This window comes from Agelaius phoeniceus, chromosome 3, assembly GCF_051311805.1.
Source record: "Agelaius phoeniceus isolate bAgePho1 chromosome 3, bAgePho1.hap1, whole genome shotgun sequence".
In the NCBI taxonomy this organism is placed as follows: Eukaryota; Metazoa; Chordata; class Aves; order Passeriformes; family Icteridae; genus Agelaius; species Agelaius phoeniceus.
The window spans coordinates 13,912,481-13,984,569 of record NC_135267.1 but is presented as its reverse complement, the minus strand read 5'-3'; the positions used below and the strand labels follow the sequence as shown (position 1 = coordinate 13,984,569).

At 36.4% G+C, this 72,089-nt stretch overlaps 1 long non-coding RNA gene across 1 annotated transcript; it reads right to left on the bottom strand.

Moving 5' to 3' along the window:
* Positions 1 to 28,320: 28,320 nt before the first annotated feature.
* Positions 28,321 to 71,155, bottom strand: LOC143693756 (uncharacterized). The gene is made up of 3 exons (XR_013181693.1): positions 71,110 to 71,155; positions 28,666 to 28,729; positions 28,321 to 28,386 (listed from the first exon to the last, which is right to left on the bottom strand). It is a non-coding gene; the product is annotated as an uncharacterized LOC143693756 (long non-coding RNA).
* Between the last annotated feature and the right edge of the window lie 934 nt (positions 71,156 to 72,089).

The following is a 72,089-nucleotide window of genomic DNA, read 5'->3' as shown; positions in this document are numbered from 1 at the left end:
GCTTGTCTATTTGGACTATGCAAAGATGTGAGTTCTCTTCTGTATTGTGTGAAGAGGAATTTTGCAGCTTTTAAATCTAATATTTAGGAAAACATTTGGTAGGAGTGGCAAACCATCTCCTTTTGGAGGAAAAATAAAAGGTTTTTTTTTTTTTTGGTTTGAGCTTCCAGTGCTCTGGTTTTCTTTCACAAACTACTAATAAAACTTCCTTGAGAAAGGATAGAGTTTGAGAAGGATAGAGTTTCCCTGCAGTGTGACCTCAGTAGTGTACTTTAGTAAGTCACTGTCTAAGAAACTATGCAATGTAAGCTTCTTCCTAATGTGTACATCAAATGATGATATTCCACTCTGATTTTAATTTCAAAATTAGTTAACACTTAAAAGGGGTAAAAAACGTGCAATCCTTTTTTCATTCTGGGTCACATTTTTTGAATTACTTGAACCGAAGTTCTCTGCCAAATTTTTTTTCGTTGAATCAAATAAACTGTCAAGAAGAAAATAAATGTGACTCCTCAGTGTCATGCCACCTCAGTTACTGGACCACACAAAGCTTTTCAAGGCTTGAGCTGTCTGCTTACCAGTGCTCTATAAAGTTTAATATAATGTCTCCTTTCATAATCAGGACTTAGTCAAATATATGTGCCAGTCTGGTAAGAAGTGAATAAAGCTGATGCAAAACCTATTTCAAGTGGGTATATCCAATACTAAATGTCACATTTTACTGGTTGACAAACATTATCACTTCATTTCACAGTACAGTAAACAACTCATAAGTCAGTGGCTAATTTGATTGACAGTAGCCTTGGGCATTCTTTAGAAATCATTTAGTATACTGCAATGAGTCAGACTTTCAGGGTAATTGACCTCAGAAATATTAAAAAAAGTCCTATAGTCTGCTTAAAATGAAGGGAAAGAGGGAAATCAAAAATGTGAGAACAATAAATTACAGAAATTTCTCATTTGAGTGAGTAACAGCTTTAATAGCTTTCTTTAAGAACTGAGTGCACTCAATTGAACATCTGCTTTCCAGCTGTGTATATTGATATATTACCAGGGTTTTATCCTCTTCTACTTTAAATATATCCATAAGTTTTTCAGAGCTCTACTACCTGACTTTCTGACAATGCCTTGATTGTGAAAGATATAAAAATGTCAAAAATTCTTTAGGCCATTTTATGCCCAGGATATTATTTTTCAATTGAATCCAAAGACAGATGTCTATGAACAATTAAACCATTCTCCAATCACACCTTGTTCCAGCTGGGATCATAGAATTAAAAGGAAATAAGCCATCATGATTCACTTATTGCCAGAGTACCTAGTGTTTCCTGTACTGCTGATAGATTCTTATTAAACAATTCTGTCGATGGAAAATGAATATTGTCCGCTGCTTGAACTTCTAAAGTTAGTTCTTTGATATTAAATTTGATTTTCTTCTCTTATAATAATTCATACACTTAGTGACTGGCTTCAGAAATTCCCATTAGATGGAGATTATGTTATCTAAAGCTTACTAAATCCCACGTCAGGTCTCAGGGACTTTAGCTGTAAAGCAGAACACTGAAAAGACCTGTAGTGAAAAGAGGAACTTGCTAATCAAAAAAGTTGTAGCCTGGTGACTCTTCTGTTAAAGGAGATGTGGAAAATGTTTACTCCTTTCCCCCCACCTTAACATGAAATTACCTTTTTCAACTCCCTTTGCCACTGTTTCTTGCTTGGCAGCCACAAAGCTCAGGCTTAGTAGGTCTGTAGCAAGGAGCCAAATAATACGTGCCTATGAACCAAAATATCATCAGCATGTTTATGCTTTAGTGCTTCAGAACAGCTATACTCCCATTCATGTGGGGAACATTTAATTTCTAGACTATGCCCAGAAAGGTTGCTAATAAAATATTTCTGCACTTTGTAGGTAGATGGTTTGTGATAGGTTATATATTTTGAAAGAAATATGCACTCTCACCATTTCCCCTGGACACAACAGAGCAGACACAAGCAGCCTTTGTTTCCAAAGCTGTTATAAAATTGAAGGAAAAAGCTACTGATTGATATGTTTAATTTTATTAAATGGTACCAAAGAAACCTGATTGCATCTTTCAGAAACACTAGCAATTAAAAGGATGCATTAAAGAGTGTAAGTTAAATCTCCCAGGCTTGATAAGTTTTTGCAAAAGATTGATACATTAAACTTCTGACTATAGAAATAACAATTAAGTGAGAAGTTATTTCCTTTAAAATGTTGAGATTTTCAATACATCAGAGGAGACAATTGAAAGATAAATCCAAAAGACTGAGAAAAAGCTGATGCAAATGTGTTTCGTTTACCATTGCAAATCTGTACTAGGTGCACTGGTTTTTATTACACACTTGCATATATTTATGCACACTTAACTTGAAAGAAAAAAAACCAAACAAGGTCAGCTTAAGCTCACAGGCCCCAGCCAAGCAAATCCTTTAAGCATGTGCTTAAGTTCAGCAGAGGAATAATAATGTCAACATGAAGAAAACTCTACATATGTTTAGGTGATTTAAATGTTCACAGGTTCAGGGTAGTTTTATTTAGGATCTCTTGTAGCAGTGAGCACTAAACGACTTTCATTTTCCTTCCATAGACCCACTGTTTATAGCAGAAAAGAAATTTGTGAGGCCTGGCAACTCTTTGCATAGGTATAAGTTTACACAACAGCAGTTATGCCTTGTGTTCATCCCATTGCACCCTGTCTCTGTCTCCCTGTCACACTGCCACCCTCCCCTCGACTTCATAGTGTATTTTATCCAAAAATGCTGGGACACACAGGCTCAGATATGATTAAAAATCAAGAATAATGTAAACATGTTATTTGACCACATGTTTGACACAAAATTTGCTCAACATCTGTCTTTCAGAAAGAAGTACTGAAGTAGCACTTCAAGGGAAAATGCATTCAGAAGAGTTAACAAATTTTTTCTAATTTTTTTTTACCTGAAGTACTCATATTCCAGTATCTGGAAGGAAAAATCCTAATTTTCTTTGTTGTTACATAGGTTGCATTTTTTTTTCAGTGTTGAATTAAAGATAAAATTTAAAATGAAAAAAAAAATGGAAAAAACCTTTTTCATTCTCCCCGTTCACGTCATCTCCACCTGGATCCAACTAGGAGTTCAGTATTCACAGTGCTGCTTATTAAAAGCCAGTTAAACTCAAATGAAGGGTCATTATAATGATATAGAATACTTCCATCTAGAGATTCTTACATTTATCATGCAGTGTGTGGGGGGCTGTGGGGAACTGAAATACAGAAAATTAAAGCAAAGCATCAATATTCACACAACATATAAATGGCAAAAAAAAAGAATTTCAGAATTCCTGAGATTTAAAACACATACTAAACCTCAGACACTGCTTCAGTTCAAGCAGTTCAGCTGAATTTAAGGCTTCAGAGATTATACCTGGATATTCAATTGATTTGAAAGTTATTCTCTCTAGATATGAAATATCTGAAAAGTCTGCTAAATGTGGAATAAATCTTGCTGACTAATGAAGGAAAGAATATTTTCTTAAGAAACTGCTTTTTCCTTCCTCCGGATCTGTTATCTGTGTGAAAAGATACACAATATTTGTTGCTTTCTCTTCACTCCTCTGAATTACCTTTCAGGCATTTTTCCCCCTCCTCATTTATCTTGAAAAATAAATTCAGAGATGTGGTTGAAAATCAAGTCCTTTACAAGACTTTCAAATGCTAGTAATTTTTGCCCAGTAATGGATCTTCTTGTTCCGAGGGTATGAAAATTGCATTATTTGTATTTTACAAAGTATACTATGAGATACAAGGGTGGAACATGCACACTTCACACCTAAGTTGCCCTAGACTTCCTCTGCAGAGCTTTTTTGATTGAGTAAGAGAAATTTCCCCATAGGTTTACTGGAAGCTTAGATACACTCACTCTCTCAAGTCTCCCCACATATTATAATGTTCACAGAATTCACAGAATAATATGTGATAATATAATGATATCATGGTGGACTTAAAAATCTTTGCTAAAATGCCAGTACAAAGCAGAAGCATTGTCCTATTTTAAATATTCTACTTTTTAAAATTGTATTTATTGAACTATTAGTGTTTAAAGTAATTTGTGATCCCTCAGCATTAAAAGGCTCAAAATTTTCAAAATTAGCATCACTGAATGGTATTGTTTGTAAAATTGGACAAGATCTGTCAAGAAATCACAGTTGATATTGATTTGGATTAGTGATAAAAATCATGTTATATGAAATAAGATAGGTTTACATTTATCTGACAGAAAAGAGAGAGTCTGATAAATATTTTCTAGTTTAACATTTGAAATCAGGATGGTGACATCCTAATTGGCATTCAAAGGAATACTGAGGTAGAAAAGTGTTGCTGCAGGAGTGAATGTTAACAGTGTGAAAGATTTACACTTACATCTGGGAAAGTCACGGCACATTGGATGAGCTCCAGCAGGTAAGAAACCATTGTGTGGGAAAGGCAAATAATTGTATGTCACAGGATCAAAGGAGTTCTTGAAATGTTAGAGGAAATTACTACATGAGTTTAGAAGAAAGGTTTTTTCCCTCGTGGAAAGCTTGCACCGGCTGTCGCACGCGGCCAGTGAAAGAGAAGGCTGCCTGTCCTAAAAACGTCGGGAGGCTGTTGCTGGAGCGATTAGGGAAGCAGGCTGCAGCCCAGAGATCACACTGAGCTTTGGCATGGGAGGGAGACTCACAACATGAGGTTTCAAACTGAGGAAAGCTCCCACAGGAGCTGAGAGCCAAAGAAAGATTCATTTATTTTGTATGGTTGTAGGATAGAGCATCTTTTGGCAAGTGGTTTGAGGTTTGCACCTACGCATCAAAGCAGATTTTTGTAAGGGGTATAGGAGGATGTACTTTACTGTTTTGCTGAACTTTTGCAAATAAAATTTGATTTGATTAAGATACCTCTCTTTTATCATCCATTGTTTCTACAGTCATATCCTGAAAAGAGTTAAAAAAAAATAAAGGTTTCAAATGAAACTAATTATTTTGTACCCTGAGATAGTTCAGATGTTGATTAAACTGCCTTCAACATGCAATCAGGTGTTAAATTTAAGGTCTATGGCAAAAGCCAAATTAAAAACTTTTCCTGTCTCCAAAAGTAGGAGCTTGCCAGGATATTTATCAAGGTAGCAAAAGTCAGGCAAGTAGGAACTTAAATAAAAATCAAATACCAACTTCAGGACTTGGAGTTTTGAAATTCCTTGAGATTAGTCTCTCTTGATTTCCTTTGAAATTAATGATGGCAACAGAATTGATTTAGATGAGAATGTAGTGAGCTTAGCCAAGAGCAAATCTTCAAATCCTGCTCTATGAACACCTAATCCTGAGAGATTAAATTACAAAAAGCATTTGTAGTATTCTTTTTTTCAGCTTTCTTCCCATGGAGCTATACCCTAACAAAACAAACAACCATTTTTCAAGGACAAGCTTTTGAAAGAAAAAAGAGTCTCATTTTCTGTGGTGAAAATTTACCACATACTTTAAAATTGTGGTTTAGATAATGATTTTATGTGTTACTACACAAGTAGTATAAAGTCTGTGTAAGGTAATATGCATATGCTCACTGCAACAGAAGGTGCTAATCATGTACTTTTATGAAATTTTGTTGTTTTTGGAGGAATTGCAGCTTAGTCTAACCAAAATGTCCTGTCTGTGAACTCATTTATTTGGTCCAAAATATGAAGATTAATAACTACCCAGCTAATAAACTTCTAAATAACTTATTTAGGGATCACAAATATTGATTACTTAGTGAGCTTACATAATTAAAACACTTTTGAAACCTTATGTTGACCCATACCTCCACTTATAACAGTGTGTAGGATATTCAGATGAGAAACCTGGAAGAGATCTCTGGGTTGTTTGAGAGTGGACTAACCCGCAAGGACACGTGCCGGGTTCTGACCCTCGCACTTAGGGCCAAAGGGTGGAAACCAATTTATTTCATCTGTTGATATGGATTACATTTCCTTCCAGGGCTTTACAGATCTTAATGAATTTCCAGAAGATATTTTTGCACAAAGTGAATCTGTGACTCTTCTCCTAACATCATAGATGGCTTGAGAGTAAGAAGACTGAGCAATGCAGTCGCTCCTGCTTTTTGTCCAAATGCTGCACACTGCTACATTGATTCGTATGGTATTTGCTGTCTTTAGTTGAACTTTTGGGTTTTTTTAAATAGGCATTCCTGATTGTAAGGATGAAACACTGTAAGTACAGGAATAAAATAAAGTTTTCTCATCACACCTTTTCCCTTTATTTTAAATAAGGTTTCTAAATTCCAGAGGAGAGTTATCTTTTGACAATGGCATCATGTTTAGAGTTACTACTTCATCTGTCATGTGATATTAATCTTTACACCTTTTTTAAACTTTTTTCAAATTTAAAATTCTGACTTAAATTTTTCTGTCTTTTTTGTAATGCGCAGGTTTGTGGCTAAAAAAAAGAGACTTTGGCTGAAGAAAGGTTCGTGGAATGAGGTTGATACTGAAACCTTACAGAATCACACAAGCAAAAAATGAGAGAATTTTGTGAACTAGATAATAACAAAATAAATCAGTCTTCTTCCTCTCCTTCTGGAATTCAGTGTTTATTAGATAATAACTATTTATCAAGATTTTTAGTTAAACAAAGTGGGTACATTCTAGTTATATTACACTGGAAATAGATGTTGCTGCTACTCACAAATTTCTGGCAAATTGTGAGGCGTGTTCATAGACTCCAGAGGTTTCTGCAGTTCAAACAGCATACTTCTTCTACTGGAATCTTTTTTCTGTATCACTTTATTGTTTATCTCTTTAGCCTGATAAAAATTAACTGAAACAGAGTTTTTTAAAGTTCTGTTTCCTTAGCAATCAATAGAGAAAATGGGACTGAAGGGAAGAACCTAAGGTAAAAGAGGAACTTTAATATTAATAAATTCACTCTCCACTGTTCATATAACTAAGAAAATAGGAGAAAAGGGATTTAAAATGGGAAACAGAAAGAAATTAAATGCTAAGCAACACTGAAAGAAGAGGTGTGTATTTTGTGATCTATGAAAGGAAAAAGTATAAAAGAAGCAGTAGAAATGACAAGGAAAGTATAGTCTGGTCTTAAGTCTGGGCTTCCTGTCAGAAAGTTGTAGTGCTTGTAGTATTATTGGGGAAAAAACAGCTGCTCTATACAATTACTCCTGAGAAGTTAATAAAGAATTGGAGGGGAAAAACCTTTATATCTGCCTCATTTCCATTCCCTCAAGTTTTAAAATAGGAAGTTTCAACTCTCGTGTCCTGTGATTTTTCAAAGTAAGTGCAATCCAATATGCCAGAAATCACAGTAGAAAACACATTCTCTCCAAGTTTTCAGCTATTTACAGAGTCAACAGATTTTGATACTGCATATAAATATTCTTTATCATTTTCATAGCTTAAATGTCAAAATGCCTCATCTGCTTAGCTTGTAAAGTCTCCTTTTCCTTGGCAAACATTTCCAAAACTGCAATACAGATAAATAAATTAGAGTGGATACAGAAGGGTTAAATTTGAGCAAATGAGTGTATTTGGTTTTGAGATTCACAGTGCAAAATTAAAAATATTTTTCATTTCTATCTCAATTAGAGCATAATCCTAGAAAAACTAAGACTAGATTTCTCACGCTTGCTTATTTTTTTCCCCCCAATTTACAGGATGCTCTTTTATATACACCAACTACAGAAGCCCTTCTTTATGGTGATGTTTTCACATCTCTGTTCACATATCTCAGGTTTTAAAACAAGCTACCTATAAACAGGAGCAATTTTTTGATGATAGAATGGTTACATAATTCTATCAACAGTTTAGCCTCTAAATCTGATTGTTGAATGCCCTACATAATATATTTTAAAGCCAATGAGACATTCCACTTTAAATCTTTTTATGCCTTAAAAATAGAGAAAAATCACTGACACTTTTCCCCTTTACCCTAGTTCTCAGCTAAAGTCACAGAGTAAATTAAATATGGCTTCTTGATCTTTTTCTTTACAAAGTGCCAAAAAAGTGTTTAAAACTTTTTGAACTCTTGCAAATGCCTCTAAAACCTTTACCCTATTCACTTCAAATATGGTCAAAAAATGGTTCAACAGTATTAGCTGTGACCTGCTAACTTTGAGGTCAACATTACTTGCAAACAAAATTCCAAAATAAAATGCAGTTAAAGATTTATGTTCCTTTACAAAGTATTTTGATATGCCCCTTTTGTGTAATGTTTGTGTAATGGTATATCTATGTTTCATGTATACTTTTACAAACAGTTGTGACAACACATGAAATGTAGCTGCTATTTTTAGATCTATCTCTTGTTCTGTGTAAACACCTTTCTGCCTCTTCTGAGATAGCAATTTTCATGTTTGCACAATGCACAAATGCACAATAGCACCTCCTGCTTTGAGATACAAAATGCTATAGTTCCTGTAAGCCTCATCCCTCTTATTAAAGCCTAAAATATCTTCCAGCCATTATTTTGCTGAGTCTTCTCTGCCTCTGGAGCCTTGATGACATAATTCAGATCTGCTTTCAAGATCCTCACCTCAGGCCAATTACATTCTAATTATGTGACTTTATGATTTCTTGGGAAAGGAGAAGTAAATTACATATTACATATTACAGTTCATATTACATTTTTTAATAGTTTGAGGGGGAGGTGATGTGCAGAAGATATAAGCATTACATGCCAAAATTGTGTGGACATTTTCTTTAAATAAATGTGACAGCTCAAAATCAATGTGTATAGTGCATAATGGATACTCAGTGAATCACTATTAAGGTTTTTAAAAGTGCTTTATTAATTTAAATATGTTATTACATTTTGTCTTGATGTAGGTTTGGGAAACTTACTGAAAATATTTTTTTTTGTGATTTTTTTTTGTTTCATTTTCGCTTTAATTTATTAACCTAAAGCATCATCTTTTATAAAAGATGATGCTTTAAAGTAACTTTGTGATCAACAGGGAAATACTGAGAAGACATTTCATAAAAGTAGATGTGTAGGAGGCAGAGAGAAATCCAAATCCTGCAAGAGAAAACAAACAGATTTAAACAGCAAAAAAAGTGACAACTGCTCACAATAAAGGTTATAAGTGTAATAAATCTTCAGAGAAGTTTTCTTGAAAACATGGTAGAATGTTCATCCTCTCAAGTTTTTATATTGCTTCTCAGGGTCCTTCTAATTGTCTTCAGTTTACAGTTGGAACAAACTGTAATGAAGCTCTGCTGACTTGGCAAACAGTAATAGAAATAAGCTTCATGCCCTTAAACATTTTCTCTGAGTATTTAAAATCCCTATCCTTGCTGTGAACCCACCACATACACAAATGTAATAAGACAGAGAAACAACAATAGAAAGAGAAAAACAATCAAGCATTTTTATACATCATGCTATGCCTATAATTTCTACTCTTTATATGTCTTAGAACATAAAATAAGACCCTTTGTCTTTTTAGTGTGTTTGGATAGAAACTCTTTTGCTGTTATCTTTAAAGCTGTCCAAAATGACAAAGTATATATTTATTTTTCAATCACATATTAAATTTCCCAGTTGCTAAGCTTTATCAGCTTAAAAAAAATCAGAAATTGGGAAAAGACATCTCTACATTGGCTTTGAAAATGGCCCATGTAATTTGTATTCTTGGATAACGAAAGAAAATTTTCATCTTATCATTATTTTGAAGGCAAAATCAATATATTCATTTCAGAATGCATAACTTAAAAAGTTACTATAATTTATGCTCTTCAGAGAACTGTGAAAACTAATACCTAGTCTATTTAGTAATAAAAGATATAAAAAATACTCATAAAAAATGCCTTTAATGAAAATTCTCAAAAGCTGGACTGTGATAAGCACTGCTCTGCCTATCCTTACTACACAATTTATTTGAGATCTTAAAGAAGGGATTTCTACATTAAGTGTGAAAATTAGGAAATAAAGCCTTTTTCAGTGAGTTTTTTGCGCAAGCACACAGCACCATGTAGAAACAGTAAAGATTAACATAAAGAGTGTAAACTGAATTTCAATTTGAATTCTCCATATGCTAAATGAGAGCCAAATAACCAGGTGTGTGCATATATATGTGCATACACATACAAGCATGTCACATTTCAAACCTAACATGTGATGACAGGAACGGTTTTATGTAAATTTGTGAGGTTTTTTTTTAAAAGGCGAAGATCTTCACCCATAAGGAAAATAAAATCAGCTAACACGCCACCATCACCACTACCAATTGCATACCTTCACTGCTGTATACTTCCAGCTTATGTGACCCAACCTCTTACTGACCTTAGAAAGAAACTTTTCTTTATTGTAACATGTTACAGAAATTGAATAAATATGTAGGCCTGCTAAAATCTCCATATTAATATTCAGAGAATCCTCCTATCTCAGAGAATATACTAAGCATATTCCTCATAACTTCCTGAATTTCAGTGAATATATGCCCACAGTAACCTAAATTCTTCCCACTTCTAAGTAGAATTCGTGGACGATCTGAAGAGCTAATCAGACTGAAAGCAATAACTTTCTAGGTGAAATCCTACCCCCTTAGGCTGCTTTGTTTCTCATCTCAGAAGAACTGGGATTTTGTTTTCTATTTCTAGTTGGGCTTTTTTTCTAGGATAGAAAAATGAGGAAAATACTTAGAGCAGTACAGAAATAGGCTGAATGCTACAAATCATATTAAAAAATCAAATACCATAACTATACAACTTAGGAGTTCTACAAACCTTTCTATTTTTCCAGTTCTAGAAAATTAATTCACAATGAAATAAACTTTTAATATACTCCTTACTTTTATTTCATTCACTCCAGAAAATAATTCTATATTTTATCTCAAAGACAGAAAGACAACTCAGGAAAGCCCTCTTTTGGAGTCTAGCTGCTGAAAACAATATTGAATTTTGACACTGAAAGGGTTAAAAATTAAATATTTATGGCAGGGCTTCGCTATATCCAACTTAGTTTTGTTTCAAGATCAAGAATTATCTTTGTATTTGGTCTTTTAAATAACATCTGAAGCTGTTTATAATTTTATCATTTGTTATGGACCTCTTTTAAAATTCAAGTTAGGAAATAATTTTTAGAAATCCTATAATATTTGACATTAGTTTAAAGGGGATGGCAGAATGGCCAAAATAAAGATCCAAACATGGAAATCCATGTTTCAGATTACAGAACAGTCCTGGATAATGGCATGTTTAAACTATAGCAGAATTTTTTTTACAAAGTTATGAAGCCCTGCTTCTCAGAATGATTAAGAGGGGAAGAGACTTCTTGAGGTGGTCTAGACAAAGCTGGGTCACCTACCTTGGTTACCTCCACATTCTGTTTGGAAAACCTTTTTTCCATGTTTGATTGCACTCACAGCAGAAAAGTTTTTTGTTATGTACAGATGGAGTTTCCCAGGCTTTAATTTGTATACATCACCACTTGTACTGTCAATGGGCACAATCATTTCCTTTAATCAGAACTTTGTAGGTATTGAACAGATCCTCGTGAGATGTTTTCCATGCTGAATCATTCCTACTTTCATTCCCTTTCCTCCACAAAAGGTGCTCTAATCCCTTTATCTCCTTTGTGGCCCTTTGCTGGTTTGTTTCCACTGCATTCCTGTCTCTCCTGTACTCAGAGGTTAAGAACAGGACCCTGTTCTTCTATTGTGTCTCACAAATGATGAGTAGAGAGGGAAGATCACCCTGTTGAGCTCCTGGCAATGCTTTCCCTAGTGCAAACTAGAATGTTGCTGTCCTTCTTTGCTGTAAGGGTGCTTATTTCCTCAGATTTTCCTCTTGTGAGGCTGGACATGAGGAATGTGCACTCACAGCTCAGAAATCAAATCATATCCTGGTCTGAAACAAAAATATGTGGCCATAACTCCTTAAGAACTTCTCAGAAGAAAGCTCAATGATTATGGGATAGGGACTAGAATCACTGAGAAATTATCAGTGGTATGATAGGAGTCAGAAGGAAGGAAGAAGAGGAAAAACTGAAGTTTTAGAAACTTCCAGTTTGTGTGATGAATGATGAATGTGTGAGTTATTGGTGGAATCTTGGGAATGGATAATGTTTTAAAAAAGATGCCAAAATATCCAGACTTTGATTTGGAATGGGAGAATATGTATCTTCTAGGAAAACCCAATCAAGATAACAATGATGATAAGAAATGGCAAGGGCCTGAATTAGATACTTTGCAGCAAAGGTCTGTGACTGGAATAGAGACAACTCTAATGCAGGTTTGCTGAATGATGTTACTCATGAGCAAGGGCTGCAAAATGGAGGGAATGATACTCAAAACGGGCCAATAACTCAATTAGTGTGTTTATGGTTTCTAAAGGAGTTCTTTATCACAGTGAAATATAACAAAGCTCTGGACCTGTAACAACACAGGATGAAGAAAATATAGTGTTTAAGGTCCTCAGATTCACATTGTTATTAGGTGTGACCATTTAGGGCTGGGACCATGCCTTCTGGCTGTCTGGAGATTTTTAAAAAAACATAGTCTTTAGGCTTTGTTTGCACCTCCTAATTCATCAAACATTTTTTCTTTTAAAGACATATTTAAAGCAGTGGGGAGAGGGATGTTTGGTTTGAAATGATCTTTGAATTTTGTGTGTGTGTGTACTTTCTGCATGCCGACAAGACACTTGTACATAACAGAAAGGAAAATGAAACCAGCATAACTGTGAAAAATGTGATTAAAATTTGTATTCTAACTCGTTATTAACCCCCCATGTGCACACATGCCTCTATTACAGAAATGGATGTTTCTTTCTCAGTTTTATGCTGTTTTAGAAATAGTATGTATCATATATCTACTTACATTCATTATATACATAGGTAAATAAATAAAGATAGTCTACCAAGTATTAGAAAGATTCAGAACTAATCTCTTAAAATGTTTGTTCACTGTAGTTTACTACTGGATGTTAAGTTTTTCTGAGAAAATCAAGGGAGTGATTCAGCTGCCTAAATTCAAGCATCTGCAGCCATTTTAAGCTCTGAAAGATACCTAAGTCCCAAGCATAGAGTGCTTGTGTTTTTATTGTGAATAAACTCGCTATTTCCAAACCCTATTTCCAAAGTAATATTCAGTCTGAGAGAATTAGACCAATATTAAGATTTTCAAAAGATGCATTTGCTGTTGAGCAGGTTTGTCTATTGATCTGGTTGATGACTGAAAATAGTTGATCTAATGTAAGATGAATTATTCTGGGCCATACAATTTCTAATGTAAGAAGTGTTGACTAGAAAAACAAGAATGTGCTGATATATCAAGGTCTCTACCAATATTACAGATGCTGAGTGGATAATCAGAACAGAGTAATAGAGTAAGCATCATTAAAAATTCAATATTGAATACTCCATGGATCAGCAGGGTCTGCTATTGTCCAGTGCCTCAAAAGGGACGTGTTGCAGTGACATTTTAAAGCAACATTTACTGTAGCTTTAATAGAACTCACTGTACCTGAAAATTTTCAAATTCACTTTTTGCATAGCTTCAAATGAATAGTTAGTCTTTCAGTGTTTTTTAGGACCAATCCTTCATGCCTTCCTGAAATCTGTAATCTAAAAAAGATTGATTTTATTTTTAACTGACATTTAAAAGTGGCAAAGCTTCTTCTACAAATTGCTTGTCACTTAAAATAGACTGTTGATACTCTGTCATCAAGAGATAATGCAGGATATAATTAGCTCCTTTTCAAAATTTTATGCCATTAAATACAAAAATTATACACATTAGCCATGCCTCTTAAAAAAATATGATACATCAATGCATGCAAATCACTGTGTCTTTATAAATATTTTCTTAGGAAGCAGAACATCCTATTAATACAGAACCAACCAAAATGCACTGATCAGCTTTCACATGGTCAGTTTTTTAGTCATCCCAATATTCAGGTGAAATCTAGAGGAATGAAATTTCAAAAATAATAAGAATGTTTAAAAACCCAAATCCCTGATGTTGCTTTTTATAAAACAGTTCTAAAGTTTTTTAACTTAGCCAAAAATTATTTTACTGCAAAATTGTGTGAGCATTAGTGAAAACCAGTAAGTTTATCCCCGCCCCTCCCCCAGAAGAAGCCAATCAAGATAGCTTTTATTGGTGTGTTTTTAAGAATGTATTTCAGTTTGAATTCAGGCTTCTAATATATGATGAAACCTTTTTCATCTTGGACTTGTGCATACATAATAAATTTAAAAATGGAAAAATGATTTTGTAAAATATTTCATTATTTTTACATGTGGAAGTCATAATAGATTTGAGCAAGATATTCACCATCAATTTAATTGTGAGGGGACATCAATAACTCATTCAGTATTTAGTCATGGTGTGTTTCTTGTCCTCTATCTTGTGGTAATCAAGGGTTTAATTCAAACAATTGTCTGAATCATAATTTCCTAAGCTTATTGTGGAAAATTATATATTTAAATATAGGTGAAAACATAAGTCTTAATACTATTTTGTATTTTGTATCTCATTTTTTCCACCTGTATATTCATTTTGTATTTAAACATACACATATAACAATATACATATGTTCATATGTATGCATGTATCCAATGTTCTCTGAAGTACAAGCACTGCTATCTATCTAAAACCACCTTTTGCAGCTGACACCTTCTCATAAAAGAGAAATGCACTGTAAAGTGAGCTGGTCCTAAAATGACAGCTAAAAGGAACGACAAATAGGGCCTTCAGCTTGCACATTTTAAGATTCTGACAGCATGACCTCTATTGCTGTCACTTCATAACTTTCATACAATTGTTGTCACAAAAATAGCAGAAAGACATTGTCATTATAATCTCTAGGTCTTGGTCCTGTAATCAGATCTATTTCCTTGCAAAGTCCCAGGGATGGCTTTTTAGGGCTGAGAACTTTTCATTTATTTTGAGCAATCTAAAAGTCAGTCAACTAGACCAAGTCATGGGTTCTGCATATTGCCAGTGTAAAGAATTCACTAAAATTTAATTCATGGTGAATTAAATAGTGAATCCCATCATAAAGACTAGTTTAGATATGTAGAACTAATGATAGTTGTGAATCTTCCACCTTCCAAAGTTATGTAGCATAAATCTCACCATAAAATGGTGCCCAAGGTGTATGACAGATTGAACATTTATGATCAAATTTGTAACTAAATTCAATTTTCCTTTGTTCATCTGACCAGACTACTATTTCAGGTGCAAGGTGAGAACTTTGAATCAGCAGTAAAAAGCATATTTTTCACAAATTCTGCTATTGCAGGAACAAGAAAGGAAATAGCTGAAAGTTTTTAAAATACAGAAATTTTTGGAGTTAAAACATTTTGAATGGAATATTTTGTATTTTGATTAGCCACTTGTTTTAATTTCATAAATAATAGAGCAGAAAATACATTAATAAAGTTTAAAAATCCACAAAAATCTGAAAATAATACCTTTGTGATTAAGGATGCTTGTAAAATTTAAAAAAAATCCTGGAGTTACCAGGATTGTAATCAGAATAAAGAAATCCTGAACTTTTAGATTTTAATCATGCTTCTGATTTGCATATTCAAAGTATACTGCGACCTCACTATTTGCTGTACTCACACAAATATTTCTGGAATAGCTTTCCTTTACTCTCCATAGTAAGATGCATAACATCTTATTTTCACTGTGTTAGTTGCAGGAGTCATCCCAGGATGTATCCCAGGAGGAATCCTGAGGAAGGCTGGAAGCTTGTGATGCATTAGTGAATTTGTCTCATGTCCCAGTTTCAGAGTAAGTAGGTTCTAGCTGAAACCAAAGTTTTTATCTTCAGATCTGCAAATGTGCAGGATGGACAAAAAAAAAAGAAAAGAAAAGAAAAGAAAAAAAACCCAACTCTGCTTCACACATGAAGACTCATGTAGAGATCAGATTGTGCAAGGCTTTTTATGAGAAATCCAGCCAAACCTATTTTATGAGCTTACCTAGAAGGTTGTATAGTGAGGAGTGTTGTGTAATGCAACCTGAGAAATCTGTAATTATCTTATTTAATTATTCATAATGGCAGCTGTCAGGATTGTACATTCAATATGTTAAATTATGCTTTCAGTAAGGGTAACTTCATCTTATGCAGTGAGATACCTCTTGTACATGCCAGCATATGATTCAGAAGACTTCACACAAGAAAGTCCCTGAGGACTTTCCACATTTGATCTCATGTCACTCAAGGACCTTACTCTTTTTCACTGCTTCCAATAGCTGTGGAAGAAAGAAAAGAAAATTTTGCTTTTTCCAAAAATAAAGTAGATCTAAAAAGTGAGTAAAGTGTTTAACTGAGCTGAAGCAGCTCTATAGCATATCTGCTTCAGCTGCTGTCATGATATTCGCTGATTCCTTCCAGAAAATTACAGTGTGTTTTGTTTTCTTGGTATTGAAGGTACACACCCTCTGATGAACCTGAAATGTGGGGTTTGGTTACAAATACCAGTCTTTTTGGAAAACGCTTTTCAGCATGCCAAAAACATACAGCTTTTGCAAACTTAGTAAATCTTTATTTTCTAAGAATATGGGACCTGATCCTACTGAGTTCAGTAAAATTAACATTAGTAGCATTAGCAGGACAAATTCAGGAGAGCCACTTGATGTACATTTTCATATTGGGCCTTTTTGAAATCAAAAATATTCATCAGCTTTAAAAATGCTGTTGACAGGACTCAATGCATGGTTTTCAAGTGATGTTTTCAGTCTCTCAAGGAGCACATTGCTTAAGGAATAGCTCTCCCTAGCATTCCCCTGCACCTTGAGCTCCACTTAAGTATTTAAGTGCGTTTCAGTTTGGAATGGTGTACCTGTAGGTCACAGAACAGACTGAAGGAGCTGAACCAAACATAAATCAGAATGAAATACGTGGCTCCATAGAAGGCTCAATTGGATAAAACAAACCATGTATCCACTTGTGCACAGCATGTCTCTCCCAGCTGAGCAGAGTTGAGGAAACAGGCTTCATAGACAGAACAAGTGTCATCCATTGATGCACATAATAAATCATCAGTGTAAAGAATTTGTCAATAACATGCTGCCCTAAACATCCATGTGTCTGCTGCATTAGGCTCATGTTGCTGCAGCTAAATGAGATCTCAACCAACACAGAATGAAAAAAAAGCAGTGTAGCTTAAAGTGGCAGCAGATCAGTTTCTGAAAAACAGACATTTTATCTCCAGTTCTTATAAAGAGCAGTTTGGGAAATGCATAGTCATTTATGAGAACAAGGAGCACTAGTATATGCTTATTAAAAAACTAGACAGGCATTGGGAAAATTCTTTTAACAAATTCAGACCCCCTACAATGCTCCCAAATACATGACCAACTTTAGCAATGCCTGCAATGCAGCTCACTCAGGCGAGTGTTGGGATTTAGCACTCAATGCAATTAGAGATTCTGGTTTCAGCTCTACCTCCACATTGTGGGGCAGCTGTGAGCAAGTCCCATTTATTTCCCCACTGATACTTAATGTTTCTTTTCCATTTAGTCTCTGCTCACACAGGGTGAACAGACGGTGTGTTTGTACAGTATCTACGTTTCATTTAGTGGCACCACAACACAAATAAGAACTATCAAAGAACTTGCAGGAAATATGACAGGAAAGCAATTTCTGAGGAAGTAAAACAGATTGCATATTCTAGATTGAAGTGATATTAAATATGTAAGAGAAAGCTGAAATTTATTCAGAAGTAAGTATGTCTAGCCCTCTTACTGCTTAAGATAATCTATAAAGGTCACTAATCCCTCTAAATTGCTATAAACATTCCTAATGTATTTAGTGCCTGGTAATTTTTGTTATGATTCAATACAGAAACAGCTAAATCAGAAAGAGATAGCATGGTTCAAATTCTCTTTTAAAAATCCAAAAGATAGAAAAGATTTGTTGTATTTGCTATAAAACTTTTCACTTTGAGAGAATATGTGTTATCTCATGAATTTTATATGTAAGGAAACTCATATACTTCTCATAAGGAAGTTCTGAGTAGAAAGGAAAGGGTTTTCTGATACATACAGGACAACATATTTCTTGAAGGAATTGGGGGAAATGAATTAGTAAGAAGGGAGTAGATATACCATGAGAAGGACAAGAGAAATGGATAACTGATTATCACTGGAAGAAACCCAAAAATTCCTTTTCAAGTACTGTATGAAAATAGAGTATGAAGAGGACACACCACAACACAAGATTAGAAGAACTGAACTCCAAAGATAAAATGGTCTTTGTAAAAGCAGGTTGAGCAGAATTTTTGACTGACCTGCTGCTAGTAATTCACACAAAGATGATTTTGTGTAATATAATGTAGAGGTAACTAGAGAATACTTAGGAGTCTAAACCTCCAACTGACTTTCAGAGCTGGCCAAGAGTTGTGTGGGCATTTAAGACTGCTGTCGACAGGAAGTGCAGTGAATCATTGTTCATGGGTGTGACGAGCTCTTCATGAAACTAACGCATTGGTGAACAGCCCCCATCTGAAATGTGAAACACTATATATTGGAATACTAAGACAATATGCTGCCAAGAGTAGCTCATTTGGAAATGTCAAAGTCAGGAGATTAACTTTTTTCTGAAATTACATATATATATATAGACACACATATATGTGTGTGCGTTTTCATTTGTATGTGCGCATGTGTGTGGGTAAATGCAGAGAGAGAAGGGAGGAGGAAGAGAGTAATGGAGAGGAAGATTCTTGTAAAAGCTAATTCAGAACATCTATTTAGAGGGTTCCCTAAATCATGCAAGTATTCCACAGAATTTCAGCCACCTGATAGAAAATCACTAGACTAGAACAGTCAATTTTTTTTATTGTTCATGGGTAATTTACCACCTAGGTTTGTTGTGGTTTTTCCTTTTATTATCTACTATTCCTGATTTCCACGCTGTTTGTTATTTTCATGTGATTGCATACAATTGAATTTGGAACGTAAAGTGTTAGAGAGAGGAAAAAAAAATTACAATCAGAGAATGAAAAGACAAATGAGCATGTGAAACATCAAAAACTATGAAACTTCTTCCTCATTTTTTTAGACAGAACAAGTGTAAGTTAAAATTAAAAGACAGAAGTAAAGGTGCTCAATGATTCCACTTTCCTTATGCGGTAACAATTAACCAGTGAAAATAATTGATATAAGACTATATTAAAGCAAAATAGTTTGGGATCTAAACTAATGTAGACACTTACATGGAAAAGACACAGAATAATCAGAATTCCAAAATGTGTTTGGAAGAAAACTAAATACTCACTCTGCAGGGAATGAGCCTTCATATCAGAAATGAAAACTCAGGAGAAATTTACCTTTTTGAAAACTCTTCTGTAATGGAGTATAATTTTATTTTACACTTCTTAAAAGGAAATTTAAAGGGATGGGAGAAGATGTTTCTTACCACAAAAAGAGCTATGAGCTTGCAGGACAACAGGATTGAAAAACAGAGTGTGAGCTATCTATCTTCTTTCTGCTTAAAGCTCTTGCATTTTATCCTTCTTGCCGACAGCTAGACATATTTGTTCTGGGCAGGTTTTTTTGAGAAGGACATTGTGGACTAAAAACATCATACTATATTTTTCATTTTTGAGGTACATGCAATCCATCCCCATCACTTTGAGGTAACTTTGCTTTCCACTAGAATGCTCCAGGTTTTAATCACAAGTCTACATTTATTCTCAGTATGAGATCAAAATAAATACACCACCAGTGTGAACACTTTTCTGAGAGGACAAGAGGGATTCCTGCTTGTCATAACTAATGAGGGTGATCAAAGCCAACGAGGTGCTCCCACTGACCTGAGCTTTGATCATTCACTGTACTTTCCAATATCTGAGCCTGGGAGTGAATTGCCCTAATGGCCTCTGGTTACATTAGTGGCATATAGCAGGAGAAGGGAGTAAAGATAAGAAGAAGCAAGAAGGAGAGGGGAATGTCTATCTATGACACATGTGTAAGACTAAAAACCTCTGGGAAATTGAAGTAAGCTCATATTCAAGGCTTTTAATACACTGTACATGTTAATGTTATTGAAGTACTCAGTAGGTTTTTCATGAAAGCTGGTCCCAAAGAGCAAGGATAAGATCCTTTACTCACCTTTGACCAATTACTCAAATGAGCAGACAGTAGCTTAAAAGGGGTTTGTGTGTGTGTGTGTGCAAGTGCTCTTCTGAACCCTGTGAAATATTTGACTCCTCAAAAGAACATGTTAATGCTAGAATTTTGCACATTATAAGTTTTTCTACTGACTTGAGATTCTTTCACCCATTTTTGGTTGTGGTGTTCATGATAGCCAACACTGTACAATCTTTCAGCTGCAGACTATGATGTTGTCAGATGAAAAATGTTGTCTATCCTGCTAACTTTAGTTTCTCATTAGTTCTAAAGATGGATTATGTGATAGAGTTGATAGCTAAAGGCATTTGGGGAAGACTTGCTCCCATCAGGTCTGATTCACACTAAGTGAATCTTTCTGAATACGCTTTTCTTTTGTCTGTGCTAGCGCTTGAAACATTTTTTGTACAGCGGCAACAAGTTTAAATGTACAGTTATAATTTCTTTAGTGTACTCAAATTCTCCAACTGCTGTGCAGATTTCAGATGTTTTCCAAGAACATTGCAGCTACAGAGATTAAACATAGCAGGTGACATTATTATATGGGCCAGAAGCTGGGATAATTATTTAATTCATATTGTAATAAAAAGCAATGAAGGAAAAAGAGGCCTGCTATCTTACAAAGATTCTCCTTCACAAAATTCACAGAGAACTAAGAACATCAGTGTCCTACTTTTCATTTCCAGAAAAGTGGAGTCTTTCCTTAGCATTTTAACAAGGCAGGAATTCAAGGCTGTGATTTTATAAAAGAAATGAATTTCAGCCTTCAAAGTACCTGCTGTCCTCAGCAAGTGAAGGTCTGTTTTTTTCTGTGCTATCATATGCCTGTAGTAAGCAAGACAAGAGAGGGTAATCAAAGTTACCTGATTGTGCTGAAAACTGGAATTCTGTTAATCATTAAAGGTTTTTAATTTTTTCTGACCCATTTGTTACCATCACCATAATTTAAAAAAAATATTCCCTCTAACTGGAATAATGTCATTAAAGATCCTAGCTAAACCAAGCAGACACAGAGTGATCCAAATACCTACCCTGGTGTATTAATTAAAAGAAATTATTATTTTACATACAATTTAGCTGTCAGTGTTTATTCAGCATAACTCTGACTGTGGACAGCCTGCTAAGAGGTTAACCTTTTCTACTAATGCACATGCTTGGTGCCTCTGTTGTCCTACACTGGTTCAACCACCTTTGGACTGTTCATCACTACAGATGCTTCAGATGTCTGTCTTTTCCACAGTAACTGTCTCCAAAAGTGGAAAGGAAAGTCCCCAGAGTTTCCTTTCCTCTAAACATTTGTGTGTTTACACTTACAAACTTTTAACTGTAGCTGCCATTGCAAATAATTTCTTCTGCCAGGGGAATAAAGGAAAAGTTCAATATGGAATTATTGTCAAAACAGAATTCAGCTGAGAATTTTGACACTTTCAGTGACAACACCGGAGATGAATACATTTACAAATAGATGAATGATGTCCAATATCTCAAATAACAATACAACAAAAGAATGTTTTGGTCTTCCTTTGAAGTGCCTTTAGTATGCAAATGATCAGCTTTAGGCTTAAATCTGCAGATAGTTCCCTTGTTGCATATTGTGTGGCCTCTGAAGCCAGAGTGCTGTATCACAAGTTGGTAATTGCATGGTGTCAGATTGCACCTCATCTAATTCCATGTCACAGTAAATTATGGGTGTCTGGGTCCTGCAACATGTGCAGCTTTAAAAGCCAAACTATGTGATGTCGTTTTGTGCTAGGTGCTACTGGGGAGTGCCGACCTTGATATGTAATTTAAGTAACTTTCAATGCATTAACAGTAGCTGATGGAAGTATTTAGTGGTGTCATAGGCAATAGAGGCAATACAATCTCTTTTATGTTTTACAAACTGGAGTTCTGCTACTGACTAAAATGTAAAGTGTTTTGTGGAAAGCTGGCAGGCATAATGTCTTCCACAAACTTGTACCACAGCATTATTTATATCCTTCCGTTGGTATGTTTGTCATTTTCGAGCATATAAATGGAACATCAAAAACATGCAGCAGAAGCCGAATGAATTCTACAACTATTCCTGTGTCTATGGCTCAATTTATGTTACATTAAAGATAGAAACATTTGGGATACTTTGTAAGAACATGTATTTTGTGTCCAGGGAAATCAGGCCAGATCTGAGCTCTGGCTGTGACAATAATTATTTTTGTTTTACCGTGAACTAGCTTGCTTCAGAAATACCATCATCCAAGGCATAAATTTTACAGTCTTTCATACACAAAAAACCTCTGGCCATTTCTATATTGTAAATATTTTTACTATGATGGATCATGATCACCAGAGGTCAAAGGCAATAGGCAAAAGAAGCAGTTTGAACTTGGCTTAATGAAAGTTGCTTAAGGTAGTTGGAACAGATATCATATTTTCATGCGACTGCCTATAATGCTTTTTACAATGGGAAAGAGGTTCTTTGCTGCAGTGAAACGCAGGAGGAAGGGGATTTGGCATTGATTTTGTGCTTCTTGGAACAAAAATATTTTAGATCTGATAGAGAAGTCATTATTTTCTACCAAAAACTGTACTTCAGGCTTTAAAAAGCAACAGTAAAACAAGTTTGAAGGTTAGCTACAAGAGGAATTTAGCTTTTATTCTGACTGTCAAACTTCTCTCTGATCAAAACAAACATATTTAAATCCTGCGCAGTTAAAATAATAATGCAGACCCCAAATTCCTAATCCTGTGTTTGATAAGATTTTACACTCAATGAAAGTAAGGGAGTTCTTAAACTCTGTGAAATTTCACTTACTCTTTGGTAGGAGAAGATCGCAAGGCTGAATTTTGCTAGAAGAATACTATAAAACTATTATTAATTCCCTGAAAAATATTGTTGCCTGACCAAGACTTCCTATGTCAAAAAGCACTGAAATTCATGAAATGGTGTCCAAAAAATCACCTCTTTTATGTGGAGCTCTATCCTACTATTAATGGCAGTTAAATTTTTCAAAAGCCATTACCTGATTTAACAGCTTAAATCACATTTTAGAGGTGACTTTAGCATTTAATAATTCAGCCTTACTTTGAAAGAAACTTGGAAGTTACATGTCATCTGTTTTTGCCCTTTTGAAAATCACATCTTGTACTTAATGCAATCTTTAAGCCCCTTGGAAAAGCTGGTTTAAAATCCTTTTTGAAAATGTCACAGTTGTAAGGATACTTCCAAACTATGGGAGGTTTAGGTTTTAGCTTTCAATGCCTACCTGGAGTATATTCCCTTGCTCTTTCCCTCCATGTTAAAGCAATATACCTAGCAAATGTTTTTCTTCTGTTCTTTCATGGAAAGGCAATGACATGCCTGTGCCAGGAAAATTAATCAAAATCTTTTTTACCTGTATACAGTAAGGTGTATGTGTGGAAATAAATACATGAGGACAAAGCAGAGGGGTGAAATGAATTTTAGATGGTTGGTGCTTTTGACTGGCTTGCTGAAAGCAAAATGAGTTTGTAAAATGCAGAGGATGAATAGAATTACTGGCATGATAAATTTGCCTAGCTTATCTGTAATGATCTAGCTACAGTTGCAGCTATAACATTTTACCTGTTTTTACCTCACCTGAAATCACTTATGCTGGAATATGAGGGAGACTATTCCCATTAATAAACTAACAGTGTTTTTGCAGGGTGCATGACAGCTGCAAAGGGGAGAGTAAAAATTTGGAAATAAATGGGAGACTTCAGCCCTTTAAAGACCTTATCAATTTGCATCATGCTCTGAATTCTGAACACCCTTCTTTGCCCTTGCTACGCTATTTGCTGTGTGGCTAAAGATGTACACAAATCTTTTAGGATAAGGGTCTGTACCTCTGATTAAAGGACAGGACACAAGCCTCTGTGCTTGCAGTCCACAAGGCCAACCACATCCTGGGCAGGGTGAGATTAGATAACAGGAAAAAATTATTTACTGAGGGGGTGGTGAGGCACTGGAACAAGTTGCCCAAGAAGTTATGGATGCCCCATTCCTGGTAGTGCTCAAGGCCAGGCTGGATGAAGCCCTGACAAGACTGGTCTGATGAATGGCATCCCTGCTCATGGCAGAGGTGTTGGAAAATATTGATCTTTAAGGCCCCTTCCAACTCAAACCATTCTGACTCTCCTACCCTCCACTTTGGTGGTCCTAGAGAGACCAGTTAGACCTTGTAGAGCACAAGGATCTCTATGTACATTATGAATTTTTTGGTCTGGATGTGCACCCTCAGTAGTTCTTTCCCCAATTTTCAAATTGTGGTGTTGCTGCACTTGTGTGGTTTTTTACTATTGTTATTAATAGTATGAACTAGAATGAAGTTTAGATAGCTGAAAAGCATAAGCAGTGATCGCATTTGAAAGCACAGTAGGATATAGCACTGGAATGCTACAAATGCAGCATTTAATGCTGATAGACTGCTGTTGTGACTCAAACCAGGCTTTTAGACAAGTAAAGAGGCATTTCTGGGTATTACAGGGTCACACCTTACTGTCAAGCTTTAAGTAGCACTCTGCATTGATCTCAGTGGGTAGTTGTGTTTAAAAATTGATGGCATGACCTGGTCCTTAATATGGAATGTCACCTGATAGGGACATACAGGTTTTGCTGCTCTCTGCACAGTAAGAAAAAGAAGGAGGAAACACAACAGACCTCATGCTATCTTGATATATGCAGACAGCACAAAATTTTTAGCAGTATTTTATAGCATGAGCCTTATAACCAATAATACTTTATTTCCACTGACTTTAATGGGGCTTTGGATTTATGTCTTTGTTAATGCAATCAGAATCTAACTATACTTGGAGTTAAATAAAGAAATATTTTCATGAAAAAAATTGAAGCATCTCTAAATGTTTTTTTATTGAAAAGACTTTTTGGGTTTGGAATCAGAACTTGAAAAGGTACATTAATATTTCCAACTATTCTCCCAGGTTTGAAACCAATGGATATTGCATGTCCCTTGAACTGCAAGTTTGCTGCATTTTTCCAACCTGAACCTCAAAAAACCCTTTTCTATTATTCTTAAAACTTACAACAAACTGTAAAGCATTTGTTTATGGTTTGACCAGGGAATAAATTCTGAAAGCTTTGTCTATCCTGATTCAAAATTCACATATGTTATTTGTCTTGCTCATATATTCGTCTGTTTTGTATAAGCTTTCATTTTTCTCTGACAGCCAATGATCTTTTATTATATGAAAGAGACTTAAATTCAGCCTCTCAGCCATGTTGTAATTATTTTGATCTTCCTAATTTGCTTCTCCTTGTACAAACATCTGCTCATAAACTTGTACCACAGAGCAAGGGTACATATTCAGTGTGAGCAAAATCCTCTCATCCCTGTTCCATGTTTTTTGTTTTTGTGTTTTCTTTTGTCTTACCAAAGGGTGTGATCTGGATCAAATTACAATTTGAATACAGCATAGCAGAGGGATGTATGCAATGAAGATTTTAAATAAGTCACTGAGCTCACTGTAACTTCCTCAATGTCAAAAAATGTGCCACTGCAAATCCCCTGGGACTGCCTGAACAATACTTGCATATTCCAGGCCTTATGTCAGGCTGATACCCATCTGTCTATTTGCTAGGCTCTGTCTCTTCTGTCCTTTCTGGTATCACTTCCTCTGTTGTGGGGGAATGGGAGAGGAGGAGCTCTGAACAGCAAAATTTCCCCTCATTTTGTTCAAAGGTGAGATCCTTTGGATATCTTCCTGCAAGGTACTCAAACTCCATTTGCATGTTGTTGTAGGATGGTTTTGTGCTAATCCTAAAAGAAACAAGTCAGCACCCAACATTTTAAATAACCTTGAGTATCACTATTGTATTTGAATAATTTAGACCAGGGTCCTAACTCCAACTTGCAAATAAACAGTTTTGATAAATCTTAGTAGAGGGGTCAAGGTTTTGTGGTATGTACAGCACAAAAAGTTATAGAAGTCAGAAGATATCAAGAAGAGGTAACATTAAACTCTTCTGGTTCAGTGCCACCCAAAATTTGAAGAGGCATATGGATTAATTTTGAACCTCCACAAGAGTGGCCTATGAAGCACAGTACAACATAAACTCTCTGAAGTGTGATGTGGCACTACTCTGGCATGTCCTTCCTTAACCACTGTATCTGAGTCAGACTTTTGGGCAATTCTCTGGGGGGGGCTTATGAGTAAAATATCCTCTTGCAGACTCGAGACTGAGATCTGCAGGTGAGTCATTGTGCAAAGCTGCATCTTATCAATATTTTGTGATTGTGCTATGGGTAGAGATGTGCAAATCTAATATTTGTCACTACCATTAAATTGTTAAATACTTGTGTAAACAGCAGATACACTTCTTTTGGCTTTTTGCCTGCAGTAAAAGAGCAATGCATTTGTTTTTCCCTATCATCACAAAACTGACATGACCTTAAAATTATATCTACCACAAGAACACTCACTGTGATATTTCCAACTCTTTTGTTTTTTCCTTTAACAATTTTGAAGTTCTGCTGGGTGTTTAGCCAGTCATGGGTTGGTTGGTTTGGAAATACAGATTTTGAGTGGTTGGAAAACATGCATAATCTGCTTAGTGCCTGGTTGCATCTTCCTGCCACTGTGTGAGGCAAGCAGAACATGTCCTGGTGCCTGGAAGACCAAACAAAGGATTTAATTCCCAGGGAACTTGCTTTGTTGTTTTCCTGCAGGATGATACTATCTCTGCATCTCCCCTTTCTCTTAAACTAGCAGTCTAAAATGTCCCTAGGGGAGAACTAATAGGCAGGCTTACACTGAACATGATTACACAAAACTGCTTTCCTTGGGAAGGAAGGAGGGGTAGGAATTAGCACTGTTCTGATGTTATTCAAGGGCTGCACTTTTCACCTGATTTCAGCTAGGTGTCTGAGTATGTGCAAAATATTACAAGTCTCCTCTGAAGTTTTCAGAAGTAGATGGTATCATCTGGCATCATTGAGTTTTTATTTGTGGTAGAGAGGGGCAGGGGTGGTGATATGAATATAGCTGCTCAGTTTTATAGCTGAAGTAGGAAAGAGAAAATATCTACTCCTGTCTGGCAAATTATTTGCTTAATATATACAGCACAGTCTTCTAAATTGTCTCTAAATCACTATGTGACTGCCTAAAGACTTATGTACCTAAGAAACTGATGACCTATTCAGTTATGTGATAGTTGTCTTCAGCTTTTCTTATGTTTCTAAATTAGCAGATACTTGGTACAAGCAAAATCACAGGATTTGGAAACATGACTTGTGCAATGCAATACCTGTTTATTAGACTGTCCTTGGATAAAAAGAAAAAGTAAAAGACTTCTCTAGTCAGCTCTCTGAATGCCTGCTTAGATATTTGTTCTCTGACTGGCCTCATGCCTCTTTTATTCTTGAGATCACAATGGCTTATTTTCAGTAGAAAAGAAAGCAATAATATTTTCAGTGTAAACACAGCCACTACCTGTCTTCTCTGATTTTTTTTAAAGTATAAGAAAAGTGTGTGATCTTATTTTAGCTATCTTATTTGCACAACAAAAGCAAACCTGCCTTGGCTAAAATGTTTACCACCTTTTAGGAGAGTGCAAAAACTGTGAACTCAGGCAAAAAATGTTTAAGAATTTAAATTTCTCACTTTGTGGGCAGCCTGTCTCTCTCAGTCTTTCAAGAATAATCACTGCACAATTAAATACTATGTTCAGGAAAGAAACCACAACTACAGCAACAAACCCCTCAGATTCTGAAAATTAAATGAGCAGTGATACCTTAATACACAGTCTACAATCATACAGCAAAGTTCTAGATAGAAACCAAAGTAATATTTATTCTTGTACTGTGTCCTTTTAGTTCTTCATATTTGTCATATACACATTGTTGATTTTATAGCTGTTTATTGTAAAAGGATTCTGGACACCTAGACATCTAATACACTCAAACTGAGTGGTCCAGTTGGGGCTGGATTCTTGCTCTGGAGGTACAGAGCACTTAAACAATGTGAGCAACCTTTTACTTAATTTGGGAGGTCAATGAGCAAAGATAATTTATTGGTATTTGTTAACATTCTTTCCTTAAATATATGACATTATAAGTCATCACAGAACCTCATGGACAAGTTAGGCAATAGCAAAAATGCCATTTTACAAATACACTGGACACACACCAGCCATCAGGAAACAACAACCTCCCTACCTTTTGTTTGTTTCCTCTTCGATAGTGATTGTTGCTTCTGAACAATGTCTACTTTCTCAGCTAGACATATTTTCCTCATGCTGAAAAATGAGAGGTTTATGAGTTAAAAGCTCATATACCATATCACATGCAAGTTCAACAACTTTACCTAAAAAACAGCCACATGTAGGGTCTCAAGAAGAAGCCTCTTTGGAGTAAAGATTGAATAAGTCCCACATCTAATGAATGGCTGCCTGCCTCATTGCCATCTGTACAGCAATGCCTCCTGTAGTCTATAGCTGATCTGATCTTCAGGCTACTGCAGAGCTAAAATGTTCATATTGTGCGTCATTATTTCCTTAAACAATTCTTGTACTTACCTTCCTCTGCTGTTACTTCCCAATGTTGTACTGTGCATTTTAGGAATTCTTCAGTGCTGCATATCTGAAAAAAAAAACCAGCTTCAATGTAATGTTTAAAATTTCAACAAAGATTTTAAAAATTAAACCCAAAGGAATATCATGAACAGAAATAGAATTCTGGTTTTGCACTGATGGAAAACTGCTGTTGTATAATTTCCATTTTCCTCTGCTAAGATACCATCATTTACATTTCTGTTGCCTCTTTTTTCTTTTCCTATGGCTTTTTTTTTTTTTTTTTAAGGAGGAAACAACATTCCTTTTCCTTATGGGTGTTCTGGGACTATCTGATGTCAAAATATAGTATATTTCAACAGAAAATTGCTTATCTCTCACACAAGGAAATGTTTCTGTGGCCTTATGGTAACTAATACGAGAAAGGCATTTTAAGCCATCTCAGAGCTCTCAGTGTTATCACTACCATATATCATCCAGATCTGTATTATTTATGAGTACTGCTTTATTTTGTACCCTAATTCATATAGTTGTATAATAAAATACTTTTTGTTTTTGGAATCTTGTCAAAATAGTATAAAATAGTTGTACACCCCATTTGCCACTTCCTAATGGATTTGTACTCTTAATTCATATCAATGTTTTAAGAGTAAAACATCAGCATTAACACATGTGGTATATAAGCACAGGATGCTGTTTCCTGAATGACAGTCAAAAGCTCTAAAATACTCATATGTGGGTTAAATCCACAATATATTCTTGTGTATTTTATTTTCAAGAGCAGAAACTAGACACATACCTATGAGAGAAACCAGCACTGTGCCAGTTTTAGACTCTGCTTCTTTGAACAAGTAAAACAATTTTTGAAGAGGTGATAAACAGTTTGTTTTCCTTGGTGAACTTTATAGAGGAAAATGTAGAATGAGACCGCTGTGACATATAGTGTGTAAAACTGTCAGTATGCTATTGAGCCATGTCTCTGGAAGATGTATGGCTATATTTTAATCTAAGATTTTCACTCAGGGCTTCCATTTTCTCCAGTAGTATGCACAGTCATAATTTTTGGAAACAGAATTTCTGTTTCATTATCTTCAATATTTTCTGTATGCAATTTATGTTTCAGCCCACCTTGGTACTGATTCATTATAACAGCATTAGTTGAGTTCACCATGCCAAATTGAAACAGAAGTAGCTCTTTAAACTGTGTGAGATGTTTCCATTTTAATGTGTATTTGAAAGTCTTAAAGCAATATCATATATGTGTTTTATTATAACTATCACAAAGATTTTAAATTCAGTTTATTGCTTTTAAAGAGCACCATGACTTCCTTCCTTTTACTGGTGTTATTCTAATGCACAAAAAGCATGAATGCTGGGGCAAGGAGAATTAGGAAATAAATTTTGTGAACAAAACAATGTGATGTATGCTCTCAGAGAATCCACAACTAAGCAAAGTAGAGATCATTGATATTGTAGTTTATGCAAGAGACAGCATGCAGTGTCACCTTTCTTTCACTTGCTAATGCCAGAGTTTTCATGAAAATTCAATATTACAAAAAGTTGTTCACAAAGAACCTTCAAATTCTAAGTGGTAGTACTGCTATTACTGAGCTGCAATTTGTAAGAAAACCATAATGCTGACTTAACAATGTTTTTTCAAGTATACATTTCACATGCTGCTTTTTCACACAGTATTGAAATGAAGCTGACATACCATCACAGAACATTCCAAATCAAGGAAGGTGTTCCTGAGGATATGTAAAAAGACATTTTAAATTTGAGTTTTTAAGCACCTTTCTCCATGTGAGATGCAAATGTACTGAAAAAAAATCTAAATTTATATTTTAAATTAATGCCATGCGTTACTTGTGTACTTAAAGAATCACTAAAACATTCAGTTTTTTTAGTCATTGTGACTTAGCATCTTGACACACAAAAACCCCTTAACAGAGCACAGAAATCTATTATCATTTCACCTTTCTTTAGAAAAGATAAAGTTATTTGTAATTTGCCTTTACCGTATGTTCAGTTGGAATTTCAAATTATTTTACCATTGTCAGGACAATACCTAATTTTCCAGATGAAAAAATGACAATCTTATTTGCACTTACTTAAAATACTGATAGTTTGCAAAGCACATTTTGGTAAGATACTTTATAGGGAATGCTACACATTTCAATTTCTACTTGTGTTTCTAATATACTTCATACAAATATTTGATATCTGAGTTTAATTATACTGTAAAAGAAAATCCTATATTTCAACATTGTGCAATTTACTTTTAATTTAACAAGCACATACATGTAAAATATCTTTAGCAGAATCATGTAAATCTGCATTACATCAACCTTTTGTACATTTGTACCATTTTCATCACTTAAAAGAGAAAAAGGAAGCTGTTAATTTTTTAAGAGAGAAAAATAAAACATATTTTTTGTTTCTAATTAATAAACTTTTTAGATGGCCAAGGTGAAACATTCAGACTGATGTTGCTCATGGCAGACAGGGTACTTCCTTAGGGATGTTTCTCTTTTTATGCTTTGGGCAGATAATAAAGAGGGCTAATATCAGAATGCTTTCTTTTTGGTGAACATAATGAAATAAGATAAGGTGTCAGGGGCTCTTTCTTATTTGTGGTGTTACCACATTGTGCTGGTTTCAGCTGGGGTCCACTTAATTTTCTTCACAGTGACTTGCATGGGGCTGTGTTTTGGATCTGTGCTAAATAAAGCAATGATGCTGTGGAGATGTTTTTGTTTTTGCTGAGCAGGACTTGCACAGAGCCAAGGCTTTTTCTGAATTTTGTACTGCCAGGCTGATGGGGAGGCTGGAGGAGCTTGGGAGGTGGGGAGGAGACACAGCTGGGACAGGTGACCCCAACTGACCAAAGGGACATTGCAGCCCGTGTGACATCATGCTGGGTATAGAAGGCAGGGGAAGCAGGAGGAAGGGCAGGACATTTTCAGCGATGGCGTTTGTGTTCCCAAGTCACCCTGAGGTGTGATGGGGCCCTGCTCTCCTGGGGGTGGCTGAACACCCACCTGCCCATGGGAAGCAGGGAATTCCTTCCTTCCTTTGCTCTGCTTGTTTATTCGTTTCAGAGCAAGACTAAGAAGCACCTTGCTGTGGACTACTTCTGGTAAATGTACCCAGATGAACAGATAAATTCCAATAATCGAGTTTTATTCAGCAGTAAAACCAGATGGGAGATCCCTAGTCAAGTGCTTCTTTTCTATGATGACAGCTATAGATAACAAAAAACTTGAGCTGATCATCTAGACTTGAATAGAGCTCATTGCTCCAGGTCTTTAATTGGCAATCACGTCAGCTGCATCTGCTGAAAGGTCAGCTGGGTCCCAGTGAAGGTCAAGTAAGCATTCTGTGAAAAGATATTTGTTTCTTTTCAACTGAGGTGTCTCTGGCTAGCTGGCTAGTTTGACACTTGGGTTTATATGGCAAGATTTTGGCAGCAGAGGGCTGCAGGGATGGCTTCTCAGAGAAGAGGCCAGGAGCTGCCCCTATACTGAACAGATTCAGTTACAGATGGCTCCAAGAGATGCTCCACTGCCCAAGGCTGAGCTGGTCAATGATACCAGAGATGTCATTATTATATTTTACACTTTCTTATTTAAGAAAGGGTAAAAAATGCTGCATAAAAACTCTGAGGAACAACTGGGGATACCAAGGTAACGTAGGAAGGAGTGGGAGCAGAGATTCTCCTGCAGCCCATGGAGCAGACCATGGCAAAGCAGGTTATCCCCTGTACAGTCCACAGAGGACCACAGTAGAACAGATACCCACACCTCATCCCATGGAGGACTCCATGCTGGAACAGGTGATTGTAGCCTGAAGAAAGCTGCAACCCTTGGAGAATCCATGGTGGAGCAGAGTTTCTGGTGGGAACTGAAGCCCATAGAGAACCCCTCCTGGAGCAATCCATTCCTGAAGGATTGCATCCTACCCATGCTGGAGCAGTTCAAGGAACTGCAGCCTGTGGGAACGGACCATGCTGGAGCAGGGAGAAAGGAGCAACAGAGATTGACATGAACTGAGAAAAACCTCCATTCCCTCTCCCCCTGCACCACTTGCAGTGAAGGAGGTAGAAGAGTCAAGATTAAAGTTGAGCCTGGAAAAAGGAGTTGTATATTTAGTTTTGTTTTCTTTTCTCACTATCTTAATTTGTTAGTAATAGACAATGAATTAAACTGATCTTCCCCAAGTCAAGATGTTTTGCTTATGATGGCAATTGCTGAGTGATCTCTCCATCCTTATCTCAACCCACAAGATTTTTCATCTTATTTTATCCCCATCTTATGCTGAGTATGGAGTGTGAGAGAGCAGCTTGCTGGGCACCTGTTAGCCAGGCAAGATTAACCCACCACACCACCATATTTCCACTACAAGAAGAAACAGTCCACAAGTGAAGCTGTATTAATTAATCTTCAGAGAATAATTGACCAGACTCCTTGTGTGGCCCTTTTCAGTTACGCCAAAGAACAGATGCATTTTCTGAGTTCTTTGATGCACTGAATCTTGTTATTATCTTTACAAATGCTCATTGCATCAGGAACACCACAGGGATCTGATTATTTTCCCCAGGAACAATCAAGGGATTAGTGGAATATAGACGGAGATTGAATCTGCATGGAAAATTGTCCATGCTGTGTTCTATTAGAAGGTGCTGCTGTGCAAAATTTGTTGCTAATCATGTGGCAAAATTACAAGAGACTGCAGAAAGAAGAAACTAGTAAACAGAATAATAAAAGTAATTTTAATTATTAAACTTTAGTGTTATAAATTATCTGCCATTTATCACTGCCACAAATAAGTATAAAAAATGGAAAAAATCCATATGCTCCATGCACACTAATTTAATTTTGCATAATAAATTAGTGTAATGTAGAATGTTTAAAAATATGAATAATCACCAAATTACTATCCAGTTTCAACAGGCAGTGTCTAAATTTTAATACAGACAGCTATTACAGTTAACCTATGCTTTATGTTGACTGAAGCACAATAAAATGCTGAATGGGTATTATAGACACAGTTCCAGTTATCAGCCACTAATGATGCTAAGTGATGAATTGCTACATCTTTAATAGAACAATAAGAATCCAGGGTTTTCATTATCTTGCTCAGAATATTTTGCATGCCCACTATTGTTCTTCCAATTAGTCAGTAACAAAGAGGATCTGTTTGAAAAGATATAGCAGATGATGAGTCATAGGTGACAGGTAATTCTCCCCGTGCTGCCTGGGAAGAAATGACTTCTTGATGTTAGTTATGGTTGTTTTCCATCATTTTTTTTCAAGGCAGTAAGGTGATGCTGTCCCTTTAGCACAAAAGTGTTTTCACTAAATAAATGAAGATGATGTAAGCACAATGCAACACTTGCTCCTAAAGCTTCTAGGTCCCTATTGATCTAGATTTAGAACTTTCTACTGCTATTAGTGAATACCCTTCTGAGTTAAACCTCATTACTCACATTCCTCCAAAGTGGTAAAACTCATGTCAATAAACATCTGTTTAATTACTTCCTTAGATGCTTTATTCTTCATAAACAAACAACAGGGAATAAACTAGTTCATCATATAGTAAATTATTTTATAACTATCATTATCATGCTCACAAATGCACTGGGTTACAAAGATTATTCACAGGGGCTGAAAGTAGAAAAATAAAATAATTTGGAGATGCGAAAATGATAGATTAAATTGAATGATCCAGAGACCACTTCCAATACTTGTAACCATGCCATTCTATTCATAGGATGAATTACCATGGGGCAGTATTCCACCCCAAAAAAGTTCAGATGGAACTCCAGGGAGAATTTGAACAATATGCAGAATACAGCCTTCATCAAATTATTACTTTTTTCTTTTCTTTTTTTTTTCTTTTTTTTCAGAATGGTTGTCATGCTAGAGATACTTTTTGCTTCTTGATTACTGAAGGTTTTTGATCTTACTGAGACAAAACATATGAATTCATTGCAATGCTATCACTAAGATCTTGTCAATATTCAGATTAAAATCTAACAAGTCATTCCCAGGATACAGAGCACCAGTTAAATATTTTCTAGACTGCAGTGCATAAGTATTTGGAACATAAAATGAATCAAAAAAAAAGGGATAAGCTGGGGCATCTCAGTTCCAAATATGGCCTCTTGCACTACTTTTAATGGTTTATGACTACTACAGCTCCTTTTTCAGCTGGTTCTTATCTTCCCTATTGACTTCAGTGCCCACTTCAAACTCCATTGTTTAAGAGTTCACACAGAAACTTATTTTACTCAAATCAAATCAGAATAAACAAGGTTTCTCAGTGTACTAAAGTTGAGAGACTCCTGTAAAATATCTCAGAAGGACTAAATGACTTGTCAATGGCAGATGGTATTCAGTGTAAATGTAAAGTTATAGGTGTGGGGAAGAAGAGAACTATTTTCTTGTATAAAATAATGAACACTATGCTGACAAACACAAAGTGCTTGGAGTCATGACAAATGATTGTGTGAAAATAGCTCAGGTCTTGGTAGCATTCGAACTTCAAATCAAATGTTACAAATTATTAGGAAAGGAATAGAGAACCAACCAGAAAAGCCCACGAAGCAGCTGTATAAATTAGTGATCAGCAAAGTTGGCCAAAGGTCTTTAATGACAGTTTCTTGATGGTGAACAATGAAACAGGCTGAGACTTTTCAGCTTGGAAAGAGGTCACTAGAAATTCTATAGAAATCATCAGTGGCATGAAGGAGCATGACAGGGAGTGACTGCTTTCTGCCTCTTTGACTAAAAGAGAAAGTGACCATCAAATTACATCACTGAAAGCCAAGTCCAAACCCTTGAGATAGAATTAATTTCCACAGGAAATTGTGTAAACTACTAGAAATACTTGTAAGATCTGTTATGTCTATATTTGGACCATAAAATACATAGGAAAATCTGTAAATGGGAAATTCTCAGAAGCTGAGAGGATATCACAATTAAATGTACTTTTTCTATTATTTCCCTTCATTAGATGAGCTGGACTATTTGGTTGTGTCTTTTTCTGTAATATTTGGTTTCTAAGACAGGTTCTTTTAGAGTTCTTTAGAGATTTCCTCTGATTTTGATGTGTCAATATTTTTAAGTGGATTTTTTTACTTCAATCATCTTGGAAAGAAGGGTATGATACTGGTACCCACTTTCAAAACAGAGATTGGAATTCCCCTGGTGACCATAGCCCTGTCCTTCATGGCATTTCCAGTGTGCCTAGTTCTTTATTTTCCTCTTTGTATTTCTCCCTCTCCTCATTTTTTTAAATGAAGGAACCTGAAGAAAAGCTTTGATTTTCCTTTCTTTATCTTCCTATGAGTTTTCCCTATGGGAGTCAAGCACATAGCACTTACCTTATTATTTCATTTGAAATAACCTGAACTGGATTTATGTACACCTTGAAATGTACTCTACTTGCTCCCTCAACACTGCTGGATAGACATAATATAGCAGTGTGCTGCAGGGAGGCAAATGACTAAGGCTGTGAATAAAACAAATTGTATTAACCCAGGGGCACAGCAAAGAGCGTTGTTTTAATTACTACAGAAAGGAGTGTACAGGAGTGATTTACAGTAGGGCAGCCTTGCAGGCGGTGCTGCCGGGAACACAAGGTGGTGCTATTTACGCTTAACAGAGCGGATGTACAGCGCTCAGCCTCTCCTGCTGCCATCAGCCATTCCCCCCGTCAGCCTCCTATGGCTTTGGACTAGGCTGGAAGTGCCACTGAGCCCCACTGTCCTCCAGATGTGAGGTACTAGCTAAGAGGGGACATTTCCTTGGCAACAGCCAGGTAGCCAAGGAGTTCAGCTTGACTGGAAGGGCATGTTAATTTGTCCTTGTCATCTCTGGGAGGCAGGACAGCAGCACTGGAGGTTTTGCTGCACCAAGTACCACAGGGAAATTTGGTATTATAAGAAATGACAAACTTGGCTGTTTCTGGATAGAAGGAAGTTAGAAGCTAAAGCAGCAAGTACTGACTCTTTACTATTCCCCAGATTAAAGGACTGCCTTAGAAGGATTGAGGATACCAGGTGGTGTGGTAGACAGCTGATATTTTGCTTTTTTACCAGCTTGCTTTGTGAAGTCAGGTTGTGCTTTCAGCTGTAATTAAGCAAGGTCATTATCAAGCATAAAATAATAGCTTCGATTCAGCTGGGTGAATCACTTTGAAATTCTCCATGGATGGTAGATCTCCCACTGCAACTACTTTGTTGAAAAACTAAGGAAATAATTGTCCAAAGAAAAAGTGAAATATTATTGTGAATGTTGCTTGAAGGGAAATGTGATATTGCTAAAAGTTGATTGTTTCACTGAAAATAAGCATGATTAAATACCTGCAGTATAAATATAAAATAAATCAAAAGGGGTTTTTTTTGTGTTGTTTGATTTTATACACTGGTTGTTTTTGTTTTTTTTTTTTCAAATAGTCTTTATGTCCTCAGCTGCTTGTTTCTAGATCTTTGCTTCACAAGACAGTTCTGTTGCAGACAATATTTCTTTACCTATCTGTAACATTGTCATTCTGAAAAGAGAAGTGCTGGAAGTTTTATTTGGTTTCCATGGCCAGATTCCATGTCCAGCGGTGGGTGGGATGGTCATGGGGGTTGGTTGTTGGAGGGGCTATAGGAGTGGCTTCTATGAGGAGCTGATAGAAGTTTTCTTCACGTCCATCTAAGCCAGCGCCAGCTGTTCCAAGATGGACCCGTTGCTGGCCAAGGCCAAGCCCATGCCTGTCAGTGATGGTGGCAGCACATCTGGGAGAACAGATTTAAGAAGGAGGGTAAAAGACCTGTGCAACTGCAGCCCAAGAGAGGAGTCAGAATGTGGGAAAAACAGCTCTGCAGACATTAAGGTCAGTGTAAAAGGAGGGGATGGGGTGCTTCAGGCACTGGAGCAGATTCCCCTGCAGTCCCTGGTGCAGACCGTGGTGAGGGAAGAGTGGCCCTACATCCCACAGAGGACCAAAGGCACGATCCACCCCGTGCCAGAGTAGCTGGATGTACCTGAAGGAGGATCCCAAGGGAGGCCCATGCTGGAGCAGGCTCCTGGCAGGATGTGTGGCCCATGAAGAGAGGAGCCCATCTGTGATGAGCAGATTAGAAGGACTTGTGACCCCATAGGGGACCCACACTGGAGCTGCCTCTTCCTGAAGAGACACGCTCCATGGAGAGGGCCTGTCCTGGAGAAAGTCACGAAGAGCTGCAGCCCTTTCATGAGGTCTCACACAAGTTATTTGTGGAGGACTTTCTCATGTGAGAGGGACCTCACTCAGAAGCAGGGGAGGGGTGTTACAAGTCCTCCCACTGAGGAGGCTGGGCAGTGAATGAACTGACTGCAACTCTCATTCTACTCTGCTACTGCAGGAAAGGAGGTAGAGAATTTAGGAGTGAATTCAGGCCTGGGAAGGAGGGAAGGGTGATAGCAAAGTGTCTTTGAGATTTGGGTTTATTTCTCATTGTCTTACTCTGATTTGTTAATAAATTAAACTGATTTTCCCAAGTTGAGTCTGGTTTTAATGTTATGACATGACAACTGTTGAGTGATCTCTCCTTGTCCTTAATTCAGCCCACAAACTATTTGTTATATTTTTTCTCCCTTGTCCACCTGTAGAGAGGAGTGATGCAGCTGCTTGGGTGGGCGCCCATGGAAGTTTAGGATTTCCCTTCAGTGTGGATTGGTTATTTCAAATAATGTCCCAGAAAATAGCTTCCTACTTTTTGATTCTTGACAGCGCTAGGAAACTGAAATTATTCCAGGAAAATCCTCCAAATAGGAAGTCCTGTTTACTTTAGCATGCATGTAGAAAATTTTCCTCCTTTACAAAGGAGAAGAAAAAAGACCACAGAATTCTTTTACAGATTTTTTTTAAGGAGGTGTCCTGACAGAGCTGCTGCAAGTAATTCCTGCTTGCTATTTATTTTCAAGAAGCTAACAGAATAAATTAATTGGTTATGAGACTCATGGTCTTCCTGTATGCTTTATGGAGTTAAGAATTGAGACTTCTAATTAAACTCTGAAAAATTAGTGTTTCTGGAGTGTAATGGAATAGTCAATATACAAATCAATATACAAATTATTTTCAAGAATAACAATATTTTTTGTAATTTTTCATCTCATTTGAATAGCCTACTGTTCTAATTGGTCATCTCTTTCAGGAACTTAATCTTCTATGTAAGAAAGTCAGAGTTGAGACTGTTGTAGTTATCTTTCATTAATATAATTAAAGTGGCATTTCCAGAAAAATCTACATCTTTAATCAAGGTGCTGGTCTCTTCAAGAGTGTGATTATATTAGTTTGCAAGGACTAACTACTGACAGAATATGCTGAAGGAATTTAATAATATTTAAACAACTTGTTCCCAATATTCAGGAATTATGAAATGAAGCAGAGAGGAATAATTTGTCTCCATGGAGTTATGACTAAAACTGGTGGAAGACTAAGGCAAGGCCAATCAAACAACCATAAACTGCAACATAATTTAATCCCAAACTGTTTAGGATATTCTGTATTTCATATTGAAAGATACATGACGTTGTCTCACCTATAAAAAAAATTTACATTTGTTTCTTATTTGTTCATTTGCTTCAGGTGAGAATTGTCTAAGAGAAAAGTGTCTTTGGTTCACTGTAACTGGAAAGTATCATGTCAAAGATCTTGTTGTAATAAAACAAATTTTTATCTCATGTACTGTGCTTATTTGGAAATAACTGCAAGAAATAAACGGAAAGATTTATTGCTGCTACACAATATTTGTACCATCTATGACAAAACAGTTCATAAATAGAATCAAAGTATTGTATAATATTTTCCAGATGTTTTATATGTTTTATGTAATGTAATCTCACATTTAAAGGATGTCCTCCGTGGTTTGGCTGAGCAAAATTTTTTGTCACTTTCCTGTGTACAGAAAACGTGGTTGAATGAGTTTATCTCTTTGTGTGGACCTGTCTTGAAAGGTGAATTAAATTTTAACTCTGCATAATGGATTACATCTTGTAGAATGTGTACTACTTAGTGCCATAGGAGACTACAGTTGCTGCTATGTAAAGCATGAATTATTCTTTTCCTCCTAACTTATTTTATTTTTGCTTATGTAAGTCCTGTTTTGCTTATGTAAGTCCTGCTGCTAGCCTTCCCAAACTATAGCTATATACATCTTAATTAGTGTTTTATTAGTTCTATAAATTATAGGAGATGTCCCTAAAAGTTTTCTCAAATCCCAAAGAATAATGAAAATTTCAATCCAGCGTGGAACTTTTAATACTTGTTTGAATTCTCCCATTCTACACCTTAAGGAACTTTTTTCTAATGAATAGAGGCACAGATTTATTTTCTTGACTCCAAGAGGATGCAAGAGATACATCCAGGATACAGAGAGAATGCAAACATCTCCTAGTAATTGAGCATCCTAATGGAGGCTGAGAAAGAGAAAAGAATTTTTGCTCTTCTGTAAGATGATCACAGACATGCTGCTCTGAGATGTATTATCACACATAACAAAAAAAAAAAAATTCAGTCTCTTACCTCAGATCAACCAATACAGTCCTACAAAATGAAATAGTTACACAGATTTGCATTTTTTCAACTTGTTGCACTCACATGTTGTGCTGTGTGCATGGAAGAATTATAATCCATGAGATAAAATTTCTCTTCCAGTAAAGGGAAGTATGTACAATGGACATAGTATGGACAATGATGGAAGACTATATTTCTGCATAATTCCAATCTCTGTGAAATAGATTCTTATCTATCTGTGTTCCTGTCTCAGGGCACTCCTGAGGAGGGAGATGATTTCTACTTTCTTCTGTTTCTACTTCTATTTTGGACAATTCCAAACACCAGCAATCTGCACTCTTTTCATTTATTTGAACTGTTCTTGGACATGTCCTTTAAACTCCTTTTATATAAATCAGGATTCTTTTTTTTTTTCTGCCTTGAATGCAACATTTTATTTATCCAATATTAAATAATTGACTTTGAACTGTCATTATTATGCTGAAGCAAGAGGTTACACTTAGTTGGGGGAAAAAAAAAAACCAGACACCAACCAAATCTTTGCTACACCGGCTGTTCCCAGAAAAAGACAAAACATCCCACAAATCATCCAACCGCATTATCTATACACCAGGAAATAGCAGAGAGGATTGCTCTTGATCTGGAGCCATACCACATTGTAGAGATTATGGGCTTGCTGAATTTTGAGGATACATTATTCTTTCCCAAGTAAAAGACTCTTTTATGCAACTGCTATGTTTTTTATTTATGGTAACTTACTGATCAAAGCACAGAATGCCTTCAGAGAAACAAATAGTCTTGCAAGGAACTAAATCAACTGCATATCTTTCAGTCACAGCACACAGACCTTTCTTTGATTCTGTGATGAGAAGGGGGCATACATATTCAAAACATTGCTTCTGGGCCTGCTATCATCATCACTACCACCACAACCACTAAGCAGGAACTCTGGCAGCAAAAGCAAATTCTGGTCCAACTTGCATATTTCCCTCAAATTCAAACAGCTGAGAATATTTAAAACTGGATCAAAAAGTAAGGGATATTGGGTTCACTAACATCTGCTGTTTCTTCCATTACTGTTACTTGATCATCTTGTTTTCTGATGGTGACTGGCAGGCATCAGATATGTGTGCCATGTTAACATCCACTTTGGTTAGAATGAAGCATGAATAACACAGACACATGAAACAGCAACAGCAAAACACCTTTGTAATACAAGAAACATCACAGAAAACAGGTGGACAGCATTCCTTTATCATTATATTGAGAACTGTTTGCCTTTACTTGGTCCTCTATGAAAGACTCACCATTTTCGTATGTTGGTAAATTGACTCAGTGTTTGAGCATGTTGTCCAGTGAGGTGCCTCTCAACTTAAATTGAGCTATCCATTTAACCACAAAAAAAAAAAGAGCTCAAAACATCAAAGAAGCCACAGTATTGAACATGAAAAAGCCTGTATTGGAATAGAGTCTCTATCTTGCATTTCAATAGGCCATACCAATTAACTGTGTAAATAATATCTGAATATAAAATTACAGACAAAGAAGAAAAAAGCAACTCTCAAAATCTATTTGTGACAAAAAAAGAAAGAAAACTCTTTCTGTTTGGTTTGCAATCATCCTTATTCTATGGTAAGCACATCGTTTTTGGAATTCTCCTAATTTCATTTGCAATCAGCTGGATACATCAGTTTCATTTAGAAAGAAGGCAGTTATCCTCAGATTTTATGTAAAAAAAGGTTTCCTTCCAGTCTAAAGTTGTCCTAGACTTTTAGTCTAAAGACAACTAAAGTTGTCCTATTGTATTCAGTCAATAGCAAAAGATGAACACTTCCAGTGAACCATACATCCTCACCTGTTTTAATTGTCTAACTGATGGTAAACTGTTCTCAAGATTTTTGGCTTTCTTCTTTAAATATCAACAGGTAATTTGGACAACATGCCTCTATTACACAGCATCTTTTTGAAAATTAGATAAACCAAATCCCACATCAAATTTCTGTATAGGATCCTTGACTTATAAGCAGATGTAGGATTTTTTCTTGTTCTATTTTCTTTTACTTTTTTTTCCTTGAATACCTGGTATTAGAATTGTAAGCTTAAGCAAACTCTAAGCTTCCAGCAGAAACCTTACATATGAATATCAACACTTTCCCAGCCTTAAGGCTAAGATGTGCTAAGTGCTACATGGGTTATTACTTTAATTAACCTGACTTGCTGTGATTATCTCAGACTGCTAATCATGGCCCAACAAGATACATATGACTCACATGTAAATAGATCCCCCTGCTCTAAGTGGGGAGCATGTATCTGCATACAGAACACTCTTGCTCTATGGGGAATTACTGCTTTTTCTATCCCAGAGTAGTTTTTATGGCTTACCTATGTGAGCCGTAGTTTTTATGGCTTACCTACGTGAGCATCTCTCTGACAGATGTATATGTAGCATTTTTAAAAATAGATGTGCTCCTGATATGTATTTAATATTGTAAATACCTACTTGTGCTAAAAGCAAACAAGATTTTTTTAACCTTCTTAGTACTCTACACTTGACATGATTCAAGACAGAAAATTCTGACTCACAAATCATGACTTGAATCACCAAGTCTTATTTTCTAAATAAGTACCTTAAAGGTGATTTCAAAGGTAATTTGAAAGCATGAGATGGAGGTATTGGAGTGTATCTGAGGGTCACTGAGCATTGGAACAGGTTGCCTAGAGAGGTTGGGACATTTCCCTCACTGGAGGTTTTTAAAAGGCCTCTGGTCATAATCCAGAGTAACATGCACTAGGACACCCTGCTTGAGCAAGGAGGTGGTTCTTTCCAACCTTAATCATTCTGTGGCTTGGTGATTCTGTGGAGGGGAGGAGGTGACCAGCAGAAAATATGGTACTGATGATGATGATGCTGATGGTGATGAGGAAAGACTCAACTCAGCTTGCCTTCATTTCAAGATGAGTTACAATAATTTAATTTAAAAAATTTAAATATATTCCTACATGTGAGCTCAGCACATCCGGGTAGGCTCCAAGACACAAATATGAAGTCACATACAGGTATATTTAACTAGAGGACAAATTTCAAGTTAGCAGTTAGGTAGATATTTTAAACCTGCCAAACTATGGTAACAATAATATAAATTTATCATAGCTGTATATATTTAAACCACATATACTTGCAAGATCATCGAAGATTTAATGACTGACAAAGTAAGTTCATTAAATTAATAAAGCACTTACATCTCAGCCTTGCATCCACTTTTTCTTTCTTACTCATCTTCTTGAATTAGATAATTGAATCAGAAAGGTGGCCACTAGCAGCCTTCAAGCCAAGAGGTAAATTCTCATTCAACAGATAAGGATTATAACCATAATACTTCTGTTTTCATGATCACACAGCCAGGCTAAATTTGGTGCCTTTGGAGATGGTTTGAAAGCATCTGGAAAAGCACCTTTTCTTTTAATCTAAATGGATCCTAACATAAAAATCATCCCTTGTAGTTGATCTGAAATGCATGTGAGCAATTTTGAAATCAGGCAGGAGAACTTGGGTAAAGTTGAACTTCTTCTGCCATAGACTTGAGCAAACTATTGAGCCAGAATGGTATGATGTCTTCCTGCTTTCTTCACTTCAGAGAGACAAGACTAATGTGCTGAAAGGCATTGAGACAGAATATAAATTGAAGAAGGTAGAGACTGTATAAGGACAACTCAGGGATGATCTAAGTCAGAGGCTAGTCCACATCTGGGCTTCAGTGGAGTACTATCTGTCAAGTATCTGTAAAGTATCACTGTATCACTCTCTGCCACAGAAATTCAAGAATGATGATGGCAATGCAGGTATTGCCTTGTGTTGCAGTGTATCATCCAGAAGAGGTGCTCCCACAGCAGCATGTGTAAAAATATGAGCCCGCCTTTAGAAACCAAATAAACCAAATAGACAGAAGCAAGAAACTTGCTGTTATGTGAATAAAAAGTTCCAAATGTAGTCAGGTTAAAAAACGCTCGAGTCACCATATTTTGGATACTTTCAAAGTAAGAAGTAAATTAAATAGTAAATTCTTGTTATACTCCATTTGATTTACTTAGCATGACAAAAAAAGTCTTAGTGAAAAAACCATTTTTTTCATTCAATTTGCATTTTCTTGTGAAGTTATCACAGGCAGATTAATGGAAATCAGAGCTACAAAGTAAGGATTTTCTGATCTTTACCCTTAATAAAGTCTTAGTCTGAATATTTTATGTTTTTTCAGCAGTCTCAGCAAAAAGGCAAATGTGTGTGCTTGTCTATGTTCATGCACTTATGCATATCAATGTGTGTGTGTGTGTGTGCTTACATATATCCAGCTCTGAACAAACTTGTTCAGATCACACAATGCCTATTTGTCTTTTTGTGGGCTATACGACAGTACTGCTATTTAAAGTTTCTCAGCCAAAGGCCAAAAACTTTGCTCATGGGCTTTAGATAGATGTACAACCTGATTACTGAAGGACTTCAGAGGAGAAGTGCAGGAGAAAAGTAGGTCAGATAGAAAGGAAAAAAAAAATAGATAAGGGGCTAGAAAGAGATATTCTGAAGACTTTTTTTGTAAGAGGTTGTTTCAATGTGAGTCTTGTCAAATGCTTCAAGTTTGAAATTTGCATTATCACAGTCTTTAAGAGCTTATTTAAAGTCTGAATACATTAAAGAACTTGACAGCAATGATCGAAGTACAAAATATTTCCCCAGTATTAATGACTAGCCTAAATCTCTATACCTTGGGCAATGAACATCTTCTAGCAGATCATTAATCCCTTCAAAATACCCTGTCCTGAGGTCATCAAGAACTGAAAACTGGAAAAATAAAATAAAATATGCATATGCTTTTTTATTTTTGAACTATAGAATTTAATTGGTATGTATAGAACAGGTCTGAAAAATTATTCCCTTAAGTGCTAGACAATCAGATTGACAGAATTTTCTATCAAACTGCTATTCATATTATAATAATATATGATCGTAAATATAACTTTAATAATAATAAAAAATATTAAAAGTATGTTTGAAATATAAAACATACACTGAAGCTAAGTAGACCTGTACATTTAATATAAGAATTGAAAATAGATTATGGAAACATAATTTCAAGCTTTTGATAAGTCAAATATGTCATTCATATTAATTAGGCAGATTGTAAAGTAAGAAAGGTCTTATTATTGCAAAATGTCTTTGTATTCTATTTTTATATTCAGCTTGCTTTAAATATTTATTTTCTTGGAATTGCAATGCAGATGGTTGGGTTTTGAAGTTTCCACTTGCTATTCTTTACAGGTGCTCCAGCTAAAGACATGGCAATTTATTTCCCATGCTGAAGTATGCTGAACCTGTTTACTTGTCTCCATCAGCCATGAGGAGGACATATGAAGTATAAGTCTACACTGCAGTGCTCCTATTAGGCAAGGTGATACCTCTCCTGAGCCTAGGCTTAAACTAACATTCCTGAAACTGTTTCTCTAAATCTTGCTTATTCAGATGACATTATTCACCAACTATAAGGGAAGAACTGGATGATTACTTCCTGAAAAGGTGTGATGCTTCATATGGATGGCATGAAATAAGAGCTGCTTCCTTCATGTGACCTTTGGATCTGAGTTTAATTGTGGATTTAACAGTTTGCATATTGAAAAAGTTTTGATGAAAGCAACCTTCATTTAAATGAGGAAACTAGAAATTGTGTTGAGAGCTGAACATTTCTTTTGTTTCAGAGGAGAAAAAAAAAAAGAAATAAACTGGTTAAAAGCAATACCTATTTCAACAATTGTCAAATCAGGTATTGTTTTCTTTGATTTAAACTCTGCTGCATTTTAATGGCAGATAATGCAAAAAAAATTAAAATCACAGTTACTACAAAAAAAACTACATTATTTTTTTAAAAAATCCTCTCACTATTTGATGAAACACATTGTAGTAATCTTATGATGCCATTGTCAACATCTTCGTAGATCACTTGGACACAGGGATACTAAGAAAGTTCACAGATGATGCAAAACTGGGAGGAGCTATCAACTCCCTGGAAGGCAGAGAGACCTTGACAAATTAGAGGGCTGGGCAGTCATGCTCCATATGAAGTTCAAAAAGGGAAAGTGCTGGATTCTGCACCAGGGATGTGGCAACCCTGGATGTACAGACGGACTAGGGAATGAGGCGTTGGAGAGCAGCACTGTAGAAAGGGACCTGGGAGTCCTGATCGATGGCACATTGAACATGAGCCAGCAGTGCCCTGGCAGCCAGGAGGGCCAACCCTGTCCTGGGGCATCAGGGACAGCATGGCCAGCTGGGCAAGGGTGGGGATTGTCCCTCTCTGCTCTGCAGCCTCACCTTGACTGTTGGGGGCTGTTTTGGGTGCCACAATACAAAAAAGATGTTAAGTTATCGGAGAGAATACAAAGGAGGGCCACAAAGATGGTAAAGAACATCAAGGGGAAGCATTATGATGAGCAGCTGAGGTCATTTGGTCTGTTCAGTCTGGAGAAGAGGAAACTGAAGAGAGACCTCAATGCAGTTACAACTTCCTTGTGAGGAGAAGAGGAGGGGTAGTAATCTCTTCACTCACAAGACCAGTAAGAGGACTCAAGGGAATGGCCTGAAATTGTGTCGGGGAGGGTTAGGATTGGTGTTACAAACAGGTTTTTGACCAAGAGAGTGTTTGGGCACTGGAATAGGCTCCCCAGGGAAGTGGTCAGAGCACCAACCCTGGTGGAGTTCAAGCAGCAGTTGGACAATACTCATGGGGATGGTGCCAGGAACTGGAGTCAATGATGTTTGTGGAGTCAATGATATTCTGTGATTCATGCCAGCATGAGTTCATTGTTTTGTGCATGTCTATACAGTTGCACAAGATTCAGGTGGTTTCTCATGTTCCTGTGCATCTTAGAAACATTTTCCTTGGAGTGGCAGAAGGTCGAAACACACTGAAATATTTTTTCATGCATTTTATACACATTTAACTGAAGATTAGTTCCAAATCAAATTTAACTGAGTTAGTAAATACCCTATTTTCAATTTTTTAAAAGATATATTTTTTTCCCTGTATAGATAAGCAAATACAAGGCTAATCCAATTCCATAATTTTATTTTCCCCATTATCATTCAGCTGATATTTTTTGTATACCCCCCTACAAAAATAAAAATGGTAGGAGTCTGGTACAACATGATAAATCTATTACAAAAAAATTCCTGTTTCACGGTTGGACTTCTGGAACATTGGAAGAAAACTTTTCTTCATTGGACAAAACTTCCAATACCAAAAACATTGAATGATGCAAAACTTGTGTAATTAGGTCAAAGAAATTCAATGAATTATATGTATTAGGAAGGCTGATAAGTATCGTATGTATCTCATTGTTCAGGCATTTTGTCAATAGTCAGACTTCAGAATAAATTTCTGCTGTTTTTGTTTTTTGTCATAGTTTCCTCTTGTGGTCCTGATGATAGCTTTTCCAACCAATGATTTTTTTCAAGTGGCAGTGAAACACTATTTCAAATCTGATAAACCTGGAAGGTTGCAGTGCACTTAAGATTGAGGATCTTTTTCCCATGAAGTGAGAGAAAAATTACAAGACAACCAACGTGTAGAAAAAGAACTACTGGGGAATCTAACTGATTATTTTTTTGATATTTGGTCATTTACCTGCTCCCAATCATCCCAAAAGAACTGGTATAGTGGTAAAACTCACTGTTGACCCATGCATTTCTGTGTGTATGTGTATACAGACATATATCTCATATAAGCACAACTCTACATGTTCCTTAAAGTTGATATTGAGAATTATTTGGAATGATATTTCCCTGGAGTCTGTGCTCTTTCACATAAGACCAAGGAAAATTCTTTTCCAAATTTTCCAACTTCCTTTATTCTTTTTTATTCTCCTTTGCAAAAGACTGAAAATATTCGTAATTTTATTTACTTTCCTCATTTAGAAGATACCTAGAAAGAGTAATTAATGTTATTTCAAGTTACTTCAAGTAATTGTTGGTATTCAAATATTGTCTGCAATATATATAAAGAACTGTAGAAAATCTGACATGTCCTGTGGCAGATAGAACTATTTACTACAAAGTCAGCGTATTTCAAGAATGATCAATGTTGGGTTTTATGTTCATGAAGTAATAGCTGACAAATCCTGTACTGATGAATAGGCTTAAAATCAAGAGTCAGCTGAGATCCCAGAGGACAAATAGATACATGGCTCCAATGTGGTGATATCCAAACACAGCTGAGGGGTGCAGCTAAACAGGGAAGGCAACATAGCCTATGGCACTGTCATGAATAAAAATAATAAAACTGCCGCTAAAAAACAGCCCGAACAACACAAGACAGCTAAGATTATGAATTCATTATTTTAGTATGGTTTTAAAATCTTCTGATGGTTCATCAAAATGATGCAATTACAGAGTCATAGATTGGAAGGTTGGAAGGGGTATCCAGAGGTCACCTGGTCCAACTCCCTACTCAAAGCAGGTTTAATCCAAGCAGGTTGCAAAACACCTCCCAAGACAGAGATTCCTCTACCCCTCTGGGCAGCTTGCTACAGGATTTTACTGCTCTCATGGTTAAAAAATAAAAACAATAATAACAAAAAAAAAAAAAATCATAATGTGCAACTAAATTTCCCATGTTCCAAGAAATAAATATTTTTATGTCACTAGGATTTTGTTGCTTTTTTTTCCACACTATTTTGTAGGGGGGTTTTCTGTTATAATATTAGAAAATCATTCATTGTGTATTTGTGTTTCCAATAAATTTGGATATGTCCCTCTCATATCAACAGAGGTATAAAAATGCAACTTTTCAAATGTCAAATACTTTGTTTCCTTCTTTACTCAGACATCTACACACTTACCTTGCAATATGTTGTGATCTTGTAAAAATATCTGAGTATTATGTGAGCATCACCAAAGTGTCTTTCTCAAACTTGCAAGGCTTTCTCACCCCCTTTCTTCTCAGCTTTTTAGATTATTTGCATTATGCAGCACTGCATTATATAATGGACTATAATTTCATTTTTAGTTAAATAAACATTATTTTAACCAATTAAATTATTCTACTCCAAAGAAAAACAATTATTTAATTAAACCTTTGGTAATGGTAAAGCAAATTTACCAATATGTGCATTCAGGTTACAACAAGGCTTTCTTCCAGTTTCTGCAATTTTATTATTCTATTTGGGAAAGATTTTTCCTTCAACATATCACTCCAGGTGCAGCCTTCAGAAGGCATTTGATACATAGAAACAGGATTTTACACTGCATCCTTCTATCTCAGTGGGAAAAGGTATTTCTCAGCCTGTAATAATCTGCAGATAAACAGCAAAAATTTTGGACATGTTTCCTACCTACCTCTAAGTCTTTCCTTTCCTATTCAAGGCACAGCATAACTCCATTAAATTCAAGGTGTAAATAGCCTTGCACAAAAGAATAAAGGAGATTTATATTTGCATTATTTCGATTTACATAAACATAAAAGAATTATGTTCAGAGTCCAGATCACTACTATTTCTGGGATGTACAAAGCACACATTAGTCAAGGAAAAATTGTTAATGTTTTTGCTGCAGCTGTTTTAGAGAAAGACTGGAACATAAGAGAATGTTAAGGTTTTGCTTAAGGATATTATGATGCAGAACACATTCAGATTCTTATGCCATCTCTTTTCCAAATTTAAGTAACTCAATGGATGAAGAACAGGAAATCAAAATTTTGCATGCACGTTTGCACACAGACACACACACACATATACACAAATCCTTATGTATTTAAATATCCCTACAATACCTGTAAAAATCACTATGTAAATATGAACACTAGGTATATATGTAGGGATATATTTGTGTGTGCATGTGTGCATTAACTAATATATTTTTTTATTTTTTTATGCCCCTGTATGCATGTATGGCCATATATGTATACAGAGTTTGAACATGAGAGTGAGCATACACGTTCCCTGATATTTATATTCAGAATTAATTTACAGCTTTATGGCTTCTGAACTGAGATAACTACATATGCTGTAATTCCAACTGTGAGTCACTGTGATGGAAATAAATGCTTAATGAAAATAGCCCATAAAACAGTTGCCTTTAGTAGAACATAACTGAAAAATAAAGAGATAACAAGGAACAATGATCCTCCCACATGTTTTGGAATATTTCTTTTTAAAAAAATTCTTTGTAAACAACAATCTAATCAAAAACAGTCCTGAAGAAACAGTTTGTCCTTTGTTGTGGCCTTGAACTTTGACTCAAACAATTCTGCTCTGTAGTCATCTGGTGAACATATGGGTATTATTCATCCCCTAGATAAATGCAGGCCAAACCCACAGATAATTTTTGTGATGTTTTGGACTTCAAGCCAAACAATACTAAGGCTTGATTCTCCTTCCTGGACTTAGGTGGTGGGGGATATATTACTAAAGAGATTGTCAATTGTATTTATACAAAGGAAATTTTTTTGACTCAGGTTTAGGCTGGATAAACATAGACAGACAGCAGCCTCAAGCTGCCATTAGGTTGGGGTTGAGAGAGCCACAAAGCCTACAGCTCCAGGAATGCTGTACCTGGAACAGCACACCAAAGCAGCACAGCACTCCTCCCAGAGTTTTTTAATTTGGACCACCAGTGGCACTGGGGGTTTCAGCTGCAGACCCACACTGCACTTATGGTGAGGGGTGGGGTCCAGAGAGCCGCAAAGCCATAGGTCCAGAGACAGTGAGCAAAGACATGCCAAGGGAAGCACAGCACTGCACCAACACTGCTGCCTGCACACGTTTCTAATCTGCACCAACCTTGGTGGTGGGCCCCAAGCTGTCATTAAAGTTGGAGTAAGGATTTGGAGACCAGCAATGCCTACAACTCCAGGGACACAGGAGTGGAAGAGAAAGGCCGAGGGAAGCACAGCACTGTGCCCACATCATTGCCTTCACGGCTTTCTAAGATGAGCTACCTGTGTCCCGTGGTTAAATTATGCTTAGAGTCAAGGTCAGGGCTGGCCTTCACATAGCAACAAAGGTTACAGCTTCAGGGACAGGAGAGATGGAAAAAAACATTCCAAAGAGGAATGGCACTCCTCAGACATCTCTGCTAGAAGAAATTTCTGATCTGGGCCACCTATGATGCTGAGAATCTCAGCCTCACTGCCAAGCTGCCATTAGGGTCAGGACTAGGGTGCGGAGAGCCATGAGGCAAACTGCTCCAGGGATACTGTACCTGGAAATAGCATACCAAAGGAAACATCGCACCGTGCCAACATTCCTGCTGCCAGAATTTGGGATTGAGAAATGGAATCTTACACCAAACACCTTATACAATCATTGACTGTTACAATGGCTTTAGGTTGGAAGGGACAGAGACTCTGAGGTGATTTATCATTCTCTACAACTCCCTGAAAGATGGTTGTAGTCAGGTGGGGGTTGGTCTCTTTCTCCAGGTAGCAACTGACGGAACAAGAGGTCACAGTCTCAAGCTGCCTGAAGGGAAATATAGGTTGGATATTAGGAAAAATTTTTTCACATAAAGAGTGATAAATACTGGAATGGTCTGCCCGGGGAGGTGATGGAGTCACCATCCCAGGAAGTGTTTAAAAAAAAGGCTGGATGTGGCACTCAGTGCCATGGTTTAGTTGAGGTGTCAGGGAATGTGGTGGTTTGACAGGAAATGTGTTTTTTGGGATGCTGTGTTTTTGTTCAATGGATATTCAGGCTTTAATATTGGCATTTAACCTGGCCATTAGGACATGGACACGCCTCTGAGAACATGGGGTTAAAAGCAGAGCTCTCCCCTGGGAGGGTCCTCTTGGGTTTCCGGCGGGAAAGAGTTCGGGTCTCTCCCCCAGCCCAGCTGCTGGCTGGGCAGGGGAAGGAGAAAGCCATGAGGCTGGGAGAGGTAGGCCTGAGCCCGGGGGTGGAAGGCTGGAAGAGAGAAAAAGAGACACCGGGAGCCATCGGGCAGCCCCCCCCTGAGAGACACAGAGAGAGAGAGACACCGGGAGCCATCGGGCAGCCCCCCCTGAGATACAGAGAGAGAGAGAGAGAGAGCTGCTGCCTGAGACTGTAACCTTGAAGCTTGATAAACATGGGCCTGTGCCGGCAGCACGGCTGGGACGGAGAAGAGGGGGGGGTTCAGCCGGCCACTTGTAGGAGCTTTTAACCCCTTTTTGGAGAATGAGAACTTTACAGAACATTGACCTTTCCTAGAAGATAGAGTGGAAGATGAGGAAGGAAATGGGTCAATGTGAGAGAGGTCTAGGCGAGTGAGAAATAGTGGAAGAATAGAAAAGAATCCTAGTGGGAAGAGATGATGGAGTGGCTTTTGCTGGACACTTTTTGTACAGCCATGGACAGAACCATGTTCCTTGTGACACAGAGACTGCATTCTAGGGGGAGGCAATGGCCACAGAACCAAGAGGGTTCAGTGTTGGTGCCCCTCGGCCCCAGGGGGTGAAAAAATATGGGGGGGACAGGTGTCCCAAAGGAGAGATTGTGGGGACGGGTGTCCCAAAGAAGAGACTGTGCCTTTTTTGGATCGGGACACAGCATCCTTAAAAAAGACAACCCTAGAAGCAGCTCTGGTCCATATTCAGTGGTGAGAGCACTGGACATGAAAAGGAAGAGGTCACGACGGCAGATGTTCTCCGGGCAGTGCCACGAGTGACACAGAAACACACGAGGCTTCAACTGTGTTTCCAGGGGAAGCCTATGGCACAAGAAGGCCTCCTCTCCTCTTGATGAACTGAGGATTGATTGTCTAAAAGGTGGTGCTGGACCGAGAGTTGGTGATTTGAGGAATAGATGTATTGTATTGGGAATTTGGTGGGGGCAGGAGGAAATGTATTTGTAAGGTTTTCATTTTCCCTGTGTGTGTTCCTTTTATCTATAGTTGTAGAGTAGTTAATAAAGTTCTGTTTTCTTTTCTTTCCTAAGTAGGAGCCTGTTTTGCTTATTCCTGGTCACATCTCACAGCAGAAACCAGGGAGAGTGTATCTTCATGGGGGCACTGGCATTGTGCCAGTGTCAAACCATGACAGGGAATGGATTGGACTCAATGGTCTTGAAGGTCTCTTCCAACCTTGTGATTCTGTGATGCTAGGTCACCTAATTCCAACTCTCCAACCACAGACAGGGACACCTTCCACTAGACCTGGTTGCACAAAGCCTCATCCAACCTGACCTTGAACACCTCTATCGAAGGGGGGCACCTACAACTTTTCTGGGCAACGTGTTTCAGTGCCTCATCACCCTCCTAGTAAAGAATTTCTTCCTAATGTCTGATCTAGGTTTCAAACTTTCTTTCAGTTTCAATCAAGTCCCCCATGTCACTACTTTTTAAGAAGTCCCTCTCTGTCTTTCTTGCACACTCCCTTCAGGTACTGGAAGGCTGCTCTAAGGTCTTCCTGGAGTCTTCTGTTCTCCAGGCTCTCTCATCCTGTCTTCACAGTAGAGGTGCTGCAGCTGTCTGACAATATTTGTGGGGCTCTTCTGGACTCATTCCAACAGTTCCATGTCCTTCTAACATTGTGTGCCCCAGGGCTGAACAAAACCTTCCAGGTGAGGTCTCACTAGAGAGCCAGAATCATCTCTCTCAACCTGCTGGTCACTCTCCTTTTTTGCAGCCCAAGATATGGTTGGTTTTCTGGATTACAAGGACAAATTGCTGTTATATTGATAATCTTATTCAGTAACTCACCCAAATTTTTCTCCCCAGAGTTGCTCTTAATCCATTCACTGCCCAACCTGTATTTGTGCTTGGGATTGCCCCAGCCAAGTGCAGAACCTGGATGCCTCTGGGTGGCATTCCTTCTCTCCAGTGTGTGAACTGCACCAGACCTTGGAGTGCTGTACATCTTAAAAATAATCACTGAAGTTCAAGTGATAAAAATAATTATTTACCAGAAACTCAACATTTCTGTTAAAAATCACTTAGCAATGAAACAAAACAAGTAATTAAAATATTCTCTGTACTTTTTCTTGCAGAAATGAAGATGCTATAAATTCAGTCTATTTGCTGAAGTTTGTGTGGAATTCAAATCGATGTCATTAAAAAGATATCTCTCTATCACATTTTGATATTTTCAGCATATTTTACTGTCCATTTGACCCTTCTGATAACGAGGATATGCTCAGACCTTCTCCAAAGGAAAAAAAACCCACAACCCTGAGATATAAAATCAATGTAAAATGACAGAATGCAATGAAAGCAATTTTGCAGCATCAAAATTTAAATGAGCAGCAGGACTTCTGGATGCTTATCAAACCAAAGCCAACTAATATTTTAAAGTGTGACTGTTATTCCTAAATACACTAAAAGTAATGGAGTGAGCCAAAGTCAGTAAAATCCTGTGTCATCATAGAAGAATGTTTCAGTAGAATGAGCATCCATAGCAATTTAGAAGTTGGTTTGCTTTTGTGAAGATTTGTTTTGGTTTGTTATTCCATCACAAGTGCTATAATGTGCAGGTTTTTCTGTGGCTCAGGCGGGCATCACTAGCATCATATGATTCTATAATGTCTTTTGTTTTATATAGAGGTGCATGCACTTCAGTTGTTTACCTGACATTACCACCTTGTTGGTGTAAGGGAGGAATCAGCTAAATGGGTATTTCCTTACATGGTTGTGTTATTTTATATAGTCACAACTCTAAACATACATCATGTGTACTTTTTTGAGAGCTGGTTAAATGAAATCTATCTCCAGTGGTTTCAAGCATGGTTAATTGTTTTTTTTTTTTTTTTTTTTTTTTTTTTTTTTTTTTTTTTTTTTTTTTGTAAATACAACTCATTTATAATAACTGAAACTGTTCTGTAACCTGAAACAGCCAATTGGGATAAAAATTTCATTGTACTGTGCTGTGGAGGTGGCACTTTTGCATGTTGTACACAAATTTTCCTTCAAATTCTGTTTTGGAAATGGAAATTATTTATTTTTCACTTATCACTGTTTCAAATTTAACAGGATTCTGTCTGGAAATAAAAATCCCTTAGTCAAAGCTGATTCAATGGGGCTGGTGGTGCTTTAGTGTCCAGTTCTTAGTCTTTTTCCAGAAGGTTTCTGACAGAGCATTTTCTCAGGAATCATCTTGCCTTGAGCAGCTGACACTGCCTTTAAGAAAAAAAAAAGTGAAATGCATTTCCATATCTCAGAGATTTTTTTTTTCTTGTATTCTCTGGTCATTTGATCTGGTCTAGGTAATAGATCTCACTACAAATGATGATAAAAAACTAACAGATAAAAAAAAAGATAATTAAAACTAAAAGCTGGAATGTGTACTGGAAAAACTGGAACAGAAAATATTTTGTGTGTGGGATCCCACTGAAGTGAAAATAATGGAGTCTTTTGTCCGATTTGTGGTTGTGGTTGCAACTGCATGGTAACTATTACTTCCAAAAAGAGACATGGCTGTCCAACACAGATGTTAGATATTTTCAGTCTTAGACTGAAAGTGAAACTACACCAGTTTGGAGACCACAAACCTAAACCTTGTGCTGTTTAAACTGTGTTACAGACAAGAGTATAGCATTCAAGAAAATACAAAATGGAGTAAAAATAAGTAATAGAAAGGAGTTCTGGGACCCAGCCTGTATTTTCAGAGATTTTTTTTTTTTTGTTTATTTAATTTTATCAGCTGTTGGAAAGGAGGCAGTCCAAGCAGGGAAAAAGTATCAGAAAACAAGCAATCTCAGCTTTTCCTGCATCTTGATAAATATACTCAGATACTACTGAATGCTACTGACTCCCTATACTTCCTTCTGTTTTCCCTGCTTAAGAACACCCACTGCTTTTTAATGTACTTTAATAATTTAAATATACATGACAATAACATTTAATAGTATGTAACAACAATAGGTATTACCTTATCCAGGTAAAGGCCTGGATAATTTTTCCACAAAGATATGTAACAGTGTAACTTCATGAACAAAAGAACATTTTCAAAAAAGAAAAGTTGGCGTGACATTAAAGAAAAACCAGCATTGACCAGGCCTGCATATTGTCAGCATAGATTAAACCTCACAATAATTCTCAGGAGACAAATGCTGTTATATCCTTTTCCCCATGAAGGCTCAGCAAGGCAAAACAATTTTTTGAAAAACACAAGTGGCTAATGTGTTTTGAATGAGGCAGCAGTTTTATTCCCAGGGGTCTGAGTTAGCACCCAAAATTACATCCAAACTGTGTTTCCCTTTTACTGCCATCCTTGCTAAAGTATTTGAAAGAGCCATCTATTCCAAGTAGGCAATTTTGACAGCAACTGGTACTGCTTAAATGTATATTAGCTCTGTTAAATTGAACTGAATTTAATGCTGGGAAACCTTAATATAGGCCATTAGAAGATGTAAGGAGATAAACTACACATAAGGAGAAAATGCTGTCTCTGGCCATCTGCTTGTCCTGGTAACACACAGAAAATTTGCAATGTGCACCAATTCCCTCAACTTACTGAACAGCAGGTGCCCATCTTTTCCTTCAGCTGTCCAAAAACTGTTCCCTTACAACTCTCCCTGTTCTCCCTGAAGGATTCTTTCATAGTTTTGTAATGCAAATTTAGAATAAGGAGGAACAGGTTCTGTTTGAACTAGAATTATCTCAATTTACCTGGTAACCAATGGATATAGATCCTTATTCTGTCCTGTGAGCATTCTACTTAAATGAACAATCACTTTTTCCCCCCTAGTGTCACATCTTTTATAGATGAAAACGACAGCAGTATTTTGCAAACAATAAAAAGCACAGGGTGTGAGGACTGTGAATTAGGAATGCTGTTTCCACTGTGCTGTTTTTCTCAATAAATGTTAAACCATAAGTAAAGCAAAAAAGTGAACCAGAATAAGTTATTGTCTTTCATCTTTAGCAATCATTTTTGTCTTCACTGGAATGGGGGTCATTGCTGGTTGAAGTCCTAGGAATGTCAGGCTGGGATGTTACAGATGGAGTGGATGAGAGTATTCCATTCAAAAAAAGTCACCATTTAGGGGATCAAAGGTCAAGATATGACAATATTAAATTCAACATACAACTGTGTGTCTTTTCTGCATTTGTTTTGAATGTCTATGTTTTTAAGTATATGCCATATGCATTTTGGAAAAGTCTTGTGGCTTGCAGTTAAAATTTAATGCAGTAAATTAAGATTTTTGGGGACTGCTAAAATAAAGAATTAAAGCTCCAAATTTACAACCTCATCAAAAAGAAAATATGAATATCAAATTTAGTTGTTAGGCACGTAGTCCAAGACTATGATCTCAGCAGCCACTAAGCAGCCAGTTACATGTCTTTAGCTGTCTCCTCATTCATCTCAGGGATTTCATGACCACTCATATAATTTTCATATTCTGCTCCTCTACAAAAGCCTCTTGATATTCAGAAACTAGATGGTACCATGCATTTAGTTATGAGGAGTTTGATCAAATAAGTATGTTCTAGTTATGGATTAACACCAATCAAAACATTAACAAATTGCAATTTTGATTGCATTGATTGTGGTGTTTCCCCAATGTGCCCTTTGCAGCATGTTGTTGGTTAGAGCAATCCCTAGAAAGACGTGAATTTAAAGCTCTCTTTAAATGGATTTTTATGTAAGTGGATTGGTTGCTCAGCTCTCCAGGGAAAAAGGCTGTTTAGCCCTTCCATCAAAGTCACTGTGCAGAGAGAGAAAAGCTCATGAGGGCTGTAGGTGAAACATGGTCTTGGTGATGAGGGCACTTATCTGGAAAACAGTGTATTTAAATTCCAAGAGACAGAGAATGGAATTAGCCCACTTTACACCCCAGGGAAATGTTTAATCTCCTACAAAACAAGAAAGGGGAAACAATACCAGCAAAGGGTACCAGCAGTCTCCTTTCCTTTTTAAAGAAAACCTAAACTGTCTTTGCATTTCAACTGACAAGTTGCTGTTGCATAAAACTCTGCAACAGGCTAAGCTGGGGTTTGGGCATTGTACCTGGACTCTCTGAGGAAACCCAAATTTGCACCAATCTATGCTTGAGTAGCTCAGAACCCTAAGTAAAATCCTACAATTGAAAAACTAGGAAGTCTATGAAATTTAGGCACCTCCAGGGTTAGAGCACCAAAGAGGATTAATTTTTAACAAAGATTTACTTTAAGGACCAAAGTTGCAATAAAGGTTATTTTAGAGGCCTACAAACAGTACCAGATCTCATCCCTAGTGTGTCAGTGTTACAACTTCTCCAAGTACACCATCAATAATTCCTCTCAGTAGTCTGCAGCTATTACAGGGTGAAATTGATATACAGAGTTAATGTGATGATAATAGTAACATCAAGGAAGTTAGATAAAAATGATATGAAATAATACCACCTAAAATGTTGCACAGTATCAGAGACCCATTTTAATCCTTTTGATTTGTTTCACCCTTAGCAGGTTACATTAATCTCCTGTTCCAGTGACCCCTTTTATATCTGATGTGGGCTATAATTTTAAAACCAGCATCTCTTTTCAAGTTCTCTGGCTTCCAAACACTGAAAATTAGAGGCTATTTGTAAGAGGTAGGCTTTACTTTGCATTAAAATGGATGCATGTCTGTTCCGTGTGCAATTATTATTTATTTGTTTGTTTGTTTGTTTTAGATTCTGTTCCATTTTAGGGACCTAGATGAGCAGCAGAGAGGAAAAATATTTGCTTTGCATTTTTAACACAGCTCAAGCCTGGGTCAGGAGAAATCCTCTGGACAAAGGGGAGATGCTGCTTTCCCTGACAGCAGCTGACCTTGCTCAGCTGGGAGAAGCTTCTGGAGAGTATGATACATTCTGGAGGATGTCATGTGAGTAGCAGAGTGTGAAGGACACTGAGCAAGCTGAGGGTCCACAGCAGGAAGAGGCTGGGAAGCCCCAGAGAGGATAAGTGAGCAGGCACACAGCCAGGCCTCCCAGAGGCTATAAGAAGGAAAAGATTTTTTTCTCAGAACAGGGAAGGAAGAGAGGCTGCTGGAAGCAGAGGAACTGCTAAAGTTTCTGGCAAAGATGAGGACCAGGGTTAGAGGACATTATACATGGGAGGGAGGAGATTTTTTTCCCCTAAGGGACAAGTTTAGGATTTGTTGTTTATTATAATGCTGACAGAAACTTAACTTTCAGTTTAGAAGTCCTATGCTCACTTTATATAAATGTTCATGTAATGTCAAATCTCAAATCTCACATTCACTAGCAGACATATCAGAGTCAGACGTGTTTCTTATTCAAACTCTTTTTCATTTTTAAATAAGTATCACTCAGTAACTCTTTATTATTTTAAAACATTTGTAGATATTCACTGAATGGCAGGTTTTTGACTTGTTGCATTCCAAAGGTTCAGATAAGACTAGATGAGAAAGCCTATCATGAGACCTCAGGAGTACTTAAATGACTTGAGTTTCCACACTGGGGAAAGCAGTGCCACCTCCCACCTTGCCCCCTCACCCCCAAGCAAAGCAAAGCAAAGCAAAGCAAAGCAAAGCATAGAAAAGCAAAGCAAAGCAAAGCAAAACAAAATAAACAACAAAAAAAAAACCCCAACAAAACAAAACAATGAAAAATTAATGACTGAACACCTGAATCATGTGCTTAACCCAGGCAATAATATCCACTGTCATCAGTGACCTCATTAGCATCATTTCACATGGAGGATTAGCTGTGTAAAATAAAACAGACACAAAAGTCATTCCCATTAGAAATGTGAGTAAACTGTTATCCTGTTGATTGAACAGAAGACAGCCTGAAAGAAAACATCCCATGGAAACCTGTGTCAAGAAAGGGATTGCCAGGAAACATAAGGCCAAGCAAGCAATGGTCATTTCAGCTCCTCAAAATTGCAACAGCTTTATGGCTGAATCCCTTTGACCCTTCTAGGAAGGAAACCTGGGGGCTGCTGAGGGTGACAGGACCATCTTCATAGGGCAGCCACCCAGGCAAATTCTGAAGCCTCATTTATACCATAGCTAAACAGCAAAGGACATGATTTCTGGCAAAGAAATTGTGATAATGTTTCACTAGAGGAAGAAAGGGTGCTGTATTCCCTTGAACAGCACTCTGAACATACAGGATAAGAACAAGAAAACAAACATCTGGCTTGCCCAGTCCTCTGGCAGGAGGCATGACACATTTTGGGAGCAGATGAAGGAAATCCAATAAACAGAAACCAGAGCTATGTGTAGTACTCTATGCGTCCCCATTTTCCCCTCTGCTGCTCCACTAGTAATAATTATTTTTATTAATAATAATAATGTTTAAAGAAAAATAAGATGTCACAACCCTTTCATGCAATTACTATGTGAGCAAGCAGTCAGTTTACCTCTCTCTGTTTCACTGAGTGTGTATGGGAAAATGTTGAAACAAAACATCTTAGCAGTGTCATATTTTTATAAGTGCTGTTACTGACACAACATGCTTTTTCCAGCAGAAGGCCTAATAATGTCAAGAGTGCAGGAGGTCTCATAAGCAGAAATAATGGCAGTTTCATGCAACACGTGAAATTATAATGCATCTTATGAGTAAATCAAATCACTTTTTCTTTATAATTTCTGAATTCCACAGGGGGCATGAAACACATATTTAAAAGGTGTGCAGAAGGACCTTATTCATTAAACAGCAGAGAGAAGTAGTTGAAGCTTTATTAAAAATTGACTAATAGGCATTCCAGATAATTGAACTGACAGGCTGTTTTGACAGCTGCAAGCAAAAATGTGCTTTCTCTAAACAGTTGGTGTAAATCTTTTAAATTTCTAGGAAGAGAAATGATGTACTGGTTTAACTTTAATCAGTTTTATGAAGTTAAAAAAATTGTAACTGTTCACCTAAGTAGTGGAGACTACGCTAATTGAAGGTGCTGCCAGTCATTTCAGTGGTAGAGTTTGAGCTGAAAGAATTGCCAAGTTCTCACACAATGAAAAAGGTGGAAGGTGAATACTTTAAAAAGTTTTGCTTAGCAGAAAATGTAAATTAAGATGAAAACTGAACTCTGAACTTGATTTCCAGAAAGGCACTGAAATATTCAATCTGGCTGAAGTTGGTGGATTTTGAAAGAATGTATCAGCTTTGAAAATCAAACTGCAACTAACCAACAAACGTGACAATCTGCACCTTGAGGGGACTAATGTGAAGTAATAGGCAATTATACTGTCTAAATAAAAAAAAAAAAAAGGAAGAAAAGGGAAAAAAAACCCCACAGAGAAAGGCTGTGTTGTAGGTTTGAGAATTCAAAGTAGCAGGAAGAAAAGAAAAAAATTGTAATAGTTAGGCATGAAAGACAAGATAAAATTAAAGTTGGATTTTATAATAATTAGTTCACTAAAAAGGAAAAATTGACCTGGTAGGCAAATGTCAGAAAAGAGAAAGACCTTTTAGAAAGGAAAAGAAAAACATTAAAAAGGTAAAGTAAGTAAAGACTTAAAAAAATATATGGAAGATTGAACATTTTCAGAATATTGTGTAGGTATTGGCACACTACATAATTAGAATCGATGTGAGTGTAAGACTTGTCAAGGAAACATTGAAAATAGGACCATGTTACTTTGTGTTCAATCTTTAGGCGTTATTTTAATCTGTGTATACAAGTATACATTTTATATCTTGATTTAGAACGGATCTATTATCTTTGCTAAAGTTCAAAAAAGAAGGATAAACAAGATGGACACACCACAGGCATGTCACTTCAACTATATGTGTATATAGAATAGTACAGCAGCAGCCAAGAGAAGAGAAAAATCTTAGAAGAAATTAATAGCTGACACACTGAGACTAGTCTACCTGGTGTTTGATTATAACATCTCAAAAGCAGAAGGACACAGCTAGTGAATTTCTGTACACATTTTTATTTTTAATAAATAAGAAAACAGAGAGTTGTAGTATACAAACACTGCAACACTGCCATTCTGAACTTAGCTGATGTTTGATTAATGTACTGGATTGATGCATAATAACTGAAAAAGAAATCTACATGTTATTTTGAAGGGTTTATTTGATTTGGACATAGAAGTCTTTTAGTCATTTAGTATGAGAAAGAGTGCTTTTGGAAGATAACTCTGTATTTCACAGTTATCAGTTTTAAACTACTCTTTATTACAAAAGGGAAGAGCAATTGAAACACTGACTATTAGTAAAACTGGTTTGAAAATGAAATTTGATTGATATTTTAGATTTCTTGGGACTATATATGGCACAGCTTTGTATAAATTATATTTGTTTAAAATGCAACCGAGCTCAGAACTGCCAGGAACAATTTAGACACCATAAATGTTTTCTCTAAATTGAATCAGAGAAGGCTGAAAAGCCTCTAAACACTGTACAGGGATTCAATGTTTAGGTTTTAAATGAAACAATTTTAAAAATTGGAGCCTTGCCATCATTTATAGCGCTGTCAGCATCAGTGTTCTGACAAAATAGGTTGATTTTTTTCTTCTGTTCTTTGCTCATCTTTATTGGACACTTTCACCGTTAAATGCAGTAAATGAAGGGAGTGGGAGGAGAAGACAGAACAAAAGGGTAAATGAAACATTATTGTGGAAAACTATTTTCAGAAATTGCATTTTATATTCAATATGGATATTTTTGCCTACACCCAACACTAAAGACCATTTTTATGAAACACAATAAAGTCATCTCAGATATTTTCTTGTTTCACTATATCCAAATAGATTAATTTTTTGGTTTCAATGAAGATTTATGCTACCTATATTGCACAAGGTAAGTGTAAATAAGAGCTATAAATTGCTAAGCAGTTAATGTTGCTTGTGAATGGAACTATTGTTCTCTAAACAGCCTAAATTTTAGAGAATCCAGCTAACTTAACACCTATGAGGTGCCATACAGGAAAAATGCTATAAAAATCTAATAACAATAAATATGCATTGGTATTAAGTTATATTAGTTTGGGTGAAAGTGCATATATTTAGAACTTATTAGTATATATACAGTTAAAACAAGTTTAAATTAAAAATGTTTTGGGCACATGTGTGTCCAGCTTACCACATACGTACCTACTCCTTCATTTGATTTGATACCTTGATATTAATTCTTGGAACTACAGAGTACCTAGAAGTGTCTGAACTATAAAGACTGAAATTATTGCAAGCTTCCAGTGCAGTCTGCAATGGAATTCACAAGTGAAGGACACTCTTGTTTAGGAAGAAATCTTTTACTAACTTTCTGAAAGTTAAGCTATGAAGACAAGGCCCAGGGAACACACCAGAACCTACCATTTCTTAGGGGAAATATAGATCTGCTTATTCTGGATGGACAATATCAGGATCCAAACTAAAAGCCTAGATTTCAAATCCTTTGTATTATGCCAGATTTCTGTGGCAGGATTCATAGCAACTCCTTAAGCCTCAATAGCTTTACTGTACTCGGTCCACTGACTAGAGACACTTGCTGTATGATATTAAGAAATGGTAAATAGTAATGTGTCAGAAAGCCTTAACTATTTCTAGATGTATTGTCTAAAAATCTAGCAAAGAAGAAAATATGGTAAAGGATCAGCTTTCACTACAGGAACTGGAAGGTGCCAGTGAGCGTCAAAGAAACGCACACAGCATAACAAAGTTAGCTACAAACCACCCACATTTTGCTGTATGAGGACACCATGTCCAGTGGCAGAGCCAGTTATTGCACAGACACTTCTCATGCTGCTGCTATTCCCTCCAGTGCATTACACAGTCATACTCTTCCATTGCTCTACTTCTTCCTTTAAAGGACTTGGACACATAAAAATGCATTTCTGAGCACCTTTCTGATATGATAAGGAGATGCCTTAATCTATTTGAACATAAAATGTGCTAATATAAAAATGAGCTACTGGTTATATTCTGGCCTTGAGGCTGCTACAGCTTATCTTCTGAGGCAGAAGAAATAGGGCATAAAACCATGCTTTGAATTAAAACCATACCTATACCCTGACAGTTAAGAATGTTCTTCTGCTGATGGTCTATTTCTACACAATTCAAGGGTAATACATTTTAAAAGCAACCAAACAGAATAACAACTTTCATGTGCAGTGATTTCTCAAATCATAAAATAACTCACTATTTTGACTGCAATGGTAACAACAAACACTTATTTAAAAAGAAAGGTGATTGCTTTTACTTTCAGTACATTATCTTTTGGCAAAAAAGGCTGGTTTCAATTAATGGGTACTGATTCAAAGGAATATGTAAATTAAAGTTGATATCTAGTGGTTCTGAATGGTAATTTTTTACTTACTCTAAGTATAAATTGAGCTTAGAAGAGTGTATCTTGTACTGAAAATATTGCTTTGACCAGGAAATTCAAAGAAACTAAAATTAAATGGAGTTGAGGAGAAGGAAGTTTGAATAGATCAGAGGAAAATGTGGCACATCCTAAAATAGTTTAGAAGTAACATATTCCTACAGGTTATTCCTTGTTTTGCCACATCTTTCTCTTTAAATCAGGAAAAGTCCAAGTCAAAGTGATCTTCCTTTGCTCTGGCTCTCTAGCTTAGTTAAACCTGAAAATAATGAAATATAACAAAATTATCCATCAGTTTAATGTTAAACTATTCCTTTAGCTTGCAAGAGACTGTAAGGGATTTAGGGAAAAGATGTAAATGGCAGTGTAATTAGGATTTGGGAACAGGATATTTCCTACAACTACTAAAAAGTGTTTGGAAGAAACTTCTTTTGTTCATTAGGGCTCATTAAAATTCTTGCCACAACTTTTTTTTTTTTTTTCATATTCATACAGGTCAAAACCTAATCTGGATCACTACACCTGACTGCTACACAGACAAGTGGTCATATTTCTTCATTGCATGCTTAGTTGAAGAATTATATTCAGAGGAGCTTTTAAAGAAGGAATTGTCTTATTTTCACTTCATGCTTGTTGTGGATAGTCTTTTGTTAGATATTTTACTGTCTTGTCTTATAAATCTCCAAAGAGCAAAAGCAACTGTGTGTATCATATTCAAACTTTTGGGTGTATTAGGCTGCTCAGGTAGTATACACATAAAACTGGAAACAAAACAATATAGTGCAAGGTGTAGGTGCTAAATAATTAAGATCATTAATCTTTGTCCTGGTGCACAAGTCCTCATAAACTACAGAGATATTGCAGAGCAGCAGTAACATAAAAATGAAGTGCCCTGAGCCATCCTTTCCAGAACCACCAGTGTTGTGTTGTAAACATTGTTGCTCATCTCATGTTTTTAAAGTGCATGCTAAATAGGGAGTTATTGTTAAGGTTCCATCCTTGCTTTGCACACAAAGGAGAAGGGACTTGGCTAGACTGGCCTCTAGGAGCACATTTTTTATCTGGGTAATTTTAGGTATTTTCAGCCAGTCACAGGAACATTTATGGGGAAAGGAGGAGGTGTGGGCAACACACCAAATAAAAAAATAGCACACTTATAGGCTTTTCCTTTTTTTCCAAATTTTTAAAAAATTATTATTATTATTATTATTATTATTATTATTATTATTATTATTATTATTATTATTATTATTATTATTACTATGCATGCCTTTAATTTGGGCTCTGAGGAAAAAAATCTCAAACATTTAAGTGCTTTTTTGCTCACTTTGAAAGTTTTTACTTTTGCCTTAATGGTCTCTTTATAGATGGTCTTAGAAAACACTTGATAACACCATCTGACCAACTCCTTATAAGTCTGAAATTGAGCTCCTTTTAGCTCCTACTGGGATGGAAGTGCACTGTTTATCTTCCCTCTCTGTTCTGTGGTTTAAATGTGCATATCATTCTCTATGGTCACAGCCCAGAGTTAAAACTGTTTCTAAACCAATGCAGTTAAACTGAACATGCTAATATCTCCAGAAAACAGATGCCATAATTTTGGCAGATTTCTTAAATGTTTCTCCCTCACTGAAAATGCTATAAAGCAGTGATGCATTTTTACTGTAACATATCACCTGCTTTAAAAAGGAGTACATGATTGTATTTACTTATCCATGTCTATAAAGCACACATGCATGCATACACAATTTGTTTTCCACATGCTTCTTGTTCAGAAATTACCAGAGCTGTAGAGGAATGAAGGTAGAGGAATAAAAGTGAAGGACTAAAGTAAAATAATGAAGTGCAAGCATGTGAGATTTGATTCATAGTAAGTTGTGCTGGCTGCTTCCAGAGACAGACTTAGCAGTAAAGCTGTCATGGATACCACAAGTACAACTGCACTGAAGCCCAGAGACTAGGAAAGCCAAGCTGAAAATGGCAAGGGGAAAAAGAGTACTGGGTCTTGGCTGAAGCAACTGTCTGGCTTTATCCCTTTCATCAAGTCTCACTGCATCTATGCTGCTCTGTAAATAGGACTCAAGCACTGGAAAGCGTGGTTTACATAGAGTGGCATGAATTTTCTAGTTTATTAAATGCCCCAGGAGCTTTCCCAAAAGTCAGTGCTATTTGACTAAAGAAAATATTTGATTTGAGTATATATATGAGACTTCAGAATGCAGATTTAACTTCATGAACATTCAGGTCAATGTATAGACTACAAGCAAGGTCAGCCTCAGTTCCAGGCCTCATTGTTCTGAAAAGAGATTAACCATTTCCTTCCTATTCCCCAGATTTCTCACCTGTGGAGAGACAAACTCCCCTATGTATGCTATATGAACCATGATAGATGAAAGTATTATAAAATAACCAGGTTTGGCTGTTCTTAGACAAATTGCTCTCAGGAATTTTAAATGGTTTGACTGTATATTCAAGACGCACATTTGTGAAAAATTATCTTCCCAAAAAGGCCAAATGGTTTTGTAAGGAACCTTAAAATTGATGCAAACTCAAATTTTGACAGTTGTTTGTTTTTTTATTTGATTAATTAATTAATTAATTAATTTAAAAAAATTTCTATAGAAGTTCAAGAGGACTTTAAAGAATTTTGGAGTGAGCACAGAACACTGCTGTTATGTTTTTAAAGTTTTGAGTGGAGTCCTTTTCACTCTCCAAAACCCATTTAACAATTTTTTAATATTTTGGTGAAATATCTTAGATCTCAGTGGCAGGAGGTGAAAGGGGACACAAAGTATTCATCTCAGCTGAAAAATGCTTAGTGGGCTGTATTTCATATATATGTATGAGTGTTGAAGTCATTCAAAAGAACAGGCACGTTGAAGAAATTGTATCCTGTATATAGATGTAACCTCCAAAGGAGAGACCCCTTGGGAACAAATGTGTTCTGAAAGGCATGTTTGTATGTGCATTTATGGTGTAGATCCTTTAGGCACCTTCACTTTGTAGAGTAAAAAGATCCATATAAACTAACAGAAGACTTTTCCCATGGAAAAGAACCCAATGGAAGAGGTCTTCTATTTGCCCCAAATTCTTCTGGATCCTGAAAGAGTCCTCAGCACTCGACTGTGCTACAGTCTGTTCAGGGTATGTTGTGTCAGCTCATAGAGACTGATATGACTCTTACTCTTGCAGAATTATAGGAAATAATTGCTTCTGACTTATTTAAGAATACAAGTTTATATCATAACGCTAAAACAAATAAGAACACGATTAGAAAGTAATGCAGTCGTTTAAGACTTAGAAAGTTTTGTCTCTTTTTTCCCTAGATACAATTCCTTTAATATCTTTAAATGATGCTCTGAGGAAAATAATTTCACTGCCATCTAGATTTGGATTGTTTCATAAATTAGCAGGAAAGTTAGAAAAATGCTTTTTCTTTCTCTCTCTGAAAGCTGTAGTAACATTGTGTATAGTTCCTTCTCTTTGTATATTATAAACGACTGAGCAGATTGTGAGTCGTGGGTGTGGGTGGCAATTAAGATAATAATTGTTCATAGAATATAGAAACTGCATTGGAAAATGGAGACATTCCTGCCTTCTTCTCCGCTCTTTTAGACAGTGAAAAAATGGTTTTTATTATGTCAGATACTCCACTGAGAAATATGCATTACTTTTCAAATATGATACTGGGTGGCCAACTGGCATAGAATTTTTGGCTAATGTTTGTAAATGCTGTAAACCAGCAAGCATTTTTATGATTGTTCAAAGATTACAAGGAAGATTAGAGCTAGGCTGAGTTTAGAATGATGGAAGATTTTAAGCCAATGTCTTTTTAAGATGCAGTGAGTAAAAATTCAGGGAGGATATAGTTTCAAAGGTTTGTTCCTGCTCATAGCTAGTTACACTTCTGTGTCCCTTTCTTTTTTAAGGTGGACTTAGTAATTTTGCTCTTCCTGTTTTTTTGTTCTGTTTTGTTTTGGTTTTTTTTTTTCCTTAGGTGAAACTACATAATTTTCTCACTTCCTAGACTGTGGTTCCAGTGCTATGCCAATTCTTTTTATTTGAAATCCCAACATGACATTAACAGGGTCTATTTCTGTAATATTTTCACTATCAAATTTTAGTGATCTTAGAAGCCATCTGATAGTGAATACTTGTTTTTTCATTGTGAAAATGTGTTGCATTCTGGAGATTTGTGTGGATTTATATTTCATCCTTTATAATATTTGCCAAGAACAAATTTTTTTAGTCATTTATTACAAAAGAAAAAAAAAAAAGGGGGACTGCTATTTCTATTATAGGGCTAGTGTATATATTTAATGATATGTTAGTTCAAGTGACAGAAAGAAAGAGTATAAAATGTGCAGCTAGATCTAGTTTTTTTGCACCTATTATAATTTGGCATGTTTCCATAGACTTCACTGGAATTATAATCTGTGCCAATGAGTATAATATGTGGTTTCCAGAAAATATCAGTGCAATAATTCACTTGGCTAGACATAGATTTCTGTGGATGAAGCTTAAAAAGACATCTTTTTATATTTTTCTTGAATACTTCTTTCAACATGGTAATTAGGATAATGGATCGTGCCCCCACTACAATCTATGAATTGGTGAGACAACTGTGCTTGTCTATGATAATGCATATCACAACCCTGAGGCAAAGCACATGAGAGCTGGGGAGAGCATTCTTGGGGAGAGCTGTCTAACAAAATGCATTTCTACCTAAGGCAACTAATATCCTCTGAAACCTATGAGTCTGTTTCAGCAAGTCTAACTCGATGGGAATTCCAATTAGGGTGTCCTCACTAAAGATGTCTCTGTTATCTATAACTTTGGAGACCACCTACATCACCAATTAGTAGATTTTTAGGTGCATGAAATTCTTTTAATGAATTAATATGTTCATGCTCTTGGAGGCTGTGGGGGTGTGTGGGGATTTATGCCTCTGTGCTCCTGCTACTTTCCTCTTTTCTTCCAATGACATTTCTTGTTGTGTCTCTCTGTGGTAATGATGACCATCCAGCTAATTTTCAGAGGATCATATTGACACTAACCTTTGGCTCACCCATCTGTTCCTTGCTTTATTGCTTCAAATATGTCCTTTCTGGCTCATTGTTAAACTGGAATAGAGGCAAATTCCTCCAAGCACAGCAGGGCTCTGCTGGGCCCTTTCTGACTGCAGAACACTGCTTGCTGGAGTCCTCTGATTCAGTTGCTCTCGCCATTGAGCATTTCTTACCACTGAACATCTTGCTGGATGCTGATGGCAAATAAACCATCTGTGGGTGGCAGTAGGCTTTCCTCTCAAAATAACAAAGGAGCATAACTCGTCTCCCGTCTTCTGGCATGGTTTTCAAGATCCCTTTGGGTGTCTCCTTTCCAGGAAATGAGTAGCCTCTAGGTTGTTACGCTCAGCACAAACACACGAAAGTAAAGGTTAGGATGGTTAGCTCTGAAACCCTTTGGGCTTCTTTAGTGACATAATAAATAGTTCAGAAGAACTACAGGTAAATTTCTATTGCATGAATGCGCAGACATATCAAATATCAGAGTATTTTCAGTGCATTCATTCATAATTCCATATATACTGATTGGTAAAGCCTTTAACAGTGCCAGAGTTGTATGAATAGAAAAAGCTACTAAATCTAGTGTATATTATGAAATTAATGTTTTCTGCATCAGCATTTTCCCACTTTTTTTTAATGGTAAAAATAAAGAATGCTTCATTTTAAATTCTGATTTACTCCTAATTTTGTCTGACACATTATTTTAATAGAAAATATTCCCTCTTCATTTTTTTCCACTGCAAAAACAAATATACAAAAGCAAAAACAAGCAAAAACCCAAAATTCAGAATATAAGAATAATTACACCAAGATAGATTTGTTGCTTTGGGAAATTTTGTCCTCCAGATTGCCTTGCTTTCAGTGCACTATAATAAAATACATTTTTAGGTAATTTAAAACATGTGTTTTGAAGTGTGCTCTGCAGCAGCTGAAGAAAAATGTGAGCAACTGAGCCATTAAAATTGCAGTACATTTTGCATACCATAAGTGCAGATACTAAGAATTATTTTGCATTGCAATAATCTTATCCCTTTAAATTAACTTGGAGTGTTGGGCTAAAACACTGGGCCTGGGTGACAGTTAAATGAAGGATCTTAACTCTCCAGTCCAGCAAGCTACATTGAAAAACAAGGAAGGGGGCAGGGAGGCAACAAAATTGTCAAGTAGATGAATACCGCCCCTTAATGCCAGCAGTAATGGAGAAACTGTTTGCCATCATGCAAATCTGTGCTTAGTGAGCAAGAAACATCCTCCAAGGTTTTCCATCAATGTCAGTTGCATACCAACATGGTTTAAAACAAGCAGCCTAATGTAATATAAAAGCATCATACACTTATTTCCCTTTATTTTTCTATTTAGCAGAATATTGTAGTGACTGATGCATATCTATGTGTATGTGTTTCTTACTATAATGTACAGAATTTAAAGTAAAAAAATATTTTATTTTCAGACTATTTGATATATATTTTGGTATGCCACAGTCAATGCTATGGAGAAAAAAAAGAGGTAAACCCACATTTCTCTTTAAGGAACAGATGTACTGTAGCTGACTATTTGCAAGTATAATAGGAAGCTGTGAGTTTGGGACTTGAAAAATGGTTATGTTACTTACAGGAAACATATCAAAACTGAGAGACAGCTGGAAATTGCAGTAGATGAGACACTGGAAAAATCCAGGAACCTCCTGCCAAAATCAGATACAGAAGTATTAGATCCAAATGGATTTAGTTGCCTTTCATCTACACAGCTACCTACATATGCATGTATTATACATCTCTTTGAATTATGTTTATATTACCAGTACATTTTCAAGACAGTTGTTTGGGTTTTTTTTACCCCTGCAAAGACATTACCTAATTCAAAATCTTGTCTCCATCTGAGATTACATATGTATTTTAAAAAACCTGAACAGCTGACAAACTGTCTATGCTTAAGAGGAATCACTGCAAAAATCCTTTCAGACCACTGTCATTCTAGTTGTTGTGCACACAAGCATTGATATGTTTCCAGAAACACTTGAAAGATTCATGCCATTTTAACATGTGGATGACTCTGAACACTATCTCATCTCTTTTTATACATAAGCTATTTTGAAAGTTGTTTTAATTCTGTTTCTAGAATATTAATATTTAACTGTCTATCTTTTCCCACTTATTTCCCTGAAATCCCTTAACAATGTGAATCAAAATCAAAATACTCACCCAAAATACTTATAGCTTTCACAGTTCAAATAACATGGGGGTAGAATTGGACTCCTAAGAATTAAAGTTACAGTAATAAAACATATCACTGTAGGTATCACACTAACATGAGCAGGGAAAATCCTTGCCTTGCTAAAGATATCCCAGTGGATATTTTTTATGTACTTTTACAGGATATATGCAAAGGTCCAAAGTCCCTTTGCAAAATTTGTTCCTACAAACTGAGAACAACTATGTCTTTTAAATTGCGTCTCTTCCTTTTTTGTCCTTGTTCATTGCATTTATTTTGTGAATTGTTTTGTTTTTATTGTCTCGATACCAGATCACCTCCAGAACTGCAATTCGATTCTAGAAGTGAAACAAATGAGGAGATTCTTAAATAAAATTATAT